General features: G+C 37.0%; 1 protein-coding gene across 1 annotated transcript; it reads left to right on the top strand.

The window, feature by feature from the left end:
- The first annotated feature begins 13,073 nt into the window (after positions 1-13,073).
- LOC137283888 (cilia- and flagella-associated protein 337-like) lies at positions 13,074-69,368 on the top strand. Its single transcript, XM_067815563.1, has 23 exons — positions 13,074-13,184; positions 17,476-17,540; positions 47,411-47,657; positions 48,589-48,735; positions 49,544-49,606; positions 50,130-50,355; positions 50,724-50,770; positions 51,870-52,007; positions 53,377-53,565; positions 54,905-55,096; positions 58,113-58,376; positions 59,713-59,877; positions 60,502-60,654; positions 61,116-61,300; positions 61,711-61,797; positions 62,317-62,453; positions 62,743-62,891; positions 63,157-63,327; positions 63,665-63,743; positions 64,428-64,600; positions 66,073-66,198; positions 68,207-68,353; positions 69,039-69,368. Exons 1-23 carry the CDS (start codon positions 13,074-13,076, stop codon positions 69,321-69,323), a joined length of 3,546 nt encoding a protein of 1,181 aa, XP_067671664.1. The 3' UTR covers positions 69,324-69,368.
- Positions 69,369-72,089: the final 2,721 nt, after the last annotated feature.

The following is a 72,089-nucleotide window of genomic DNA, read 5'->3' as shown; positions in this document are numbered from 1 at the left end:
ACTCATATCATTGTGTGAGATTAAATTGTTCAAAACATCTATGGCAATGGCAGTAAAGACGAATTTACGTACATGCCTAATAATCTATGAAAGAAGCGTTTTTGCTGATACATTGCTAGTGTTTACTGAATATTTTAAGGAAAGTACTAATAAGCTAGTCTGTGACTTACATATAACAAATTCACAGTTTGTCGCTTTGGTTCATCTAGATTTAACGCAGAAAATATACGTTATCGCACGAACATACATGTATGCATATTGTATAATGCTATTCCTTGCACATACATAAGACAAAGGGTCATGGGGTGGGCGTCATCAAAGTTCCCGAATAGGTCGTTTTGTATCTTAACTGTTCAATATACTCCCTGATTTGTTATCTATGACCAATCATATCATGAGATACCTGTCACATTGGAAATGACAGGTGATGGGGCGTGGGCTAAATTTCCGAAGAGTATGTTCGGTCACCAGACAGCTTGGATACAGATTGACTATTGGTTAGATCGTTGACCAATCGCTATGCTAGATTTTGGCTTTATCAACTCTAGCTATCATGAAAAGTTTGTGTATCGTGAACATATATAATCGTAAGGATGCCTGAAATGTACACGTAGAACTAGCAAGCACTTTGACGAGTTTATTTTTCTTCGAAGCGCTCAAAGCGCTACAATCTGATTATTTTTACCCCGGATAACCCAATCCAACTATTGAGTAGAGATGGTATTTATTTGCATATACTTTTTGCGTACACTACTTGTACATCAAACATAATGGTTCGCTGAACATTTCAATTTAATCTGCACATTGTTACGAATAAATACCATAATTCAAGTACATATAGAATTTAAAAAAGTAACACGATACTGATTTATTGTGATGTATACACTTGAAGTTGAATCTCCCCAAATATTTATGAAGATGGACATACTTATATTTGTTTTGAAAGCAAACAATGTTCAGAAGATTGACAATGGGCGTGACTCCACAAAACAGGTTGTCCAATGATGTAACAACGCATTAGTTTGTTTTACACTTGTCACGGGACAAAAGTTTACCTGGACATGCATTCGGCCAGAGGCTGTTATTTTGAGGTTGAAACAGGTGTTCACATATCTCATTTAGTGTTGTCTGATTGAATGATTATACGCATCAATTCCGTAACTGATATATTATCTTTCTTTTATTGACGATGGATCTGATACACGTGATCATTACACAGGATAAGATAATTATAGAGATCAAAATACAAACGTTTCTTACACAATGCTTATGTAAATTGCATTGAAAAATCACATTTCAAACAAGCATGAAACAGCTTGAACAAAATACCCCAGTTACCTTTGTATGGTTTATGTGTACTATATATGTATATTATGAGTAGATGCAAGAGTTATCACTTCATATTCGATTATGTATTATTGTCAACTTTAAAAATCAATAGTCGCAAATGAATTAGGTCTAAATTAGTAACTTGGTTTATTTCAAATCAACACGAACATGAGTGTAATACAGTATTGATATTTATGTCTACGATTCATTATATGGACTACTACAACGAATGGTTGAATGATTTAATTTAGAAGATGGTTTTGTAACCTTGTCACTGTTAATTCAATCAATGTTCAAACATAGTATCTTAGTATTCACTCCCAATGACGAGTAACATACACGTACCTCCTGTAACAACATCTCATAATTCCTTTTCTCGCAGACATGTGTTCATTTGCCAGTATAAGCCCCCGACATTGCAAGCAATTGTTATCAAAACACATTAATAGTTCTTCAGATTAACACAGAAAGTAACCTCTCTCGTAAGAAAAGCTAATCTTTGGTCATTACTGCTAAACTGATTGAAATTACAGGTACAGTACGAATCTAAAATGTAAAACCCCCAATACGCGGCTCTCGCTGAATGAGAGGTGCTTATGCGTAACCCCCAATATGCAGCCCTCGCTGAATAAGAGGTGCTTTTTATTACCCCCAATAAGCGACTCTCGCTGTGAGAAGCTAATTAATTTGCCGCACATACGCGGCTCTCGGCCTTAATGAGTTAAGGTATGGAAATCACAATCACCTTAGCTTTAAGACTAAAGGTTCAAATCCACTCTTATACATTTCTCCCAAGCACCTGTTCCTATCACACACTTTGATCTACTTTGTCCTCTGCTGGAATGGTTTACACCCAGACTGTCAGAATATCTGACTTCTGACTTTTGAACTGTACGTACTTGTACACACAGATAAGCATTCAGTCTAGTGCTTAGTCTCTTAATATATATAATTTTCATGGTGACAAACTAACACATATAAATTGTAAAGGAGACTAGGGAGACCAGAGATTCAGAACCTGAGGGAATCTAGACTTGCTTCATTGAAGGCTTTAGTATTGCAGAGTGGGCTAGGCAGAAGTGAAAATAATGTGGACCAGGGACTGTGAGACAGAATAATAAGCATTATGTGTTGTATGATTGGTGGGTGTTATTCAGTGTCAGGTTCCCATCGGTTTCACATAGGTCTGACAGCTTCAGTCAGTGGATTTTAAATGTTGAACTTTTCAGTGCATATAATTAGCATTCTTCAGTACTATGGCAGCGTTTTTCAGTAGTTCTCTCTTCATACAAGAAGTCACATAGTTGGGGCTCGGAAGTACACATGCAACGAAAAAATCAAACATAATTAAAACACAGGTATCACTTTTTCATGATATATAAAATGCATTGCTGGTTAGAAAAAACAAATAAACAAAATTATAAGCATATAATTGCAAATCAAAAGTGCAATATTTTGTACTTGGGTTAACTCCCTCGAAATGAAGCAGCCTCGATACCGAACCCAATCAGAGAAAGTGGGCATGCACTGAAGTGTAACGCAACTTTTTCATTAGCCACTGATTCGTTTGCCAATATGCTTAGCTGACTCGTTGTTTATGGCGTATAAACACGACAGTTATTAGCAGACAGACAGGTAGATATATAAGCGTCAATAAACCAGACATTGAGTCTGCTTATCACAATCAACTTTATAGGTTGAATTGGCATTTTTGATGATTTGTTACGGTAAGTGCATACCGAAAGCTATTAGAATCTGCAAAGTTGTGTTTTACGTTGCATGTCACTTTTAATGTTTCAGCACAATTGATGACTTCATACTCAACCAGTTTACAGCAATACAGATAAATATTAATCACAATTAATGTTTAAGTAATCTGAAAACCCTTGCCCCTGGGATATTTTTATTCTGATTTGTGATTGAGCAAAACAGACAATTTAACGAGAAAATATTTATTTGTTGTGAAAAGTCAAGAAGAATCTCATCACCTCCATTACAAAAGTTTTCAGCCAATCAGATTGGAGCAGAAATTACCTTTTATTTTACAGTTCTTCATCCAGTACGATCACTGGCATTACACACATCTACAGCCATGGATTACCTGACTCCAGACTACCGTCCCACATCTTCAAGACGTGGGTCTAATGTCTCCCGCCGGTCATCAGGGCCACGCCCACTTGTAGCATGTCCCCCCGCAATGTCATACTCTCCTGAAGACTCGCCACGCCCAGGCTCAGCACTGCGACGAGGTTCGATATTATCATTTTTCCGTGAGTTGCCATCCATGACATCAACCCCAGTTGATGGGACAAGATCAAGATGGAACAGCCAAGCCAGGAAAGTTTCCAGATACTCAGTTGTAAGCATCATATTTTAACCGGGATTAAGTTTTCAAGGTGCAAGGGGACTGTAAATAATGTATAATTTTTTAGCTTTTATTTTATTATTTTTTACTTTAGATGCTTTTGGACTTTACATGTAAGCCTTTCATTAAATTATGAAAGTAAAGGATAAAGGTCCTTTAAACTAGGGGGAGGTTTTGAAAAACTGATGCATAAATGGTCTTTTTCTGGATATAGATTCTGGATAATCATTATTCAAATGGTAGGGCAGCGTAACGGAGAACTTAAAGGCGTTTTGACAAATGAATTCCACTCGAGGCCAACTGTGGAAAAAATGATAAAACTAGGAGGTGGGGTAGCCTAGTGGTTAAAGCATTGGCTCATCACGCTAAAGTTCCGTGTTTTATTCCCCATATTGGTACAGTGTGTGAAGCTCATTTCTCCGGGTGTCCCCTGCAGTGATACTACTCGAATATTGCTAAAAGCAGCATTGACCATACGTGCACAGTGCCTAGATGAACTGGACCAGAATATGGCCTTGGACGTTAAATTTTATGGGTGCTTCATAAAATAGTTTCATTGATTGTTTCATTTGATATTAGATTAAATTTAGATGAATTGGATTTTAAAAAGAGTAAAATACACAGATATCAAGACTTGGCACTGCTGTCTCTTTTGAGCAACGTAGAACCACTGACAGCTATATGGATGTGCTATAACAGTCCTTTGTGACTGATGTGTGTGAATAGTCAGTGTCCGAGTTGATCATTATTCACATAAACATTAGCTTTAGTTAATACTGGGTGTAGAATATAAGCTGATCTCTGTGGTCCTAATGCAAGGAAATGTTGGAACTTTTATAAAATGCTTCTGTGGTGGACTGTATGATATCCTCTATTGTTATGTTCCAACTGTGTGATGCCATATAGTCTGTGTTCTAATCTGGACCAATCAAACCAATGATTGATATTGTGAGCATTGTGAAACTTGAACCAAATCACTGAGCATAATGACCATATCCTTCAGTCATCCTATAATGGACTTGTATGTATGTGTGAAATTAGTTTTGTTGCTGTATGTATGTTGTAAAGATGATTCAGGCTTAGCTCACTCACTTGCATATGTCAGGGGAGACAACTCTAACTTTGTATCCTCATGGAGGTCTGTATCATACATAAAATGGTAGAGTTTTTCAATTGTTATGCTGATCAAGCTCATTATAAACAAAAATAATTCAAGTGATATTCATGTCCATTATAATCATTATTATATTATTATATCTGTACATTACCAGTTAGTATTACTCATAATCCTTATAAACACAATCACCAATGATATTCATGTTCATTATAATCATAATATTTTTAGTATAAGAATACTTACCTACAATAGAAGGCAGTAATATGTGTGTTCGTAACAATCACTGATAATGCATCACATTTCAAATCATAAGTCACAGGGATTTACAGTGCGCAAATTCCTGTGTCCTATATGCATAAAAATTGGCAATGGACACAACAAAATAGACTAATGTCTCAAGGACATATAATAAGTGCAAATACATTTTTTAAATCTGTTGATCAAGTAACATTAAGTTATCACTGAGTCTGCTACCAGTCCGATTATGATATCATTTGCTGTTTGATTCCTGTGATGATCATGATACACAATACAATAACAGTGACTGAACTGCAACAATATTATAACATAGTAGTAATATTTATTTAAGTGTCTGGGACCCCCATTTTGTAGCCCAGAACCCCTGAAAATTAAGAGTACTAGTCCCAGGGACCTTCAAATACAGGACTCAAGGTAAATTCCTGAGTCATAATCAATCTTAACATAATATCGTATTCATAAACGTCAGTACCAGAAATATAAAATCTCAATTATCATGATAATACACCAAAATATTTATTGAGAGTGAAATGCAAAATAGCAGCAAAATCCACACAAATGCATCAATGGAAATAATCAACAATATTCATGTTCACTATACTCACTATCATATATCTCAACACCAGAAGTCTGTACAGCTTATTTAATGAGATGTACATAAAGACGATCATACGTACGATCATTATCTACATAACATTGAAGTGATATTCATGATCAGGATAATAATATCTACAAAATCATTCACTCTTATTGTGGATGGAGTCAGTAGCTAATGGCCCTGTACTTAGATATTCCATTACAGCTCATGGTATATCAACAGTGTAAAGTTTACCACATATTGCACAAGGAATGTTTTTGTGCGATCTGCATTGTCCTATGATCAGGCAGGAGAGGTGTCAACCCTTATCAGAGAGGCCATTTTAACAACTGACTGTACACGCATTCGGGTCCTTTGTTTGGTAGCTCATGCTGTTCCCTAGAAACAGGGCAGCCAATTCATTTATTTTTCAAATATTTCTTAATAAGTGTTATTATCAATCTGGTCATGTAAGGAAAGACATGAAAATTTCATTAATGTGAAGAAAGACCAGCTGTTATTGAATTATCTTTCTGCTAGGACAGCATGACTTTATGAGGGGAGTACTTACAATATGGGTTTGTTTCTCAGCGTTGTAGTCTGTGCATTGAGGGAGGATATCGGAGGATTGTTTAAAACTTGTTCGTTGCTGGGAAGTCAAAGGAAAGTTTACGTCAGTCTGACATGGACCAATATGTTTGACTTGGACCAGTATGAAATTTATTCAAAGAGGACGTGAAAAATTCAGTTATGGAATTAGGGGGTTAATTCAAAGGAATTTTATCATTCATGGAGGGGCCTAATGAACACTTTTTAAAAGATTTAACATGAAATGGATGTCATGTTGTCATTTCATGCCAGAGTTGCATTCTTCTGAGCATGCTCAGTGGGATTACTAGTGCACGGTGCAGGAGACTTGTGTGTTGAACAGTCGGGGCATTTCAATGTAGAAGCAGCTCTGCCTGGCGACGTCCATTGTGGTCGGTATCTGGAGATACTTCAACTGGATGCTGGGTTAAAAGGAGGTGTCATGAAGCCTGGGGGACAGGATGACAGGGACTTGGGGGAGGGAGGCAGTAATGGTGGGGACAGGCCTAGTCTGCATGACAGTGACGAAGGCAGTATTGTCGGGATGAATAAAAGTACGAAGAATCGTAACGGGAAACCTCCCAATGGTGCTGGACTAACAAGGACGCTATCAGGAAATCTTGCGCAGGTGAAGTTATATGAAGTTATATTATTTTATTCTGATGTGGGGTTTTCATAGGTTATAGTGGAATGTATTTTTGGTATAATTTGTTTAGATAAAGGATTAATTATTATTAATTGTTATTTTAACCAGTGATATCATTTTGCTGTATTTTCTTGGCACGATAGGAATTCTATGTCATAAATTCAGGTCATCATCATCAACTGATCATGTGTCCGGTCCAGACCCGATCATTTTCTGCATTTTACTGGAATATTGCTGATTGCAGTGAAAAACTAAACTCACTCATCAACTAGGTTCATTCCATGCAACCTTTACTTGTAAGACAAGAGATGACTTAATAATGGATAAGGTGGACAGGCTTGGTGATTTTGTTGAGTGAGTGAGTGTTTGAAAGATTGTGAGCAAGTTGTAACCCAGGTAATTCTGGGATACCTGAGATTGGTTGGTCAGGCTCTCTGAGTTGGTTGATGCATTTCACGTCCTAATTGTTTAGATCAATGGTCATGGTTAGTTACTACTGTACAGCTGGAGTATTGCTTTGTTAAAGCTCGAAGAACCAAACACATTAAACATCCAAGTAATCAACGACAAACAAATGAACCTGACTCACATTAAACATCCAAGTAATCAACGACAAACAAATGAACCTGACTCACATTAAACATCCAAGTAATCAACGACAAACAAATGAACCTGACTCACATTAAACATCCAAGTAATCAACGACAAACAAATGAACCTGACTCACATTAAACATCCAAGTAATCAACGACAAACAAATGAACCTGACTCACATTAAACATCCAAGTAATCAACGACAAACAAATGAACCTGACTCACATTAAACATCCAAGTAATCATATTTTTTAGCCCACAAAGATCTGGGTTAGAACTAGTCTTCAGTAACCCATACTTGTCCATGAGGCGACCAATGGGATTTTGTGGTCACGGTAGGCATGTGTAGTTGTATCCTAATTACATAGATTGATGTTCATGCTGTTGATCACTAGATTGTTTGATCCAAACTATTTGCAGATTGCTTCTATAGAGGTGGAATATTGTGGAATGCAGCATTGAGCAACAAATAAATCAAAGCAAATTATAATTCTAAGTTTAAGTTGATATTGTCCATGTTTAAAAAACGCCTCTGTGGTCTATTGAATATTGTATGTTACTGTAATGCAAATGTTTGATGGTTTGATTCCTGGAGTAATTAAACTTAAACATGCTGGAATTGTTCCTACCCAGCCTAGGCATTAAAAGGTGAAACAAGGACTGGTCAGTGTTGACTCAACATATTGTGTTAAAACTGTCTAGTGAATATGATACGTTAGTATAATGCAAAGGTTTGATGGTTTGATCCCAGGAGGAGTCAAACTTAAACATGTTGGAATTGTTGCTACCCTGCCTGGGCAGCCTAAAAGGCTGAAACAAGCACTGTTACTGGTCAGTTTTGACTCAGCATATTGTGTTAGAGCTGTGGCATTACTCAGTGGGCTGGCACTACAAAAGGGTCTGGTGGGTGGCCCAGTGGTTAAAATGGTGGCTTGACATGGCAATGACCTAGGTTTGATTCCGTTATGTGTAACCTATTTCTGGTGTCACATTGCTGAAATAAGTTGCTAATAGCAATCTGAAACCTCTCAGGACTAAAACACACAATTTATGTGTAAACAGTACAGTACAGATCAGCATGAAAAGGTGTATGAGCACCACATATATATTCTCTCATTGATGTTGTCTGCTCTTGTCCAGGGGATTGGAAAATATAAATTCAGAGGTCATAGACATAAATATATATACCCAGTCTGGATATTAATTTAGCTTAGTGGTTAAAGTGTTCACTGATCACGCTAAAGAGCCAGGTTCGTTTCCCACTTGGTACAATGAGTAAAACCCCATATTTGGTGTCCCCAGCTGTGGTATTGCTGGAATATTGCTTTGCAAGAAGGACATAAAACTATACTCATTCCATGAATGTTTCTGTCATAACATAGCACTTTTTTCAGAAGTCTCTCACTTCACAAAGATAGGATTTCAATGTGAGAATTAGGAAAAGCAACTGTTGATTTAATCTGAACTCACATTTCTTATTCTAACGGAAAATGTCATGTATATGGTACAAATCATGTCATAGGAAAAAGCTGCACAGAAAATTGGTATGAAAATTATCAGTCATGTCCAGTTGGCTGTTAATTGGCCCTTGTTGTTTTATACACTTTGACTTCAGACATGATCATGATGTCATGCAGTGAAATGACAGGAAGATTTGTCCAGGGATCTATATATATCAGTGTTGTCGGAATCATGGAAGCTTATGTACACAGAGCCTTCACCATTCAAGGCATTGTAGAAGACTTAGGGTACTAGCATTTTAAGTCTCTTCTTTCACTTTGTGCCTCCATGCCACATCTCTGATAGATTCAGTACTGATATATACCTCAGTAATAGTGAGTGAGTTTAGTTTTACACCGCACTCAGCAATATTCCAGCTATATGGCGGCGGTACCTCAGTAATGAATGCACCTTTAATTTATTTCAGTTAAAATGAAAATGGTTTGAATACACTGACAAAATATCAAAGACACGTCAAAAGTGTTGGGTTCTTTTGTATTTTAATGTGGTATATTATATTCTACAATGTCAGTGAAAATGGATATCATAATGAATTTGGACATCTTTCTCTCTTTGCGACTTTTGGGTAAATGTTTTCTAGAAAAAATGTAGAAATTGAAATCCATTGTGATATTTGTTTGTTTGATATTGTATTAGATTGTATTACATTACAATATCCAGTGTATTCAGAGGTATAGTGTCTGTGAATGAGTTAGACTTTACAATGCTTTTAGCAATATTCCAGCAACATCATGGCAGGGGACACCAGAAATGGGTTTCACACATTGTTCCCATGTGGGGAATCGAACCCGCGAGATCGGTATGATGAGGAAATGCTTTGCACATAGCATTCACTGCACTTAATGCCCTTTCCTTTCCATTAGTGTTGACTCTGCAAAACTTAAACTTCAGGTATTATGAACTTTGTTAAACTAAACAAAATAGAAGTATCAAACGTCTACAGTAATCAAAATAAAATGAAATACTTCCTGTTCAGTCAGTTGACATGTACAATCTTGTGTAAGTCTCAAACACAATCAGCATTCTCCAAGGTGTTTTACTTCAGGGACATTTTTCATGTAAATTTAGCTAAAGATTTTCACAGCATATTTACATCTACTTCAGTATTTAGGTTAGACTTTGTTTAAAACAAAAAAATTGCAATATGGTGGTCCTAGTACCATGAAGATTTTAGTCATTATTTTCTGTGACATGAAACTGGCTTACATCAGCCATAATACATTAGGCTAAATAAAAAAAGTGAAATGTTTCTTGGGCATCAGCGCATCACTTTTATTTGCGTGTGTAACAATTTTTTGTTGTCATTTAAAAACTATGTTTTGACTTGGCAGTGTCCCAATCATACACTTGTCCACTATAAGAATGAGTGTCTGTAAGAACGAATGTGTCTGAATCTACAACCCATTAATTCATGCTAAGCATCCCAAGTTGTATTTCTCAGAGAAAAAAAAATATGAATGTGTTCATCCCTCGTCAGTTCTTTTTCTATGAAAAATTAAAAATAAACTGACAAAAATAATCTTATTATTTTTATGCAGCCTTAGATACAAGGGCTCTTATTCTCGAAATGTTCGTAGCCCTAAGAATTCGTAACTTTGATCGTAGCCAATGTGTTAAGAATGGGCTTAAGAAGTTCGTAAGGCTACGAATGTTTCGAGAATAGCTAGCCAGATTGTCCTCAATCCATCAACCCTGCTTGTCATATGAGGCAACTAACAAGGTAAGGGGTCAGAACTGCAGACTTGGTGGACACATACCATGATACCCAAGTTCCATAAATTGATGCTTATACTGTTGATCACTGGATTGTCTGGTCCAGACTTGATTATTTACAAACTGCTGCCATAATGCAAATGTTGCTGTGGGCAGATGGTAAAATCAGGTGTGCAAGGCAATAGCACAGTGCCTCCACAAACAGTGATACCATTTTGATCCTTTTTGCATTGTAATAATATGATACCAGCACAATATAAGTGTGTGAGATGGGTCTAAGCAATATTTCAGTTGTAAGTATATTTATACATATTTCAGTATGTAATGGCAGTAAACAACTGATGTTGAAAATCTCACATCAGATGGTTGGTTTATATGAAAGAGTAATCATTGAAAACTGTTTGGTTAGCATAAAGTTTTTCAGATTTTCACATTCAGGTGGTCATTGCAGATAAGTATAACATGGTTCTCTCTTGTTTGTTTTTTCATTTAGAAGCTGCACAAAATGTATTTGCAAACTTCACATCCAATGGAAAATGATACAACTTGCTACTTTAAAGTGATGACTAATATATCATGAACATAAATTTCCTGGAATCTTAAAGAAATGCACAGTAGTGAGTTTTCAGGAAGTGAAGTGAGTTTTCTAAGAATTAAATATGTTTTCAGGCCTTTACAACCTCTAAGATATGTCACGACTATGCTTATTGTAAGAGGCGACTAACAGGATTGGGTGGTCAGGCTTGCTGACAAATCATCAGTTCCCAATGCACAGATCGATGCTCATGTTGTTGATCACTGGATTGTCTGGTCCAGACTGTTATTTACAGACTGCCACCATATAGCTGGAATATTGCTGAGTGCAGCATAAAATTAAACTCACTCACTCACTCACTTTTTCAAAAGGCTGGATCCGCCCAAGCTCACTCACTCACTCTAAGATATGTCATTGTCAATAGTCTCAGACACTAAAACAATAGTGACACAATCATTTGTGTTCAATTATGAGGAAATTTGATCAATTGCTTGCTTGTCTGGTCACAGCAGTGCGATCAATTTAAAATTAATTGGAACACCACTTTAAACAACAAATCAAATCAGATCAAATCAAATCATGAGCCACCTCACATCCAAAGTGTCATATATTGTCCCTAAGCTCTTGCACACAAAGAAAATCACTATTTGTGCTCCTTGTATACATAGTCCCCTCAAACATATACATTACATTACTGTCATGCCTGTTGTCAGTTCGTGTGCACATCTTAACAGTAAAATGTAAAGCTAAATGAGTTTCATAAAATCTAAAACTCACATTTTTATTAAATTTGAATGAAACTCCAATTTTGTTGTTGCCGTGTAGCAATTTATTGACCCCAATTACTGAATGATTTGGAACAATGACTTTTAGTGTTTATCTTGACAACTTGGAGCACAGAGAGTCTCTGTTGTACAAAATTTGTCTTACCTGGTAAATGATTACATGATGTTTGTAAACAAACTACAATAAAAGTTACAGAGTGGAAAGGATTGAGAATTCTCCAATTTTTATGTATGCAATTTTATAGAGACAAAACAGTGACTTTTAATGTCCATTTTGACCTGCTAGAATCTCTGTGGCATTGTTGTTTAAACTTGGATTACCTAGGAAATGATACATTATGTCTGTATGTAAACAACTTTTACTTTAAGTCCCCCGAGTATTCTCTTTGAGCTGAGTGTACTTGCTTCAGTGGTTTACAATTTGGGGTGGTTGACTTGGGGGGTAAGATTAAGATAAATAGCCTATTACTGTCACATGCTAGAACTCACTGTTTCTGATTACATTCTGCTTTCTGACCCAAGCTATTTGCCTAGAGCTCTTGATAAACGTTATTTTCACAAAGTGTTTGTGCAAACTCAGTCAAAAGCTTCTAAACTGTAACACAAGTAAATCCATGAATAGGGGCCAGTGACGCCTTTTGAATTCTGAAATTTCTGACATTGAAAACAAATTAAATCACTTGATGTTCAGTGAGTTTGGATGTTGGAAGGATCTCAGTTTGTATCGTTGATGCCACTGCATCTCCAATCGTCCAGATTTATCAAGTTTTCAAGTGGCTCTGTTAAGTGTGATAAATTTCCATGAGCTTATCGGTTTGTTTTTATAATGGGGTATATTTCACCTCCCAAGTGTTTGTTGTAGCTGAGTTGTGAATTGTAAATCCTTCTCCGTCATGGATGTGGGACAGCTCCATTCTCTGTACACTGTGGTCTACGTGTAGGGAAGGGGTGCTTGAAGTTGTCAGTCATATGGTTAGTTACAGAGACTCTTGGAAGGCTCCACGGATCTCGCACTTAGCCATGCTCTATCAGTTATGGTTCAGCTATGGAGAAGTTAATGAAACGTGATAAAAAAGTGAAGTTTAAATCCCCAGATAAGTTTGATCTTTCCGATTCTTCTGAGGATGACGACGATACTATTCTTATTCCAAAACAGGTCAGTGAGGTGAAATTTCCCACAATTATGAAAAATATATATTTTCGTATTTGATCAATTTTTTTATAAATGTTAATATTAAATTATTTGCTACACTTTTAAGTTTGTGTTTCGCTTAACCTTTTTATTTATTTCAGGTTTATAAAACTGATCTGTTTCGGGCCGTATTTTCATTTCTTGAGAAGATATTTTGATGTATGAAGGATCGCCCGTGGAAGATACTGCTGTGTAATATTTTTGCGGCAATATTACTCTAGTGTAATACCGCTAGATGTATGACGTCATAAGGGTTCAGAGTTGTGACGTCACAATGCTAATGTTGATGTTGCGATTTTACTAGACCTTGCTTGACTTGACAGCTCAGAGTCCTCACACTGTAGGCAATTTCGCCGCAGTTTCTGTCAATTTATGTTGGCGAGTAATAAACAGAATACTAAACTCGCTTCCGTGAAATACCATTTTCATTAAACTTGTTAAAGATTTCGTATCAAACTCACTTTAGCTCGTCTGATACCAAATAATGAACTCGTTTAATAAAAATGGTATTACACGAAAGGTCGTTTAGTATCCTCTATATTCCTGAAAGTTCCTTAGACTAATGTCTTAATATATAATTTTGACTGTAACAAATAAATCCATTTAAATTGGAAAGTAAGCCAAGGGAGACCAGAGATTCAGAACCTGAAGCCCTAGGAAATCTAGACTTGCTTCATTTAGGTCCTAAACATTGCAGAGATGTTTAGGCAGTAGGGAAATAATGTGGTTCAGGGACTTTAAAACAGACTAAAAGTTCCTGTGCAGTGCCAGTTTAGTCACATGCTGTTCTTTTAATCAGCAGAATGTTTTTCTGCGTACCTGTGCTAAGAGTGAGTGAGTGAATTTAGTTTTATGCCGCAATCAGCAATATTCCAGCTATTTGGTGGCAGTCTGTATATAATAGAGTCTGGACCAGACAATCCAGTGACCAACAACATGAGCATCGATCTGCGCTATTGGTAACGGATGACATGTGTCAACCAAGTCAGCGAGTCTGACCACCCGATCCCGTTAGTCACATCTTACGATAAGCATAGTTGCCATTTATCGGAAGCATGGGTTGCTGAAGACCTATTCTACCTCTGGACCTTCACAGGTCACCTGTGCTAAGACAACACCGTATTTTTGTACCATGCTTCTTTTTCCAAATGATGTGTATTTAAGCATGTAATCATTGAACGATCTTGTAATCGTGGAAGTACTGACATTCTTATCAGCATCTTTTCAATCCACTTCCTCAGATGGCTGTATGTATGTCAGTAGATGGTATAAACAAGGGAACTGACTTTGTGTATAGTCACATAGATATGAAATTCATTGATGTCAGGGATATATACTCATGGAAACAAATAAGGGAACATGTGAAAGTTTTCCTGTATTCTTTCCTATGTTTCTTCAGAAAGTATGTATTGCACTGTGAGTGAAATTCTTGAAATAGATAAAGGAGCGCTTGCACTTTCATGCGTTCCCATATTTGTTTCTATGTGTTTATTTTTTTTCTATTTTCTACATCCTAAACTGTTATTTTTTACTAATTTAAAAGTTATAATAAGTACCTCGTGGGTACAGTACTACATCTCAATATGCTTTCATCAGTATTCTTGGAGGAGAGGGCAGTGGGATGGTCTAGTGGTTCAAGCAGTTTTTCATCATGCTGAAGGTCTGGGTTCGATACTCACATGAGTATAGTGTATGACGCCATATATTGGGTTGGTAGGTTTACTTGTGTTGAAACTTCCTATTTCCATCAAACCCCATGGGGAACCCTTTCTATATGACTGAGGCTCCTACCTTGCCCTTTCAGAGATAGTTTTAACCCCCATATTCCAGTGTAGGTGACCCCTGCCCTCTGTCTTGTTCACCTTTTGGGGTCTGTTCTTCCATGACTGAGACCCCCACCTAGCCCTTCAAAGAAATTTTTTGCCCCCAAGCTACCAGGGTAGATGATCCCCATTCTCTCTGTCTACCCCCTGACAGGCTAGACTGCCCCACAGGACACCCAATGCTGAGTTGATGTGTAATCTGACAATAGATACAGGCCAGCTTGGCTTCCTGGTAACCACCCCATCTTGGCACAATCAGCTGTCATCCACAGATAAACACAACATGAAGTGGTTTCATTGCTTGTCTTTGTGATTATAACATTAAGATGTCTGCTTAAAATGCATTCTATTCATATGTTCCACTGCTGGTGTATTGCAAGACCTGCTTTGAGAACTTTGTGTTGCTGAATATACAGGTGAACATGTCAATATGTCATCACTGCATAATATTATAGCTTGATGTGAAAATGTAAGTGTCCATGTTTGTTGTGTAGGGATAGCATTTCAGTATTTGTCCTGACCTATTCACCTTGTTGTGAGCTGGCTGACTTAGTGTGTGATCTTACCCTGATGACATGAGTTTACAGTTTCACAAAACTTTGCTGTCTGATGACAAGGGTTGACAATTTCTCTGAGTCCAGCTGTCCAATAACACAAGTAGATAATTTCTGGGAGTTGAGCTGTCTGATGACATGTGTTGACAATTTGTCAGAGTTGAGCTTTCTGATGACTGGGTTGACAATTTCTAAGAGTTGAGCTGTCTGATGACTGGGTTGACAATTTCTCACATTTGAGCTGTCTGATGACTGGGTTGACAATATTTCAGATTTGAGCTGTCTGATGACTGGATTGACAATTTCTCAGATTTGAGCAGTCTGATGACTGGGTTGACAATTTCTCAGATTTGAGCCGTCTGATGACTGGGTTGACAATTTTTCAGATTTGAGCCGTCTGATGACTGGGTTGACAATTTATCAGATTTGAGCCGTCTGATGACTGGGTTGACAATTTTTCAGATTTGAGCCGTCTGATGACTGGGTTGACAATTTTTCAGATTTGAGCCGTCTGATGACTGGGTTGACAATTTCTCAGACTTTATCTGACTGACCTAGTGTGCCTTCTTAAATGGATGATACATGCTGGCAGTTTCTGATCTAGTCTGTCTTAAATGCTACACATTTACACGCACGCTCTGTAGAACTCTCTCTACAATATGACTTATAAACATAAAAATAGGTCAAATAATAGTGCCTTTAAGGACCAAACTTTACAATCTTACACCATATTTATGCTTTACAGCTGTATGTTAATGATATACTTTATGACGTTAAACATATGAATAAATGCAGACATGGCAGTATCTGATGGTCATTTAGGGACACGACTCAAGATATAGCAAGCACACTTGCACTTCAGAACACACTTTCAGCCCTGTAATTGTATTTTCATGAGATAACCGGTGCCTGTATCAACACACTTAGTCTCAGAAGTGATTTAGTAGCTGGGGTAACCTACACGTGAGCTTACCCACCCTGATCCCATACCCTTTAGGCTGTTTCAACTTTGTAGATACTTGAGATATGCCAAGCAATAGACATGTGCACATATTTGTACTTGTATTTTTCACAGATTTCTTGCCCAAGGTTATTCAGTGTCTTACACTGTAGTATGTTCATGTGTGAAATATAAAAGAAGTATATTATGCTGTGTTTTAATATATCTGTTTGTATTTATCTTTCTTGTTTATTGTTTGTCAGTGAAAAATTGTGATGTCAGGTGTATTCATTTTTGTGTGACATTTGAAATTGAATTCTTGTTGGTGTAAAGGTCCTGACAGGAATTACTACAGTCCATTTGTTCAAAGGAGAATGATGAATGATTAAATAACTCAAATTAAGGATAAATGCACAAATCATTCAACAGGACAGATGATCCTGAAACGTCTGTACCCAAAAGGATATGAAATCTGACGTTTTATGATCAATCACAGAAATAGTTGCTTGAGAAACTATCATGTAACATTGCTCTATTTTCACCCTTTGAAATCGCATTGACGGGTGAGAAATGGCTGGTGGAACAGTGCTGGCATGCACTCCAGGATACAGACAACACTGAGTGTGACAGTGCCTGGGATTGTCTCCCCAAAAATGGCTTCCATGAAATATGAACGAGAGCATACAGGATTGTTGTAGTACATTATTTGCTGCTGAATTGATAAGGCTTCATAAGTCATGCTGATCAACTGGAAATGGCTAAAGTTTTGACCTTCTGCTGACGAAACATGCTAACAACCCAAAGTGTCAACAATCAAAATGTCCTCGCCTCCCTTCCCCACGTTATGTAACCTCACTCACTCCCCCTCCCCATATCTCGCCCATCTCTCTTCCAGGTACACATAGCCAGTGTCTTGCATCTTTGTCCTCTCTCTACAGGTCGACCAGCAGGAAGTGCCTAAAAAGAGGAGGAAGAGTTTTACCAACCCAGAGACAATTGAAACGTGAGTTTACATAGTAGCAATACCTATTACAGCGACTAGTGACCTGAACGGCTAGTCACTATCTTGTGAGAGGCCATCTAAATTGGTTGGCCAGCTTGTACAAAGATCACAATGTCATTAAGGCCAGACCAGTGTTATTGGCCAAAAATTTGAACTTCTTTTTAAGTCGTTTTTGTCCCATGTTTACTTCATAAATTGCCAAAAGTAAAATATTTTTAGTATTTAAAAGGAATATTACTTTGCTTGATTATTTCTTTTTTAAAATCCCACCATTTCCTTCCTATGTATGATATAATGTCAACTGCTTGTTATCATTGACCTTGTTAGTTCTTTGAGTTCTAAACAGAACCCTCCCACAGAAACATTTCACTGCCATTTGTCTGCTTCAGTTATTATTTACATTACAGAACACCTCCTCGTAGCTGGGTTATTGATGAGTGTGGCATTAAACAACAAACAAACAAACAAACAAACAAACAAACAAAGAAACATACATAGAATACACCACACTCATAGCACATGTAATGCATTGTCCTGACAAAGCAATACATCAAGATGTCAGAATTATTTTTGGTAGATGCAGAGGTGGGATGTGGGAGAACAGAATTTACACTTGTTTCTAAATTGTGACATGTCTTTGTATGTTGTGAACTTAAAATGTTGAACCCATTACGTTGTTATATTAAACTGTAGAATGTTTTTCTAAATGAATGTTTGCTTGTATGATGGTAGTGTATACATATCCAATGTCTATTCAACTTGTAAAAAACTGGGATATGGCTGCTATACTGCTGATGTGACGTTAAATATTAACACACTCACTCACTTAATCTCATGTACAGCTTACTATTGACATAGTATTCAGGAAAATAGTACGTATCAATGAGAATCTTCAATCTTCTCTAGAAGTTGGTGTGGTGATGCAAGACAAATCTTATGGATAGCAACTTCTTGATTCACTTTGCACAACGGTTCTGGGCTAGCTCTGAATCCATAAGATTTGCTTTGTATTAGTATGTACCAATTCTAACTGTACTATAACAAGTGCACCCTGTCTTTTAGGACTTGGTTTATCTGATTTCATGCTATCTAGGCAGTGTTTTCGTAATCCGATAAATACCAGACATAGTCCGATAAAAATTATCATTGTCCGGTACTTGAAAACACTGCCGGACATCATGTCCGATAAAATATCAAGTTATCAACTTAAAACAATTACCATGTCATTAAATTATTAATCTAATCTTTGATCGAAACGATGTCTCAAGTGTAACACTTCTAAGAAAGGTTGGGAAAACCCCAGTTTGCTTAAAATAGAATGCAACGTTCAATGCTCGCAAGACATTAAAGCATTCGGAAATCTGAGGTTGATTTTACATATCTCGGTTCCCGTGGTTAGTTTAACTACTTACGGAAATGCTCAAAATTTACCGATCCCTTCCGACTTCAAACACGTGGCTACTTGAAATAAAGATGAAGAAGCAGACGAATCTTTCGAGCTATTTCGGGGGGAAAGTTAGTACCCTTGCTGACAGTAGAAAACGAAAGTGTGACAAGGAGACAGGTGCAAGTTCTGATGTTTCTAACAGCAAAAAGGTTAAGAAAACTGAATCTGAGACTAGTAGTAAATCTAGACCTACATCTGATACAGTTCCCCAGACATCACAACCATCCAACACGTGCGACAAATCTCAATTGAAAACACAATGTCAAAGTCAAAAACCGTCATATGTATAGTTACTCAGTACGTAACAGATGACTGGTTTAAGGCGTTTCCGTGGCTCAGTCTTGAGGATGGAAAATGTTTTGTAAAAAATGCGTGGAAGCAAAAGTGCAAAATAAATTTACGGAAGGCAGTATCAATTTGAGAAAATCAGCACAAGACGATCATCGAGATAGTGCGTCACACACTCAAGCTGTCAGCCTTCTGTATCAAAAAAGCTGCCATGGCTGCTCACATTGAAACTGCCAAGGAGAAAATCAATGAAAGTTTGCTTGCACAAAAGAACACTGTACTTTTTATGGCGCACAAAAATATCCCCACTGTTAAATTCTCAAAATTGATTGAACTTCATCAGAAGAATGGTTGTTCAAGTTTGCTGAAAGGTGTTGTGTACAGCCATTTACATTCCACTGAAGAAATGGAACATGCCCTAGTTGCAAGTACAATCAAAGATATTAAGTCAAAAATTGAAAAAAGCAAGTTTGTTGGCTTAATCGTGGATGAAACCGTGAATATAACTGGGACAAAACTCATTATATTCGTGAGGATGGAAAATCAAGGGAACACGGAAACATTGTTTCTTGGAAATTTCAGTGTACACAATGGTACATCAGAATGTGTAACAGAGAAAATTAAAGAAGTGCTTCCACAATGGAATATTGAGTTAAATCGCGTTGTTGTGTTTGGTTCAGATGGAGCCAGTGTGATGACAGGCCGCCGGACAGGGGTTGGTGTTAGGCTACAAACATCTGACTGTCCGTATCTGATTCATGTGCATTGCATAGCACATAGAGTTGTACTTGCATCAGCAGATGCGGCCAAAACAACTAAAGTTGTCGCAGACTATAGAAAAACCTTGAATGAGATATATAAACTTTTTGAATTTTCAGCGGTTCAGTACAATAGACAGCGCAAACTGTCTGAAGTTTTGGAAGAGAGTGAGTTCTCCAGTGTCAAGAAACCGTGTAGGGTTCGATGGTTGTCGGTAGGGCATGCAGTTGAATAAACAAAAACAAAATTGGCCGGCATTTGTGATGGAGATAGAGGAGGAGGCCAGTGAACAAAACAACCCTGTCGCGAAAAACATTATCAAAAAAATAAAAACCTATGGATTTGTTGCAATGACGGACGCATTGTCAGATATCTTCTATTACATGGACAAATTAGTTACAGTCTTTCAGAAAGACTCTCTAAACGTCAGCATGGTCATGACTATAGTGAATTCCACTATTGATGCACTTCAAGGGTTAAACGGAAACCCTGGTCCAAGAGAATATTTTTTTCTTCACAACGCAGCTGATATTTGCACTGGTAGGGTATTTAGGGGTGTGACTTTACAGTACGCTGATGACAGGTCAATTACTGCTGCTTTCAAGAAATCTCGAAGCGAGTTCTTAGCAGAATTATGCACGTCACTGAGAAATAGATTTCCAGAGGATAGTTTGAATGTTTTGTCAAGCCTTGACAATATATTCAATCCCTCAAAACACCCTAGTAAAGATGAATTATCTGAACATGGGGGGGGATTCCATGACCGTCCTGTTAGACCACTTCTACCCAGAAATTGGCCAGGCAGCAGGTGACGTCACTGTTATTGACTGCGAGAGAATGCAGAGGGATTTCCCACACTTTAAGAGTACCGTGGCCTGCTTTGGCTCTATGACTTTGGAGCAAACATGCAATTGTTCGTGAATATGGGCATGTTTACCCTGATTTTCAAACCATCGCTTCAGCTTCAGCTTCAGCGTACCAGCTGAGTGTGGTTTCAGTCTTCAAAAGAGGATTCACACAGCCAGCCGGAATCAGCTGTCGGAACATAGATTGAGCAATCTGATGCTCCTCAAAACCCACGGAAAACAGGAGCATGTGAAACATGCCACAGAAATATTTGGAAGTAAAAGACTAAAATATTAGATGAGTGTTATCTCTATTTATTTGTTACACTATTAGTTGACTGGGAAAAATTGGAAATGTCCGATAAAGTTATGGACCGTCGGTCATGATGACCGGCTGTTGAAAATGTCAGCGGAAACGCTGTCGAGGGGAACATCAGTGAATGTTGTCATTTGTCATGGAGAATTAAGGGAAATAACTCTGCACCCAAATCTGATAAAGTCAAGCTCATCATTTTCATTTGTTTTACTTCTTTAGGCCATTTTTGTTAAAAAAAACTAAACTAGTGTATCTGTTTATTAGAAGAAATATATGAAAACATACTGAGGAAGATTTAGATGTACATTTATAAGTATCAACTCATGAACTATTAACAATGGTAAACCAATATTTGAAAATATTAAGATTATGAAAATTTTAATACAACATAGTTCATAACTGATTTCAGTAAGAAAATAGCAAACACAGTACAGTGACTGTTAATGCAGAAGGTATTTCATCGTGTTATAGGTCACAAGCAAATGCAGTTGAAGGGAGGTAACTCTACAAGCTCTGCTGGTAGATCATACTAGGAAGAGTTTGTGTTTGAGTGAGTGAGTGAGTTTAGTTTTACATCACACTCAGCAATATTCCAGGTATATGACGGCGGTCTGTAAATAATCGATTCTGGACCAGACAATCTAGTGATCAACAATTAGCTCAATCTGCACAAATGGGAACCAATGACATGTGTCAATCAGGTCAGCGAGCCTGACCACCCGATACCATTAGTTGCCTCTTACAACAAGCAGAGTCGCCTTTTATGGCAAACATGGGTTGCTGAAGGCCTATTCTACCCCGGGACCTTCACAGATCTAGTTTGTGTTTGAAATCAACGGATTGGGATATTTACCGTTGCAACTCATGAAAGTTTCTTGATCAATATCAGCAATGACTTAGTAGCATCTAAAATAGCATACATACATGCAGATATATTTTCAGCACGGAACACATAATTTTGTGTTATATTTTACTTCAGATCAGAACTGTTCACCTAATTGTGTTAAATATACGGCATCAAGTAAAAGTAGTATTGATGATACATTACATAAAAAAGAAATTGTCTCCCAGAATAATTGTACATTTGGAATTAGTAGATTTTAGTGATTTCTCTGTGATGATTGATAGATAATTTATGTACATCTAAATCATAATATTGTATTCTCCACCAATTATAGAACCCATGAAGGTTCAGATTAGAAATGATCTTCAGTAACCCAGGTTTGACATAAGAGTGACAAACAAGATCGAGCGGTCAGACTTGCTGTCTTGATTAGCATCATCTTATCCCAACTGTGTGCATCGAGATCTATGCTCATGCTATAGATCACTAGATTGTTTTCTCCAGAATTGATTATTTACAGACTGCCACCATACACTTGGAATGTTTCTGAACAGCAGAAAAACTAATTTGTTGTGCACCTCTCCCCTTCTAATGTAAACAATGATATTAATGAAAGGAAAGCATATTGCTAACGAAAGGAAAACATATTGCAAGAATTGTTTGAAGAAATACACTCATAGAAATGACTAATGCTTCTCAGTATCAAGGAAGATATATTTTTTTATAAAGCCCATGTTGTGATTTGTCAGCATAATTGCTGTTATTATTTGTTTCCCCCAAGTGATGTCCATCGATGACATATATCAGTTCAGTCCTCATACTGCCCTCCCTGCAGTGCTAAAGCCCTAAATGAAGCAAGTCTAAAGTTACTCAGTTTCAGGTTCTATGTCCCCAATGTCGCTGGTACACCATTTCAGTTTAAATGGGTTTCTATCAAAATTATATATATTCAGAGACAAAGCATTAGTCTAGGTCATCTTGCTCATCTCACAAAGACATGTAGTGAATGAGAGGACATTGCTGTTGATTTCACGGCCGTAGTGGCCAAGCTTGATGTTGTTGTTTTGTTGCTAAGGCCAACTTCAGTACATACTTGGGTTTGTTTGTTCAGCACCCACAATTTGATGACCTCTCCTCTATGTAATTTATTGCTCCATTTTTATTTTTACATGCATGCGCACTCCATGGCTGCCCACACAACCAGATGTATGACCCAGTCAGTGACACACCCTCTTGTCTATGGTCAGTGGGGCCAGCTTGACCTACATTAGGTCAAGATGACTTGGTGAAAACTACCATATGACTCAACTTTTTGTGCAGAACTTTATAATGTCAGTGTCATTTCTTACAAATGGAATTTTCAAAGTTTTTTTTTAATCTCTTGGCTACTATACATTGATGGACAAGAAAAGGACTTTTACCATACACTCTTGACTTAGACTAGCTCTTGGTCTCCGCACAGGCCATATATGGTCTCTGGTCTCTGAATATATATGATTTTCACAGTAACAAATAAACACATATAAGCTGAAAAAGAGCTCCAATGTGAAAAGAGTTTCAGAACCTGAAAAATCTAGACTTGCTTCATTTAGAGCATTGGCATTGCAGGGAAGGCTAAACGGTAGGTATAATAATGTGTTTCAGGGACTGTGACGTAGGCTAACGCTTGACTATTTATGTGTGTGTGTGGGGGTTCCTATTGGTTTCAACACTGAATTTCCTTATAATACTTCCACATTATTTTGTGTGTTTCTTATCTTCATCCAAAGCTGGATGGTTGTTGCTAAATGCCACAATGCAATATTCAAACTTTATGGCAACGGACATTTATTCATGATCTCTCTGGAACTTGTTTATGATCTTCCGGGACACTGACACATGTTTGTGATCTCTCTGGACACTTGTTTATGATCTCTCTGGACACTTGTTTGTGATCTCTCTGAACAATTGTTTATGATATCTCTGGGCATGTGTTTACAGTTTTCTTTACTTTGTTAATGACACTTGTTCATGATGTCACTGGACATTTGTTCATGATCTCTCTGGACTTTTTTCATGATGTTGCTAGGCATTTGTTCATGATGTCCATGGACATTTGCTTAGAGTTTTCTTTCACATCTGTTTATGATCTCCCTAGGCAGGAGTGAAATAAATTGAGTTGTGTTCAGTACTTAACATATATGGATACTGTAAAACTATTATTGTGCTTTGATGTGTTTTAGTACAAAAGCTTTCATGGATTTTTTTTATCTGAACCGAGTTGTTTGACTTGGGTTCATAAACCTTTATTATGAAGCAGGCATGTAATGTGTCAGTAACAAGTCCTTTCTGGACCACGTTTCTAAGAAAATCAAATTAAAAAAAAATCTCCAGTTTGTCAATATGGTTCATGTAAGAATCCATGTTTAACTGAAATCAATACTGAAGAAAAGAAGTTGGTTGCCAGCCTACTGAGATATTAATTCACAGACATTCATAAAAACATTGATCAGTGCACGAATCTCATTGAAGTGAGAGGACCTGATATTGAAGACTTGTATAGATTCCTATTGAACTACTGTGATTGATTGTCTGACGGGTAGCATGTCTGCACTTGTCATGGGTTAAATTGTCAGTAGATTTCAGTGAGTTATGGGGTAAAGCCACAACATTGCTGTACAGACCTTTTTTTCTTAGGAGGTGGAAATGAGACAATCATCAGACAATTGCTTATAGAAATTAATTACTTATGTACTTTTCATGTTATTAAAAATGAAAAATTGAAATTGAAATTGTAATCTTAGTGTTGAATTTATTTTTTTATGGATTTCTAGTATTGACTGGTTCTGTTGTAAATGATGTGAAGAGCTTTTCACAATAAACAAACATTTCATCACTTCTTTGAGTTGTATTTTGAAGTTGGAACACATAATACTGAACAACCGTTACAGATAACTATTTTATTTTGTGAGTGCAATATTTTGATGCAGGTACTTATAAGTTTCTGATTTCAAACAGAAACAAGTTCAAGTATGTGTAAGAAATAGGCTTTTAAGAATAACTGAATATTTTCAAACAGCAATTATTTACAATAATATTGCATATGGGCAAACAGGGTTAAAAGAATCTGGTTGCATTTTCATCCAATGCATATGTTGCATTATATGCAAGCACACAAATGCAATGTTACACTCAGTAGATTGAGCCAGTTTGGTATTCAAGTATTTCAGCTGTTACACCATGTCACCTTGATGTGAGAGGACAGTACAGCATTGATGGTCATTTTTCACCCTTACTGAAACAAAAAGAAAAAAAACATCATAAACAAAAGAAATCTCTAGCACTGAGTCATTTCTGCAACTTTATCATGAGCAGGTGTTCATGAATCAGTCGCAAAGGTGACTGTATCCTGAATCACCAACAGCAACCATCACAAACACATGCACCTGACACCCCCTTTCTGTTTTTCCACTGAACCATTAGATCTGAAAAAGAATACTTTCTTTATGATGCAAGGTGTCATATAGTTAAAGGTATATTCATAGTTGATTAATATTCAGCAATCAAACCATGGAAATATTACAACGATTACTTCTACTGTGCGGCAAAAGAACTGATTTATGAATGCATAATTATGGTGAAAAGGTTCGGTGAAGAATAATCAAATTCAGAATACAGATATTCTAATGCGAAAAAAAAAAAAATACTGATCAAAGAAATTCTCAAACACACCTGGCTAGTTATTCTCAAATGTTCATATCCCTATGTATTTCTTAAACCCATTCTTAACACTTTGGCTATGATCAAAGTTAAGAACTGTTAGGGCTCTGAACATTTTGAGAATGAGAGCCCTGTTTATAATCATGACGCCATGATATAAATTTCCATATTGCATAACCATTTCTCATTTTTATTGGTGTCATAATACCAAAATATTAAAATGGATTCTAAAAACAATATTGATTTTTATTATGATACATTGACATAAATATTTGTGTCATATTTCCAGCTTTGTCTTCTTTATCAGTGTCACAATAGCAACAGTTAAGTTCTAGTAATACAATCAATGTTGATAGCTTGGTGCAGCATCGATTTGTGTGCACGTGCAGCTTGCAGGAACTACTTTAATGCAACCACCCAAGACAGGGGTTAATGCTCATTATGAGCCATAAATGAACATGAATATTGAATTTTTGTATTTCCCACTAAAGAAAGTCATAATCTGTTTTAGTTACATGTAAATAATGTGCAATGTGTCCTACATGAACGACCATAGAACTGCTTTCTTATGAGGTTCAGAGGCATTAGCACATTATTGTAATGAGCCTAATAACACTAACTTATCGAGTTATTGCTGTGTTAGTGGTTATTATAGGGTCTATTTTCCGTTCTAACACTGCCGATTTCAATAACGACTGCATTTTCCACCGCTAATGTATTGGTAACATTGTCAAGGACCTTTTTCAACAAATATTTTGACCTACTCGTAACTTGTTCTCGGTTCGTATCAACACATGCTGTTATCATTACCTTGCTGGCGATTTATTGAAACCTGCTTCATAAATTGGACCAATAATATTTATATGTTTCAAGGCTAATGGGCACTGATAGGGACAATGAAATACCACATTATCCTATAATGATAGTAATATGGTTTATCTGATGTACTCTGATGGAATGAGATGCGGAGGTTGGCTGATTGGCCGTCATTGATCTTTGCCAAGGTGATAAGCGCTTGTGACTGAATCTGTCTGCAGCTCATTGTTTTCATGATGAGAAATTCCATTAAATCTAAGCTTATCAGGTTTAATGTTTTCTGGCTGTCACCAACCCTTATCTTTGATTGGACCAAGTTGTTGAGCTGCTGTATGGAGAAATGTCCTGCTATGACTGGCTAATGGTTATCTTGTTGGAAAGCCGATTGTTACAATACCTTATGGAAAATGTTGTTTTTATTGATTGAGAAATTCCATAGTGCCGTTTCTAAGGGAGTATGTAGATTTTTGTTGGAGCTTTGATTCACAGACAAAAAGAGACATCAGGTTTGTTTGGACTGACAGCAGAAGCTATGGGAGAAGTCAGTGTGACATTTCATTGAGGGATGCTGTAACATGGAAACAGTGTTTTCCTGTGGATGTGACTGTTTGGACAAGATGGATAACACAACAGAACCCAGTCTGTGGACTTTATGTGTACCCATCTAGCTATTGTGGTTGATGATACCATGACAACAATATTTTGAAGAGGATTCATGATTTGATAATGTTGGTTAGTGCAAACATCTGAAAAAAATGTGTTTAATACTGTTACTTGTGTCAAGGAATGGATGTCATGGAATTGTTCAAAGTGGATTTAATTAAATTTATAAAGCATTAACATTTGGAGTATACTGAACTTGTCAGTGGATGTGTTAGTATGTGAACACATATGTCAGCTTAGTATGCTAAATGGGAATATTTTGATTTCTAACCCTCGACGCGATGGAAGATTCATCGTTGGTAATTATGAAGGAACTGTATCAATTATACCTCCATCAACATAGCATCAGTCTGGACTGACAGTTACTGGATTGAAACAATGAGTTATATGCTGTACAATTTCCTAAAGTGGTAGCATTCCTTCAGGAGGCATATGTGATATAATGGCTGGCACCAAGAAGAAAGCAGCACATTTCAGCACTTCAGGGTATGTTGGCTTTCATTATAGGATAAGCAGGTGTAGTGGGGATGAGGATGTTGTTTATTATGATTCTTTATTTAGTGTGCATCTCTAACTGGCATATATAGAGTGCGTTACTGACATATTCTAGAAATATACATTTTGAAATACGCATTGATGGTGTAGACAGAGTTATTTTGGCTCAAAATTAATTTATTGTGTTTCATGTTTTGTTTGTAGTAGGACTAAACCCATATGTTCATTTTCAAATGTTATTTTAAAGTTAGTCCTTCATTTGACTTTTTCATTTTGACCATGCATTTCACAAAACACAAACATCATCTCCATAGAAACCACTTTACCAGTGTCACTGATGTGTTCCCATCAATGACTCTTCAGTTTGTACTCATTTTCCAGTGTTTGTATGATTTGGAAAAATGCAATTTGGGCAATTAATCATGTGATTTTTTTTAAATAAAATTAAATTTGGAATAATACAGATCGTCTGACTTGAACTTTGGCATGCATGTTTCACATCTCATTTTAGTCAAAAAATGCTTTAAACCGTTGCCCACATTTACTTGTGGGTCACAGTGCGGTGTCATTATTTGATTTAGCCTTATCTACTTTGTCGACACAAACTGTTTTTAGAGCAAGGTACGAGTACTATGTAAGATTTATGCAACACTAAAACACACATATGTTTAATCACATTCTTGTCCTGAAATCAGTTACCCCGGTCAGCAACATGATTTGCAGGAAGAGTAAAGCATTACATTGTTGCATGTTCATTCTCATATTGAGTGGTCCCTACTAACTCTGTAATGTGTATTGTGTCAATGGTTATTCAATAAATGTATATTCAGCCAGTAGCCATTTTGATTAACATTATGTTGTTAATTAACCTTTAGCCTGCTGAATTAATTTCAGCATAAGGCGCTAATAAGAGGGTGGGTGATTTCAAACACTCAGTGCGTCACTAAAGAAGGGACAACTGAAAAAATATTCAGCTCATTAATACTACATACAAAAATAAACATTACTATCAAAAAATATCCAGATAATTTCAAACGTACAGATATTAATTACAAGACAAACATAAACAGAGTAAATTTTCCTGAATTTACCTGAATTACTCGATTGGTAGCCGGATGCGTTTTATACTAGGAACCGTATAAATTGTCCAATTATCGCAAACCGATTTCAATATTCTTACTACTGATATTTCATAAGTATCTGACTTTCATTTCGTATATTTGTATCGGCAAATATCCGAGCGACGACAAATTAAAAAATAATTCTGAAAAAAAATAATCGAAAACGTTCGTCGTAAACAAATAATATTTTCGATGTCATGACAGGTCTTACTGAAATGGCACTATTACGTTTATTTAAACGTGTCATGTAATGAAAATAGCAGAATAAAATACATGATTCATAAGCATTCATGAGTGCAAATATCAAGTGTTATGGTTCATTAATTTTTGCACAAACCCACAAAAAGAGGGTGTTAAATCGTGTTGCGCATACGAAAAAACAAACATGGCGCGCTTCGTCGAACTCCTACATAAAATATAGCTTTTTTGGTCAGAAGAAAGATTACAGAACTCTTCTGTGTAAGACCTGGTGAAAGAGGGAGAATTTCTCATTCTACAAGTGTTCCATGTATCATTTTCCGTTTAGTATGACGAAAGACGGACGAAAATTAAGATCGTGAAATCTAACTTGTTTTCTAGTAAGTACAAAGGTCACCGGATGTGATGTCACAGACGGGGATTGCTTGATGAAATTCATTCGCTATTGAATATGAACAGAAAAGTTGGAGATATTTCGCCTGTATTTAGCACAAATAACTGTTTAAAGTGATTAATCAGAGCTCATAGAATTTTCTTGGTGTATTTTTGACTATATAATTTGCACATAGCCGAACCAGTTTGACCTTGTATGCTCCCGTGACCCGGAAACAGTAGTCGATCAACACTGCAGATGCAAGTTTTTCAGTATCTTTTATTTGAATTTTTATTCATATTAGGCACAATACTTTATTGTCCACTGAATATAAAGATAGCAAAGATATAATTGTGATGCATGTTGATCCCAGCTTATTGTTTTTTTCACATGGTCCAACACAGAAACGTGTACAAATATCATTCTCAACAACAGGTGCGCGGATATGGGCGTGGCATTTGTGTTTCAAAATAACATTCATGCTTTTCTTTTTATGACGATGTAGTGTAGTAAGAACTGCAGTATACATGTTTTATAAACAAAAATATATTTTCAGTTATAGTTTCACATGAAATCGGAGATGATTTGATAAAAAATGCGTTCATATTACATGATTGGGAAAATTATATGTCTCTCTTTAGAACAAGTTGAATTACATTCATAATTTTATGCAATGAATTAACGTTCTTGATGAATAATTACGATAGATTTGTCAATGCTTTATGTTTCATAACTGGTTACAACTTTAAATCTTTTGATATACTTTAATATGTTAAATGATAATAATATGACAATTATTTTTCTCTCTCAAATAGACAAAGGCAAAGACACTTAAAATCTGTCAATGCATTTGCAACGTGTAAATAACCAAATTTTAATTAATGTCTTTCAGTAATGTGGAAAGCTGACAGTTTTGCACAATTTTTTATTACAACTACATGTATGCCATAAAATATATGGACAGATGTTACAAATTATTTTGTGTATTTTATTTCTTCATAATATCGTGCCAAAATGTACATCAAATACAAATGGGTGATGAGTTATTTTTGTTTTCAGCAGTACCACTTTGTTTGCTGAATTATTTTGAATCGCACATGACAAATAATGTCATTTATGTTGTTGAAGTAACAGTACATGTAAATTTATCGGAAAATGTTATCATTTGATAAAAAAGAAACCATATACATATAAGAAGTTATATTGTCTCTGGTGAAAGTAAACATGCTTCATATTCTGTAAATATATATTATTCTACCTTATTGTCTTTTCCTGGGTTTAGGAGCAATGTCACATTATGAAATGGGTCTAATGAACTTTCAAGGATTGTTTCTGTTTGCTGAAGTGTCTGATGATGATATACTCCAATTATTTAGTGTTCAATAGCCTAAACCATCATGAAACAAGAAACATGAAGAACAGTCCTCCTTGAATAATAAAATGCCAAGGACTGAGCAGTCTTCCGTTAAAGATCTGGAAGCATTTGATATATATGTCTTTGCCATATACACATGGCAATGAAAAAAAATCCAAATTGAAATCTTAAAGAATAGCTCCAAACTGGACAATAAAAAACACTCACTGCAGAGCTCAGTATTAGGAAAAAAGAAATTTACTTGCCACCACATGATTACCTTGATGCCAAAGACTAACACAGGTTGCACCTCCTACTCAACACTTAATTATCTGTCACTTGTAGTTTTGATATTCCATATTCAAAACATCACTACGACAAAATTATTCTAGGTCTAGTATGATAATTTCATATTACTTCATGAAATTTCATCACAAGAAAAAAATGAGTCTGTCTTTCGATCACTGTCAGTGTAATCACTGCTCCAAGAGTTTGGATCATCAGTCTGTTTCCCAGATGAAGTCTGTTTTAACAGTAAAATATGAACATAGACAGTGTGCAAGTAGGTAAAAAGTATGGCCATAAACATGAGGTACATTTTGCAGTTCAGATTGCACTAGTGCAATATCTAAAAGCTGTATGGAACCACGGACTGAGCAGCATGACATGATTTTTTTTATACAAATATGCACACACGTCAAACAATTTGATCTGAAACATTACCTGCATTATATATACTAGGTAGAATTAACTCCGAAAGCTCTGCTGTTTGGAGTAACAAAATAATTTCAATTTTGCTCCAAATTCGTGAACAAAAGATGTGATGTTTAGCTGTTTTAATGTCTAAAATAAATACTGATTCACAAAGACGATGACAGTTGTTTTCTAAGCAGTAATTAATTTTTATGAAATACATTTACTGTACGTTACATTCTCACACTAGCTCTGGTTTCGTTCGTTTCTGCAAAAGGAAAAATGATTTTTTTTCATGAGATCTTCAATCATCAAAATTGTACTTCTTGTAACGATATACACAGAAGAATATTCTGTTATTGTTACGACACACTGACAATTTATATGTCTCCCCGTGTCAGAACATTCTTTGAAAAAAATAGACCGCGAAAATCATCGACTTCGGATTTGCTAAACTAAAGATCAACACATCGACGGCTAACTTCAGGAGAAATACTACAACACAAGCAACAAATGACAACTGCTATTGAACACAACTAATAGTAAATGACTGAGGATGGCTGAAAGGTAACTCTGGTGTATAGTATAGATCTTACGGGAATTTGAATCAGTTTAGAAAATGTATCAATGGTCGTTTTCCAACTCTTTCACATTTTACTTCCACGAGTGCCGTGCCGTGTACGTGCTTCCGGTTTCATCAAGGGTGGGTACAATTACAAATATTGTGATACTGTTTCATGATCTGCATTATATAGGTATTGAGTCGTTTTCTTTCAATGTATATGTGTTCAGATTCTGCTTATGAACGCATATTTTCAAACATCCTTCGTATCTTGTCACTTAGAAAGACCGCGAGTTTGGCCACGCCCTTTCGGGTCACCAACGGCTGTCAACTTTGTGAATGTTGGAAGTTTATCAAACCAAATCAAAATAAAATCGCAAAATCTGGTAATTTCTGTGCAGAGGAAATAACATTTACCTATTCACACCGTGTAATTAATTCCAGATAAAATAATTGGATATGTCTAAAGGATGGCACATTTTCTTCGGCATCACGATACATGTGGAGTTGTTTGTTTACCGCCGTTGCCATGATCGTTTCTGTTCGTCCAATCGATGATATAACATTGAGATTGGTTTTGTTTATATTTATTTGAGCCGAAAGTTACTAATTTTTAGAAAATGGGAAACTTATGAGCCCTCTCTTCGTCAAGGAACAAAAAATATCGACTAAACTATCAAAAAATATTTCATTATGAAGAAAATATTAGACTGGGTACCACACGGCGTGGTGCGCTGGAAGTCAACAATGGCCGTTATTTTCGACTGCGTGCCGAGAAATTTGGCGATCTCATTTTTAATTCGCGGGCGTTTCGTTTTAAGGTATATAAACGTATTGAACATTACATATTTAAAAAGGTGAGAATTAGTACATTCCATACATAATTCATATGACACGTAAATCCGACTCGTTGAATAATTATTGCAAGTTTTATTTGGAGATGTCATTATCCTGCACTCCTGTCGAATGGGTTCGACGATAGCATTGAGAGGATTAACAAATACCATATTTTGTGATTTCTCCAACATCAAATACCATGATCAGAAACCAACAAATGTTCTCAAAAACTGAAATTAGAAGACACAACATAAACTTTTTAACCTTAAACCTTTTTTTTGTGTTATCACACTTCTTTCAAGTTGTTTACCTCAAATCAAAAGTTTAGACTTTTGTGTGTTTGTATGTATAATTACATGGCTACTTCGAAGATTGATTTTTCCACTAACTTGGGGGAACCAAAAGCAAAACTTATGCAGATGAACTGCGCAAGGATCATGCATCAAATTGCTGAAAAGCATGCGCAAATATCATGCACATGAACAGCTTCATTTTAGTTTAAAGTTTTGTTAAAAATTTGCCAATTTTCACTTATTTTTATTATTCATTGATCACAGGACAATAATCTTTTCAATGTTAAAGATTTGTTTAACAATACATCATTCCATGTGTAAACAGTGCCTTTAAACAGTATGGAATATTTTGCAAAATTTAGTTTAGAACAGTTGCATGAAGTAAGTGGTTAGATTTACACTAGTGAATCTGAACTTTTGATGGGAAGGATATATAACTTACCTTGCTTCCCTATGTGCATGCTCTCTAATCCATTGCGTGATCCCTGCCCTGGCAGGGGGCCTTTGTATGAATGACAGCTATAGACCATGAAATCTATGTGTTGAACTATGCTAACATTAAGTGCAGCACCTTCGTCTGGTAATTGACACAACGCATGTATGGCAAAGCACTGCCTTAGTGATTCAAACATTTCATTAACTTCAGCTGCGCACAAAATACATTTTGATTCTTGGGGATAAGTCTTCAGTGTGAAAATAGTGTCAAAGTGTTGACTCAAATCATTGAACACTTAAGTGCAAATCTACAATGTCTATGTTTTGAACTTGATATGTCCAGTGTACTTAATGTGTTTATTGCCTAAAATGAACACAATGCCTAAGAAGGGGAATTATCTACCTTTGATCTTCAGATAATCTCAGTCTCCACCTTCTTATCTGACTAGCTGTACAGAAAAGTCATCTGTTGTGACTGTTTTAATTTCTGTATGTGTTTTCATATAGTGCTATGAATGAGTGAGTGAGTTTAGTTTTATGCCCCTTCTAACAATATTCCAGCAATATCATGGAAACCCAGAAATGGGCTTCACACATTGTACCCATGTGGAAATTTGAACCCGGGTCTTCAGAGTGACGAGTGAACGCTTTAACCACTAGGCTACCCCACCACCTTATGGTACTATGAGGATGTGGGTACATACCTTCCAGTCATCATCATTGTCATCGTCATCATCATCACTGATAACTACATTTCGTAAAGTTTAAATTAAATCTGAAATGTGTAATATTGGTATCATTACCATTCTCCTGAAGGGATTTGGGCTTTCAACTTTTCAAATAGCATTTCCATTACATCATGGCATATGAACTGAATCTGTGAAAAAAGTTGAAAGTAATTCAGGTCTGTGGTAAAAGCCAAGCGGTTCCTGGCATGCCGAAGGGAGTCAACTCTGTACCAATTGTATCAAGACCAGGCAACATAACAGATTTGTCATCTAAGAAGTCTGCCTCATACCACTATATCTGTCTTTTTTGACACTATGATATTATGTTTCTAGATGTCAAATTAGTGTACTGAGCTGTCAGATCTTTGCTGTCACACTATGCTGATACTAATTCTTCTCAATGGCTGCAGTTCTTCTGTAAACTGGTAGGCAAAAGAAAGTATACACTTGAAAACCAGATTTTCACTTTTTTATTTCAAACATCCAAATATTACTAGGCTTATTCTTTGTTTCATTTTTAGACATGATCAAGGTAGGTTGTATACTTTATTTTGTCCAACAGTATACCTTAAAAAGTATAATTAGGCATTTATATTCAATTGCATTGCAGAATTATTTCACTGTAACATTTGAAACCTGTTTCAATATATTGATTTATTTTCATGATACTGTAGGCTAGCATATGACAACATTTACCTTGAATTTATTTTATTATTGCATTTAGATTCTGTTGTTATGTAGAACACTTAACGTTCTTATCCAGAATACATTAAAACAGTTAGTTGCTAAATAACGTCTAAATTATTTATCTGGGCAGTTATGTTTTGGGAATGTATCTTCTTGATCAACAGGTTTATAAACACTGGCATGAGGTGAGCAGTCAGTCATAGATCAGAAAGTTCATTCTCACAGATCACAGAAGCTCAGATAATCGCTTGCCACCAGTTGATCTTAATCATGTGTAACCAATCAAGTTTATTGTTCTCAGACAATATCTATCGTGTATCTATTCCCAAGATAGACTGACTGTTCCATGCCATTTAACCCTCGCCTTTTCTGTAAACCTGTAGGTAACACACCTGGTTTTTCATCATAACAGTCACTGATAGGTTTTGCTGATAGACCATAGAGTATCGGTCTTTTGAATCCAGGTTCACGAGGTATGCTATAATCCCCATACAAATACCTTCCGGCACTAACCTGACCTCTAGTAAATCAATTCCGGGTTATATCGCTTAATGTTTCTATGAAATGCTACAGTCTTGATTGTCGATTTAATTTCAAGTGACATGAATCAAGTTGTCAGTTTTTCTATCAGGGTATTACAAAATGTTATGATGAAAAATCCCATGCGTACTGTGTGAAATAACACTCATTCGACTGGTAAGTCCACCAGACAAGGTAGTGATTGCATGTTCCATGATAAGACTCCATTAGGGAGAATGTTGGGTGGCTTTGATGTGATCATGTTTTGTCCAAAGGGTTTATTTGAAAGGAGAGAGTATTTGCAGTGATATTGGCTGATTTGGGGAAGAAAGGCTGTGTTTATGTTGACATATTTCTTGTGAACAGGGAAAATTGCCACTGAGTGGCATGTTGATATGAATACTGAGTGTGGTCAATCGTGGTTATTTCTTTGTGGAAATTTCATGTTTTCCAAATGGATGGTAAATGATTGGTTCATTCTACGTCTACTGTGGCTGAAGGAGTGTGAGGATACTGGTGTGATTTATGTCTTGTACAGGAAGAAGTTCAAAACCTGGACAAACACCTGATGCACAGTGTGAGTGATGTCTTGTACAGGATCATAACTCCACTGAAAATGAACCCATACAAAACAGCTCAGTGGATAAACAGAGGGGAGATAGAAGCATCAAACCTCATGATATCAAGTCTACAAGGATTAATTAAGTCGTCTCTGTAGACCAAAGAACTGATAAGTTTGAACAAGCAGATTGTGTCAGGATAATTTGTGATGAAGAAAGTTAAGAGACTATCACTAGCTCGAGCTGTTCATTTTTCTGAACCTGAAGTGATATCCCCAAGATCTGCCAAATCAGACCCAGTTTTATCTCTGCGTCTGCCACCACTGCAGGTGTCTGCTCCAAATGTTTGTAATGGTGCTGCAGGCGTGAAACATTTAGAAGACCATTTTGACGTGGACTTTTCTATGTCTGATGATGATGGTCACTGCAGTGTTTCACCATCAGAGGTTCCGGTTAGTGCACTGGACCTTGTCAGCAAACATTTCAATCACTTTAAATCATTCTTGGAGATGACTTTTGACCAGGAATCTGATGACGGGTGAGTAAGAACTAACAAGGGACCAGGGAAGTAATATTGACAGAATCAATAGTGACATGAGGGTCCCAGACGTCACCTCAGGTTGTGATGTTGAGTCACATTCCCCAGGTATGATAGAAGGTTCATAGGTTCATATTCTTGTTCATCCTGAGAGTGTTTCTCTGTTTGAGTACACCCTTCCTTTTCAAAACAGCTCTGGCTAACTATTCTCGAAACGTTTAAATTTTTTCTACATAATCATCTTAGAAACTAAATGGTTAACAATAATTTCTCATTAGATTTTGGTGTCAGAAGTAATAAAATGGTTAAACATTGCTTTGAATGTAGCAATCCTCTGGGTATATATGGCTCAGATTTGGTTGATTTGTTGCAATCCATATCGTCTTGGTTGGATTGTTTTTTAATGCTGCACTCAACAATATTCCAGCTATATGGCGGCGGTCTGTAGTAATCGAGTGTGGACCAGACAATCCAGTGATCAACAACATCTACTTAGGAGATAAACATCATGTGTTGGCCAATTTCCGGGTGTTATTGAGTATTTGAAGCACGGGAATGCATTTGGAACTGACGGCCAACACATGATGTTTATCGACATTGTAAACACAAAAGTAAACCAAAGGGTTTTAGTGTCTGCACTCGTTTACATCGAATATGGATACAGCAGTGAAGTGTCATCAGCTGGCCGTTTCAGCTGGTTCCCATGGTAGCATCTGGAGTTGCTCATTTGTGACGTCATTCTAACTTTACGTCACAGTATGATTTGAATGACAAAACAATTGTTTACGTGTCAATATGCGGTGAATAGTCTTTCAGTTTCCGTGAATCTTATACCATTTAATCATGTTTTTCAACCAATCAGATTACAGAACACAGTAACTTTTGGTTTACAATGTAACATAATCGATCTCAGCAACTGGTATACAAAAACATGTCAACCAAGTCAGAGAGTCTTAGGACTGTATGGTCCCATCATTATGTGTAATGATTCATAAGTTATGAAAACACGTCTGAATATAATGCATACAAGCAAAGACTTGTTACTGGACACCAGGTGTAATGCATAACAGTTTCTGAGCAGTTTATAAGCTTCTCTGCTGTTTGCCATGATTTACATGGTACAGTTCATAGACTCTCAAAAGAACTTAACGTAGAGCTACAGAATGAATTTGGGTCTGGCAATTTGTGCTCTAACCAATAATTAAGATGCCAGACAAATACTTGAATTCAACTTCCTCGCACTATTCAGTGATTCCAATAGAGGTGAACTGTATAAAAGTCAGTTTCAATGCCTGCTCTCTGAACTATTTGAAGAATAATGCTTAGTTAACTTTGATAAAGGTGCAGACTTGAAATAAGCTAGGGATGAAATATAAATGTTACATTTTAAAGTATCATCCCTATAGATCATTGGCAGCCAGTACACATACTGTTCTTAACTTCTGATTGTAATATCTTCTCCAATTTATTGGTTATTATCTTCAAACTGCTGCTAAAGGCTATAAACTAATATCTATAAACAGTGTTGACATTTTATGCTATTTCCTGGAATCAGCATGTGTATATTAAAGAGTATTAATGAGTATGTTACTCCTATCAGTTACAGTAATGATGTTTAGGCCATACCTTTTTTATTTCTTGTTTTACAGATCCACCGGTCATACCTTTTTAAGAATAAGAAGAAAATCAAAATTATATTTCCTTGCTCAAGACATAAAATTCTAACTTTTTGATTGGCCAAATATGTAAACTTTCTTTATATCGGTTTTATTTCATATTGGTTTTTTGTCCCATATACACTTCAGCAATTGCCATAAGTAAAATATGTTTTGTATTTAAAAGGAATATTATTTTGCCTGGGGATTTTTTTCAAGAACAAAAATCTGTAAAACAGGAAATAAAATTGGTCTGGTCTAAGATGAACTTTCAATGTGTTTCCAGTCAATATACACAGTCTGTACTCAGGAGAATAGCTTCATGTATATTGATAAACTGGAGGTAATGAAAAAAAGTTTGTATTTTCGTGTCCATGTCCAAACACTGGGACAAATATAGATTAAATGAAATAAAACTGTCTGCACACAAGGCATGTTAATAGCTTCAAGCGAATGTCCAGATCAATCACTTTATCAGAGGATTATGATAAATGACAGTTGTAATCGGTTCTTTGGCTAATAATTGATGGCAATGTTTGCATTCTGTAAACAAAGCAGTGAGGTGTGGAGATATCAATAAAACTATGTCAACTGTAATCTGTACATGTCAATACAATGTTATATTTGTCCATGTATTGGTTTCAACAAAGGTAACACTGATGTTTTGTAACATGGAGAATTAGAACTAGTTGTAACACAGATAGCTTATCATACATGATCATATTGGGATATTTGATTATAATGTGAAGTATACAGGATGAAATGTTATGATAATGTTATATTTGTCCATACATTGGTTTCAACAAAGTTAACATGGATGCTTTGTAACATGGAGACATTGAGCATTAGTCGTAACAGAGATAGCTTAAAATACATGACCACGTTACTCAAGGGGGTTTGGTCATATTGTAATCTTAAAGTGATAAAATATAATGATAAGGTTATATTTGTCCATGCTTTGATTTCTTAAAGTTAACACGGATGGTTTGAAGCGTGATGACATTGAGAATTAGTTGTAACACAGATAGCTCATCTTGCATAACCTCGTTATTTGGGATATTTGGTCATATCTCAATATATGTCAGAATAAATGTAATGACTGCTTGTGATATTATCTATTTGGTGTTGGATAGAGCATCAACTCAGGTGGATAGATGGTTCTTGCCCAGGATGCTTCTGATCATAGAAGGTGACACTTGTTATTAACCTGCCTGGTGCATTCTGGGTTAAAACAAGAATTGATCTGCTTGGAGTTATTATAATTGTTGTGGTGTGTCTGTGTTAATCTGTTGTGTAGTATCTCAGTAGACTGTAAAACCTCTGTAAGTCCAGACTGAATCATGATTGAAATGTGATGTTTAGGTGTATTTCACCTCACCTCACCTCACCTCACCTCACCTCACCTCACCTCACCTCACCTCACCTCACCATCACTGCAGAACCTTGTCATATCAAACTATTATTTCAGTGAGTGAGTGAGTGAGTGAGTGAGTCTCAATGACACCCAAAGACATAACTAGGTGAACTGAGATCATTTGATGGTTGAGTCTGCCCTAGATTTTGCAATAAAGTGAAAGAAATTGGTTGAGATATTCTGCTTGGTAAACTATGGTTAAAGGACCACTAAACTCAATTTTTTGGTACTCTTTTTATCCCTGCATATGAAAGACTTTTGGTTAGTCATAAACGAAACACCATTTTCTTTTAAAAAAAACTTGTGGTTAATTAATACCAAGTGCTTAAAAGTGGCTAAAAAGTCGTCTGCTTCTCTCTCGCCCGCAAACGAAACCGCAGACAGGTTACGTAACTCTGTCACCAGATCCCTACAGTGACGTCATAGAAGGAACGGTTTCCAGTTAAATGTATAGAAAATGTGTAGGAAGCTTGTCATTTTGCTGATTTCTCGACGTTACCAAAGACAAGTCGAATTGTTGTGTTGCCGTCAATTGTTCTTTGGGGTCGGGTGATGGTGTCACTATGCACAGATTTCCACCAGACTCTGTAGTTTGTGCTTAAATTGGTTGTTAGTGTGTGCGAAGTGAGCTTTATGGGAGCCTGTGGTATATACCAAATCGCATGGTTCGCCCCCTACCACACTTCCAGGATAGAAAATGGAGTTCAAGTTTCATCAAGTTTATAAAATCTAGACTGCTTACTACACATTGCTGACCAAAAGGATTTTGCTTGGATATAATGCTTTCTTCCTCGGAAACAAGGTTGTGGTCGAAGTGACAATATTATCGTAAGTAATATTATATTGACCCCTTATATTGACCGATTCCAAGAGTGAAATTGTTATGTTATAAGCAATGTCATGCAAAATCCTAATGTCCATCAAGAAAATACATATTTTGCTACCAGTAGAAAGTAATTTAGATTTTGTAAGTTGGTGAGAACAAACTTAAATAGCATTCATCCTCAGACAGGGCGCCGCCATTTTTGAAAATCGTGAAGTCACGGGCTAAAGTTTTCAGTTAAAATTATTGAGGTTATGATTTGTTCTCATCAAGTTAGAAAATCAAAACTACTTTTTACTAGTAGTTAAATATGCATTTGAATCATGGCCAAAAGGATTTTGCATGACACAACTTGTAACATAAGGACTTCTTCCAAGGAAGCAAGGTGGGGGTCGAAGTGACATTTATATTGCAAGCAATGTTGTATTGACCTCCACCTCACTTCCAAGAGTGAAATTATGTTATAAGCAATGTCATGTAAAATCCTAATGTCTATCAATAAAATACATATTTTACTACCAGTAGAAAGTAATTGTCCTTTTGTAAGTCAGTGAAAACAAACTTATGTAGCATTCATTTTTGAAAATCATGAAGTCAAATCCATTTGAATTAATGAGATTATATATGGTTTGTTCTCATCACGTTAGAAAATCAAAACTACATAAATATGTATTTGAATCATTACCAAAAGGAGTTTGCATGACACAACCTGTAACATAACCTAAGCGAGGTCGGGGTCGAAGTAAAAATACTGCGCAATAAATTTCTTCACATGCTAAATTTACTTGGTTTGTAACGTTCACTCACCAGTATGTAGACACTTGTCAATAAACATCTTTATACTTGGTTTCATAATCCTAATTACTTTATAATCATACTTGTATGCATTTTGAAACTTAAGAAAAAGAAGCGATCTGTGAATGTATAACAGGAAGGTAATATGCAGACATTTCATAGTTTTCCTATATGAATCATAATTCGCACCCACGCCCTAGTGTATGTCGTCTGCATCATTACACTTAACGACGAAAACAATGATTCTGTTGAAAGCTACGACAACGTATTAAAAACAAAACTGCAAATATTAAAATTAAAGTTATAGGAGCAATATCAGGCTATTACCTTCTTTGAGGAATGTATCCATCAATATCCACAAAAACAAGTGATATATAATTCATCTACAGATTTCCCAAGTGATGTGTCTTTTAACAGTCTAATATATGAAAACGTGATGTATCATTTCAGGTTTTTCACATTGCTGTATAGGCTCATTGTTTACCCAAGATAGCACACCTGGCAACTAATTGCATAATGTGCGTCATTCTTTTTAAAAAGTTATTTAGTTAGCTAATAATGAGCAATCAATCAATGTATTCGCGGTTAATTCTTTGAAAGAAGGGCGTTGTTTTACATAGACACGGACATGACAGAGTGTATTCAGTATAGATTAGTAAATGTACATACATAAACACTACCTTTTGACAAATCCCCCATTTAAATCCCCATAAAACCAATTAATCAATCAGCGTGCTATCGGTTAATTCTTTGATCAATCCAGACAAAAGAAATGCCAAATTGGGGCCTTTGTCGGGTCATCTAAGTGGCGTTACCACTAATTATACCTGTTACATATTCATTAACTGAGCATCAAGTGAATGCTGACAAATAACGTGTTGGTTTATACCACCTAACACGGATTACAACCAAGCGACACCAAATGATTTTGACAGAACTGTCTATGAAAACAAGGGTTGTAACTCGAAAACTAGGCAAAGCAGAAGACAAAACTAAATGATAGTAGATTGTGAGAACATATTACGTCACGGGGACGCCCTGTTCTCACTGGTTGAAATTTCGTTTGCGGCTGAGAATTTTGCACTGTTGACAAAAAGGTCGATTTAAGGTAATTAAAGATTAAAATGAGCATTTTTAATGACGGGGTTTCATTTATAGCGATGTCAGCAAGTGATTTTGCGTTTATACACTATTAGTAGTATATGTGACGTTTAATATGAACATATTTTTGTTTCAATTTTGCTCTGTCTGAAATTGTCTGAGGAAGTGTTCACAATGATGAAGAAAAACGAAGTAGTCTATAAGCAAATAGCCAAGTGTGATCATACAAATGTGTTCCAAAGTGGAATAAAAGTTCCAAGTCCAGAGCTTCAGTGAGGTATGGGTAAGAGAGATATAGAATGTACAGGAATTCAATAGTCTGTATCATTCAGTATGTTTCATATGGTTGTAAGACTGAGGAGTGAGTGAGTTTAGTTTTCCACCTATACGACGGTGTAAGACCAAGGTAAAAAACAATTGTTGTGACAGTAGACACCTAATGATGGAGGGCAAAATAATCCCTTTGAACAAATGCAAAAAAAACCAAAAAAAACAGAATACTAAATATGTCAGAAATCAAACATTTATGAGCTTTATTGTACTACTTATGTGGTCCATTTGTCAACATACTGTGTCAATGGGAATAATTGACGATGTGGCGTTTACTTTTGGAGGAAATGAGAACTTTCTTGTAGGAGTACATTTGTGCCATAGCTGTAATACTTCTGTATGGGTACATAATTTATACTAATTGTGGTGCAGCGTCCAATGTCCATTCACTCCAAATTTGTAACAACTGACAAAATGAGAATGAAGACTTTTATGGACAGCCAACTTCTTTCTTGCAATGGATGCAAAGACATTTCCGTATAGATTCTTACACTGTTATCAAGCAAAAGATGCAAGTCATAACTTCTAAAATGCCACTTAAAGAGGAACTGACAAAATATGCACATTTCGTTGGAGTAGGGTGGGGTGGGGTTTGGGGTGGGGGATGTTATGCCCCCATATTAATCAATTTACTGTAAGTTACAGCATGTTTCACAAGAGGTTAGGTCCATAAAGGAGGAGATAAACAGCCTGCATTTGATTCAAAATCTTTTTGTTATTCAGTTAAAAAACAAAACAGGTTTTCCAATGAAATCACAACAGCTAATCTATTACCTGCTGGTTTGACTTTATTTGGTACATATTCCTCCAAACAGTCCAATGTACATGGGTCAACGAAACATGTGTTTCAAGGGAACATTGATGGTAATAAATAATGAACTTTATATCCAGAGGTACAATAAATACTATGCTGTATGTAGAGATATTGACCAGTACAGTGTGGTATTGAGTAAAATGACTACAGAATGAAAAGACTCTTACTAGGCATGAATTACAATGTTTCACAATGTTTGCATACCTATTTAGTACTACATAATGAAGGAAAAGACTTGGAAGAAGAAAACAAACATGAAACAGATAGGCCTAGGTTTGAAGTATATACACAACAATTTTAGAAGCCTATTCAAGAGATAATTTATTGAATGGAGTATGTCAGACCTGATTGCTAGTGTTTGACTGGGAGATTGTTTTGCTCACGTATGGAACTGTGTTGTGTGTGTGCTTTCAAAGCCCTGATTAGCCAGTGTACCAGAACAGAACCAGTGTTGATGGGCGGGTACTAGAAACCATGTGTACAAAGAGAACACTTTACTCGGGTGGAAGTGGGGTGGGTGGGGAGAGTGAGATCGAAATGGGGAAAGGGAGGGTAACATATTCAGGGTAGTAGGGTACTAGGTGGTTGGGGGAGAAGCGATCAGATTTTACGAGAATGCTTTAATTTGCTTTGCTCTTGAGTAGAGATTGTTCGTGTTCTCATTGGTTTAAGTCAATGGGTTTTCTAGGGTCACTTCTACTTTGTGATTGTTCTCTGACACTTTCAACATGACTGTATAATGTTTGCTGGATTTTGTTTATTTCCCTCAAGTAACACTTGTATCTTGCCTGTGAATGGTTCATGTTCTGCTATCACTTTATGATCTGGGTCATACAGATGTTCCAGGATCATGAACTGAAGACTGGGTTCATGTGTCTTGAATACAATGATAGAACTGATTCAAAGTCTTGGATTCAGTGTGTTAATATATGATGAAAAATCATACAAAACGATTGATGAAGACTTTCATTGAACTTGAGAACCAGCTTTTAATCATTTTCTTCGGATGACAATGTGAGGGTGTTGAATTGTGAGTTCGGCAACAGTAACAATGATTATGGCATGTGTGCGATAGTCTGTATCCCATGCTGTTTCTATCATGCTGTGACTGTAGATGCTTCATTTTATTGGTTGGTCGTAATTACCTCTTGACTAAATGGAATACTTTCTGAAGCGGATGAATAAAAACAAACCCAAACCAGAAGAGTCAAGGTAAAGTTGATGACATGTTTTCTAACTTTATGTTCCAAAACATCCTTTCAATGACTTGTATTTTCCATCAGCCTGGAACCAACAGTTGAAGGTTCATGTATGTTTCAGTTATGTCAGGATAGACTTTTTCCTAGTTTTGTTATGGCCTTTATGTCATTATTTTCAGTTGCAAGCTATAAGTTGTAATCCTTCATTTCAGTTTTATTAATATTGATGAAACAAACTACACATCATGTGAAGTTCTCCACTGAAGCAAGAAACTGATATTGACACTCCAACTCGTTGTTGTCCAGGCGTTATGAAAATAAAACTATTTCTGTCACCTAATACTTCCCTATAGACAGAACAGGACGGTGGTGGAAAAACTGAATAGGTGTATCGTGAAGCGTGTAGAAGGGATAGGAATTCTGTTAACCACATAGATTGGTTTAGGTGCGTGTATTGTTCTCCTAAAAAATCATGTCTCTATTTGCTTTTCGTCTCTACTTGCACTGATCGTTGAGAAATACCAAGAATATAGAGATAGTATTACAGTTGAGAAGCGCATAAGCCTGTTAAGCTTACTGTAGATAGCTGTACATGATGAGATGGCGTCTAAGGAAGAGTCTGACAAATTGCTCCAATTAAGATATTTTGATTGGGATTTTCTGGTTTAAGTGGACAATTATGTTAACTAGGCATGTCAAAGAAAGTGTTTAAGGTTGGATTTGTGGTGACAGATGGTCCAAAGGATAGGATCATTACAGAAGAGTGAGTAATATGTTTGTTACCTTCATTGAAGAAGTGACGCCCCATACTGGACACTTTCTTCACTTCATTTTCTAAATTCTTTGCATAAAATATTATGTATCAGAATTATTTTTGTATTGTTTTCTGATAGATTGTGCTAAATGTGACATGAATCAGTTATTTAAAAAAATCTAATGTGACTGTAATCCCGTATCTTTATCTTGATGAGCAAATGCTTTAACCACACCTGCTACCCTGACTATTGTTTTCACTGCACTTTAAAAAATTGATTTTTTGTGTTTGAATTCTGCATCATCTAAGTAATATGTGCTTTATGCTTGGGTGCACATTACTCTCAAAAAAGTATGGTTCCTCACTAACAATCATATTAGAGTACACAACACTGTATTCTATTTCAAACTGTTCTATATCAGTCATGCTTTGTAGTCACAAAGTCTTGGCATGTCAGATTTGTATCTTGTCAACAAGTAGGATAAGGGTTACTGATACGCTGCAAATGTGAACAATTAATCATACTGGCATGTTAAACAAAATCTCATATGTGAGTATATTGCCAAAATCAAACAACTGCAAAAATGCCAGAAAAGTGAGTGTGTTTACACGAGGGGATTTCCTTATTTCATTGTAAAAGTAGATTTAGCAATACTTAACAGTTGATTCTTCTGACAGTGTCATGTTGTTCACCTGATATAGTGGCTGTTGACTTGAGGATTAATCAGGATTACCTCCCTTGATCAGAATGATTATCAGGCTGGTTTCTGTGTTGACATAAAGATATCATACCACACAGGTAGCAAAAACCATTGTCAACCAAAGACTGAATTACCACATGCTACTTGGCTGTGTGTTGCGCAAAAAATGATCAAATATATAATCTTGGAAAAAAATCATTGATCCACTAAACCTAACACTGCATGGATTAGACAGGTATATTTACAATTGCTCAAAATTTTATTTTTTTACTTTTAAGGTTAAGTGCTACTGTAAAATGAGGAATTTTCGCATATCATTCAATGTCCGGCTTGGATATTAGCAGGTTGACCAGTTTGTGACCACAGGCGGAAATGCTTGTATGTAATGTTATTAGATTTACCCTCTTGAACCTAGTCACCTGAGTTGTGACTGGTGACTAGAACGGTGGATGACTTTGTGTTGATTAAAGTAATATGAAGTGGTTTATCTTGAGATTTATTCTTTCAGTAGAAGCATGGACACACACTGTTGGGTTATTTCTGTTTTCTCTAATACCATGCATGAAAACTTTCCAGCTATGTGACAGCAGCAGATTATTAATTAATTGTAGACCAAGCAAGCTGATGATTGACATTAAGAGTGTCAGTCAACACCATCAGTTGACAAGCAATCAACCAAGTCACTCAACCAGTTCAGTTTTTACTTCTGATGGCTTGTATAGACTTCGGGGACCAGTAATAATCCACAAACCTATTCTGAAGATAATTAGTACACTTAAATATGTTGTTTAACATTGCATTCAGTGTTATTACATCTCTAATCAAAGAAACAAATCAGTGAAAGAATTAGGACCAGTGAACATAAGAGTTCTGGTGATGCATAGATGGGAATTCCATGGGTGTAGCCTGTTGTGTGTTTTGTTCAAGGGAAGAGGCATAATGTCCCAAGTATTTGGTTGAATTTGGTTGAGTTTCTGTGACTACTGATATTTCTTTTGGATAGGTGATATAATTTTGCTACTCTCTTCAAGTTAGACCTAAATAATGTCTTCTTAATGTTGGTTTCTCAATTGGTAGTGATGTGAATGAAGCTGATGATCAGCATGAGTTTGCAGCAGATCACATTTCTACTATATCAGTGAAATGAGTCACTTACAGCAGAACAATCACACACATTCATTTTTATTTAACAGTTCATTGATTGTCCATTGCAGTTTCAACAAGGCTGAGAATGTCCGACTTGAGGAACACATCAAGCTTCAGCACCTGGAACAGCTTCTTCATGAGTTTGAGATCCATGACCCCGAGGACATCCTCATCCACGAGGAGACCGGCTACTTCCCTGCCAAGGTCTTCAAGAGGACCCCAGGGTGTATGAATGTGGAGGAGTTTAAGAACACTATATCCAAAGTGTTGGAGACCAATGAATATGATGACTACCTGGAGAGGCTCTTCACCAAGGTCGGCATTTTGTATGAGCTGGGACAGGGTGGAGGCTTTGGGATTTTGTTAGGAGCAAAGATATTTCTTCAGAGGCTCTGAAACGACAATTTTTATCCTTCATAGCACATGTTCAGGACATCCAGAATGTCCAGTGAGCAAGTTCTTACTTTTGTATGATGCCTCAGTCCTCAGTCCTCAACCCAACATTTCCAGTACTTATGTTAAAAAGTCCATTCATTGACCTTCTTGTCCCCCAAAATTGTCCCTTTGTCCTGCTAACAAGTATAAAATGATGCAAAATGATACAAGAGTTGGAATTGTGTCTGTCATGAGAAAAAGCAAGTACTCAACATACTTTTGCAACCCATCTTTCGATAATCTGATGTCATTCCACTATTTCCAAAATACTGACTTCATATATATTTTGTTTGTGAAACTGCATATTATGTTTGGCACTAACTTGTAAAATGTATTACCTGTTGTGTCAACATTATTACCTGGAGAGGCATGCATTTTACACAAGAAAGTTTCGCTCTTATCCATTCCAGATTCCATTGGAAATACAAACATGTTTCAAACATATGTATTCTATTTAAGTATATACAGTAAACTGTGTTAATAATAAAAACACTGAGAATGTTCTTTTACACAGTCACTTAGGGCATATTTTCATCAAAACATGTATAAAGAACTAGGATTAGAACTAAATAAATTTAAAGGTCCGTTTGAGTTCTCTGTATCCATAGGTTACTGTATTTGACATGTGATGAGCTTTAGGTGTATATCATTCAAAGACAACAAATATCACTATGAAAGTGGTGTAGTCTATTAGAGAGGTGGTTCTACAATTTCAGTGATGAAAACACGTCCACTAAACAGCAACGCTTACTGGTGATCATTCACATGCTATGCCATAGATCTGTGATTTTTGTTGTGTTCATGTGTTCAGCTGGACACATCGTGTGATGGATACGTGGACTGGGATGAGTTTTGTACCTACCTCCTGCTGCTGTACCGGGAGAATGACTACCTCCGTACCAAGAAGGAAATCCCCTTCCTTGTGGAGCCCAAGATCAGACATGCTGTCCACAACAGGGTGAGAATGTTGTACATTGGTTCGTCTGGGTTTAATGACACTCAGAAATTTTGCAGCTTTATGCCTATAAAGTATGAAGTATATATGATATCCCCATTTCTCATCTGCTGTGATGAATACATAAAGTATTCATAATATTGTGGCCTATGTTAACTGTAAAGTTTATCATAGGCCTATGAATGTCATAGTGCTTTGAATCCTTTGCAGATCATGTCAACCTGGTCTGTGATGCAGTGATTGAAATATTTTTTCAACTCAACCTGACAGCTGGGCTGGTGGCCCATAAATGTTGCCTGCCCATCTTGAAAGTTGCCTGCCCACCTTTAAGTAGCCCTCTCTTTGACTGGTTCTTATTGAACCATGTTTCTACAGATATCCAATCATAGCATAGCTTACTAAGCCAGCCAGTTTTAGTGTCCTATTGCTATCTTCACTGGCTGAAGAGGTGTCCATGTATAATTATGGAATATGCTTGTAGCTTTCATTCATCTTTCTTAAATCAAAATATGACATTACAATTAAAATGGAATGATCTTCCTGAGAGCGAACTGAAAGTAGGTCAACCTTAAAAATTCAGCCAGACAATCGGGCTAGTGGAGAGAATTTCCAGACAGCCCGACTCAAAATTTACCAGCCACAGGCTGTCAGACAGGAACTTATTTCGATCACTGCTGTGATGTCACAGTCTCCACCTGTAACTTCAGAGATAATGCTCTTGTAAAATCAAGGATGCAGTTTATTGCAGTTGGCATAAGATATGTCTAATTCCATCAAGTTTCTTTTTATCACAAGATATCTTTATTTGCAGCAAGAAACTACGACAAAGATCGTATCAGTTGAAAACCCCACCCGTTATTTAACAATAAGTAAGGTAGGTGCAGTCGTCAGATCATTGAGTCTGATTGTTTTTGTTTTAAGTTTTATAAAGTGAATTTATTTATTGTCATTCTTTCATTACCTTGGTACAGCGCAGCTGTCCTGTTGGAATGTATAAGGCAGAAGGTAATTACTCAGTACCATTGAAAAGATTGGAATGAGAGTGTTTGTAATCTATGCCAAGCAGAAATTCTGCACCACTATACATCAGCATATTCGATCTTTGGAATTAACTTATTCTGAGGTGAGTGAGTGAGTTGATGTTAATGCCACTTGGAGGAGTATTTCAGTTGTCTCAGAGTATGTTTGCTAAAATTAAAAAGGAGGCAGTAGGTATTTTCCTTAAGTACATTTATATTTTGTACTGGAAAACTTTTGACATACTCAAGGTGAATCTAGGGTTTGTAGTTTTGTGGCACCTAAGGGATACAAATCTGTGCAGCAGTTTGCCGCAACTTAACCACCTGGCACCATGAACCCTGATAGTGTGATAAAGCTGAAAAGTTCATCTTCTGCAGGAAGGTGGCATGAGTGTGTGGAACTCCAACATGTCCTTCGAGAGGAATTATGTCATCGAGGACGAAACCACAGAGACAGTAGGTCAGAAACGTCGTTTCAAGATGTGGATCACTGACGTTGTCTACATGCCCAACTGTCATAAAATTGCCATTGGATCTACCAGTCGGGATATACGATTCTATGATGTTTCAACTGCACAATATTTTGAAGAATTCCAGCTGTTTGGTAGGTACTGGTCACAATATTGTTATTTTAGCTCTTACACCCTCAAATACACAGAAGTATTAGATGGGAGCATACTGCATTGTTGCATCAGTTTTCAAGTATTTGCTTGGAAGCCTGAGTGAGAGAGTGAGAGAGAGAGAAAGTGAGTGAGCGAATGAGAGTTTTTCTGTCCGGTATGGTGCTGGACACATGATTATGATGATGACTATACTGCTGAATTAACTTTTGTTGTTTATTTTCTTCAGTAGTATAGAATCTAAGAATGCATTCCTTCATATAGGCTTGATGCAGTTTCTCCCCATAACCCACAACATGTCAGTAAAAAGTATTGTTCTACTGATGCTTGTATCTCTGTATGCCTGTTCCAGCCATGACAGATGTCCCTTACTGTTTTCACTACTGGTATGACCAAAAGGTAAGATGCCTTCATAGACAGGAACCCATGGTTCACTTATTTTATTAGATACTATTCTCACCTCCAAGACGGTAACTGCCAGTTGTCTTGTGGTCTGAGGTGGCCACAGTTAGGGCCCCATCGTAGGTACAAGACATACCCTTTGAGAATGATTTTAATGGTCAAATTAGGGGCCTGGTTTATCTATAGGTCGTTTTATCTATGGTAATATACAACATTAGGGGCTTGGTTTATCTATAGGTTGTTTTATCTATGGTAATATACAATATTAGGGGCTTGGTTTATCTATAGGTCATTTTATCTATGGTAATATACAATATTAGGGCTTGGTTTATCGATAGGTCATTTTATCTATGGTGATATACAATATTAGGGCTTGGTTTATCTATAGGTCATTTTATCTATGGTAATATACAATATTAGGGCTTGGTTTATCTATAGGTCATTTTATGTATGGTAATATACAATATTAGCTTATCATGCATTACCTCAGCTGCTTCATGTGCAGAATATGATTGTAAGGATTGTTTTCATCAGAACTTTAGACATTGTTTGTCTGTACCAAATATGTGCAGTAACTTCATATATCAAAGAACAAAGGTTTTCCAATTCTGCTGATAAGAGATTTTATTTATCTTTTGGGTGAAGTATGAAATGCTTGCATAATGAATTTGGAACACTGAAATTCACAGCAAACCTGATAATTACTACACTAACTGAGAGGGATGCAAGGACATTGTCCTGTATTCTCGAGTAGTTTATATGTTTATCAAAATGCACCTGTCGCTTTTAGTCCTGTACATGTAACTTCAATAGTGTGAGGCTGTCTCATAGCCAGTCACATTTCACCACAATGACAAGTATGAAAGCTGATTATTCTTTTTATGCCAAAGACCCAACTTCTTCCAGACTCCCCAAATAGTTATAGGTATTTAAACTTAAATTTTATTTCAACCCCATCCCATGTTTTAACATACAATATGTAAACCAACCAATATGACGAAGACCCCTAATCAGTATTGTGCTTACCTGTTCAAGCAGTGTGCATTATGCTGGAAAGTCCAGCCCCTCTCATGATGATGTACCCTCATGTCACCAGAACACCAACAATCGGTCCCTGCTGGTGTTCGGTTTGGACTCTGGGAACATTGGCCTCCTCTACTTCAACAAACCCATCACACAGCTGTTTGAGATGCCATTCCAGAGCGAGGGAGGAGTACAGAAGATATTCATGCAGGTAAACCGATTGTTTGTTGTGTATTGAAACACTGAAGTAAAAACTTTGCATATTTCCTCCACATGAGGCCTTTTAATGCCCATGTTCTGTCCCGTCATAACCATTTGCCGTTAGGAAATGTCCTCAATATAGCTACATGGCATTCGGATGGATGATGGGGTAACCAAAGACCTGGTTTCAGTGGGCTGTGTGTGTGAATACCATTTCTGGTGTAGCCGGCTAGAATATGGCTAGAAGCCATTTTCACTCCCTCACATGTATAAACTGGTTAGAATCTTTGGTGAGCTCCTTCCTGCAAGACCTCAACCATGTATGTCACCAATTGCACTCCCTCCTGCAGGATCTAGACCTCCACATCAAGTATGTTCAGTACTCCCTCCTGCAGGATCTAGACCTCCACATCAAGTATGTTTAGTACTCCCTCCTGCAGGATCTAGACCTCCACATCAAGTATGTTCAGTACTCCCTCCTGCAGGATCTAGACCTCCACATCAAGTATGTTCAGTACTCCCTCCTGCAGGATCTAGACCTCCACATCAAGTATGTTCAGTACTCCCTCCTGCAGGATCTAGACCTCCACATCAAGTATGTTCAGTACTCCCTCCTGCAGGATCTAGACCTCCACATCAAGTATGTTCAGTACTCCCTCCTGCAGGATCTAGACCTCCACATCAAGTATGTTCAGTACTCCCTCCTGCAGGATCTAGACCTCCACATCAAGTATGTTCAGTACTCCCTCCTGCAGGATCTAGACCTCCACATCAAGTATGTTCAGTACTCCCTCCTGCAGGATCTAGACCTCCACATCAAGTATGTTCAGTACTCCCTCCTGCAGGATCTAGACCTCCACATCAAGTATGTTCAGTACTCCCTCCTGCAGGATCTAGACCTCCACATCAAGTATGTTCAGTACTTCCTCCAGCACATCCTCCACCACACCACCCAGTATGTCATGATCTTGCCCATTGCCTTTCCTCCTGCAGGGCCACCACACCAAATGCATCATATTCTCTCCCATTGGCCTTCCTCCTTCAGGACCTCTAAGTACATCCATTTCTCTGCCATTGCCCTTCCTCCTGCAGGATCTCCAAGTACATCCATTTCTCTGCCATTGCCTTTCCTCCTGCAGGACCTCCATACCAAATACATCATATTCTCTGCCATTGCCCTTCCTCCTGCTGGACCTCCAAGTACATCCAGTTCACACCCATTGCCTTTCTTCCTGCACCACCACCACATCAAATGCATGATATTCTCACCCACTGGTCTCCTTCCTTACAGAACCTTCAAGTACATCCAGTTCACACTCATTGCCCTCCCCACTACACTAAGTATGTCATATTCTCATCAACTGACCTCCCTCCTGCAGGACCTTCATCTTCACACCAAGTATGTCCAGTATTCTATGCTGCCCAACATCCATCCAGGGATCATCCGACAGATTCGCTTCCTGCCAGACAGCGACTCAATCATCTCTTCTTGCGACAGTGAACGCAAGTCTGTGGTAATCTCTGATGTCCAAAGCCTGAAGCGGTCTTATGTCTTCCGAGTAGATAAGGTAAAAAGTACAGTTCACTCTACCCCAGGTATAATCTGATAAAGTACACTTTTGTCCTGAACTTTTATAGTTAAAGTACGAGGAGACTTGCATCCATAATGCTTCAACATTATAATAGTTCAGAGGTAAACATACTTTTTCTTGTCTTGTCTTTATTGCTTTAGTTGCATCTGTGATTATCATAAACCCGATTGGGCAATGTGACCATCACACTTCTTCTACCAACAAAAGTTTAGAACAGTAAATCCAGATGAAGTTGACCAGTCATGTGACATTCCACAGATGCATTGACATAGTCTTGGCTAGTGAATGTCATTGTGTGGCTGTTTTATTGGGATTCAAGTTGAGACAGTTATTCATCAAAAAAAATGTAATGTTTCCTCCAGTGATGTCAGCTGAGTTAAGCAACTGCAAACCAAGAAATGGGGGGGCTAAAGGAACTGTATGACATGATGACTGACATTCATCATGATGTTAGTTACCAAGGGTATGCTTCATTTTAAGGGGGCAGAAGAGAATGGCGCCTTTGATCTTTTTGCAAAACATATCCTAGTCACTGAAAGGCATGGGTTTGGGGCATAGAATGTGAATATGAATCTGTCCTGAGGTAGTGATATGTTTTACCTACTAAAGCTGTTCATTTACTAAGATCACTTACGACAGAAACGCTTTGTTTACCATAGACTTTGTCATCCTGTTGCCAATGCGAAGGACCAAAATCACCTGCTTATTTCTAATGTAGAGTGCACTCTGTCTAAGTCGGACCAGCTTGGATCTGACTGAACAGTCCAAATTAGACAGCTGTTCAAGTTACAGTGAAATTTCCTATATCGATGTGGGAAGGCCTGAATTATTCACTGGTCAAGAGACAAAACATACAATCCAACCAACAGGTTGTTTATTCAAGGTTTATTGGCCAAGCTGACTTCTTGCTCGGATTATAAAGCATTGTTTGTACATGCAACTACCTTTTGGGGCCAACACTTTGGTCTGAAATCTGAAATAATGAGAGTCCAAGATACATACCTTTTTTCATGATGACAACAAAGAAGAATTATGTTGGGACCATAAGTGTGGTATATACGGCAATCCAAGGAAGAGGGAGTCCGAGTTGGACAGAGTGCACTATACATGATTTTGCTGGACGATTGCTATCCACAGAACTAGTCATAGCATGTTTATAAATATATTATCCTTTCACATTGCTTTTACTTCATGGAACAAATCTCCTACCTACTATCTCCCAATAGTCCTATTTATTGTAATGGCAAGGACATTTGGTCTGTATGAATGATTACTGATATGTACAAATGAATGTTTTCCGATTGTGTACCTGCAGGGTGTTGAGTGTTTTGACTACAACAAGAATATCAACATCCTGGCAACTGGCAGCTCGGACCATTACATCCGTCTATGGAACCCGTATGTCACAAGTAAACCAATCACAGTCCTTGTTGGCCATGCTACTGGCGTCATCGGTATTGCTATTCATGAAGGTTTCCGACAAGTGTTCAGCTATTCCAAGGATGCGGTTTGTATTGCCATAGTAGTAATGTGATGATAGCTCCAGAAAACTTCAGGTTTTGTCATATGTGATATGAACTACTGTACCGTTCAACAGAAGAAATGTATTTGTATGTTGGTCTCATTTATGTACTGAGATTTATTTTTTTCTTTTTCCGACATGTTCTCCACATGTTCACCTCCATCACTTACCCTATTCATCATTCAGACCCAATTGCTTGTCAACTGACCTCTGATATTACATATTGCAGCCAGGAAAAAGAGGCTGTCAGTTGAACCATCGTTAGGTTTAGTCAACATAAGATGGTGCATTTTGACCAAAACAATCTATCCCAGTATTTTCTTGCCCTTCTGAAATGTGTTACATATATATGGCAATAATATTGTTCTCTTTGAATCAAGCTTGAAATCTGATACACTGACAGAATGTTATGTTTGTCAAAACCATTAAAGCAACAGATATATTTGACATTTTGAGGGTTAGAGTTACACTTGCACCTTCTTGTGTACAAGTCATGAAGATTGGAAAACATTTTCCACATATTCTTGATTCGAGACAAGCAACACCTTTCCTATTCTTTTGAATTGCTACATTTCCTTCAAACTTCATCTAGACAGTCTCCCCTGTCAATTAACTGCGTTTTGTGTAGTAACTCTGATAGATGGAGACCCGTGAAGGTCCCGGGGTAGAATAGGCCTTCAGCAACCCATGCTTGCCATAAAAGGTGACTATGCTTGTCGTAAGAGGCGACTAACGGGATCGGGTGGTCAGACTAGCTGACTTGGTTGACACATGTCATCGGTTCCCCATTGCGCAGATGGATGCTCATGTTGTTGATCACTGGATTGTCTGGTCCAGACTCGATTATTTACAGACCGTCGCCATATAGCTGGAATATTGCTAAGTGCGACGTAAAACTAAACTCACTCACTCACTCACTGATAGATGGAGCATGAAATATAGATGTAACATGAATCAGCTTGCGATTTCAGTGTTAGAATTTAATTGGGTGTCATTGGATATGGGCTCTTTGTGTTCATTGTCTTAAAATCAAGATCCAGTCACATGTTAGTGCATTCAGGCAAGAAGACCTTTGAATCAATATGTATATAGTAATTAGCCAGCATCTTCACTGTAAGATGCACTAGATAATTAGGTTTGATTGGATATTGGCATCTTGTAATGTTGCAGTCATGTGAAAAGGCCTTTGTATGTTGTGAGAAAGGTGTGCATAATGATTAGCTTGTACCCTCATTGAAAGATGTACTTTTTGTGATTAGGAATAATTTGACATTACACTTTATGCAGAGGTTATTGGAATCACAGGTCAAAGTGTTATCACAAAAGAACATCCATCTGTATGCCAACAGATGTCAGGCTTTGTTGTTTAAGAGACAGTTTGGTATGTAGTGAGATTAAGAGTCAATCAACAACAAATGTTTTCTAAGAAACCAGCAGACTGCTGCAAGAGATATGACATGGTACTTTAGTGTACAACTTCTCAAATCGTGGTAATATGATGTTCAGTGGTTGTGACCAGTGTTTCATATATTGTGGTGGCAGTTGGGTAGCCAAGTGGTTAAAGTGATCACTAGTCTCAGCATTAGTAATACTGAAATATATCTGAAATGCAAAACCATACTCACTAACTCACTTGCTTAACTATTATGACTACTTTTTTGTGTCATGTGTGTGATGACCTGTCGTCTATGTTTTGTCTCGTTCGTCTCTTCATATGTCATATCACCATGACAAAATCTGATACAGACATGTAAACAGTCTTGTGAGACAACTTACTGATGTAGTGCTGCAGTCAGAATACCTGAGTGGCCTATATGAGTTGTCTGATTCAAGACAGATACAGCTGTCATTGTTTGGGTAGTATGAACACAGGTTGTAGTTAGACAGCTGGCTGACAAGTGAGTGTAACATTTTCATATTGTCACAGTTGCATGTTTATTACAGTCACTATGGCATTAGGATCTGTTCTGTTTTTCAAATCCATGGCTTTTGAGCTGTACATATTGTACAATATTTGCATGTTTTCTCCAGTAGGTGGTAACTGTGTTGGATATCACATTCCTACTTCATGCTTTCTTCAATAGGTGATAATGGTGCTGGATATCACCTCCCAAGTGCATGTTTTCTCAAGTAGGTGATAACTGTGTTGGATATCACATTCCTACTTCATGCTTTCTTCAATAGGTGATAATGGTGCTGGATATCACCTCCCAAGTGCATGTTTTCTCAAGTAGGTGATAAGGTGTAGGATATCATGTTGCAAGTACCAACAGGTGATAAAGGTGTAAGATATCACCTTACACGTGCATGTTGTCTCTATTAGATGATAAAGGTGTAGCTATAGGATATCACCTTACAAGTGCATGTTGTCTCTATTAGATGATAAAGGTGTAGCTATGGGATATCACCTTACACGTGCATGTTGTCTCTATTAGATGATAAAGGTGTAGCTATAGGATATCACCTTACAAGTGCATGTTTTCTCCTGTAGGTGATAAAAGTGTTGGATATCACCTTACAAGTGCATGCTTTCTCCAACAGGTGACAAAGTCATCGGATATAACCTTACAAGTGCATGTTTTCTGTAGTAGGTGATAAAGGTGTTGGATATGACTTTCCAATTGTAATTTGTCCAATAGGTGATAATGTCATTGTATATCCTATAGGTGATAAAACTGTTGGATATCACTTTAGAAGTGCATGTTTTCTCCTGTAGGTGATAAAAGTGTCGGATATCACCTTACAAGTGCATGCTTTCTCCAACAGGTGACAAAGTCATCGGATATGACCTTACAAGTGCACGTTTTCTGTAGTAGGTGATAAAGGTGTTGGATATGACTTTTCAACTGTAATTTCGTCCAATAGGTGATAATGTCATTGTATCTCCTAGAGGTGATAAAACTGTTGGATATCACTTTACAAGTGCATGTTTTCTCCTGTAGGTAATAAATATTTTAAAGGCATTAGATATCACTGAACAAATGGATGTTTTCTCCAATAGGTGATTAAGGTGTGGGACATCCGAGAACACTCCTGTCTCCAGACAGTGCAGCTCAAGTTCCCAAGCAGCATCCATGGGCGGATGCCAGAACATGGTCAGTTCCCCCTCCACCTCCAGGGGGCGCCACACAGTGCTGTCCTTGTTACAAGCAATGACTACATCGGCATGCTAAAACTTGGGCAAGTGGCAGCACCACAGAGCGTAATGCCCACCACACACGATACGCAGTTGTGCTGCGCCATCTACAACCACTTCTTCAAACAGGTACATGTCCACTTGCCCATCGGTCAAAGAAAACTTCACTTTTGAATACTTTTGCTAACGATAGAAATACATTTTTGTATTAAAGACACATTGACATCTGCAAATCAGGTACTTATGTAGTACTACAGATAACCAATCCAGATCATTTTGTCCAAAGAATTGCATACTTTGTGAAATGGTGAACACTTAAACAAATATATCCAATATGGTCGTTGAAGTTTTAGCTGGGTTTCCATGTATGCATATTGTCTGCATAACTGCATGATGCATGCTGCGTATTACATGTGTATGTGCATAAAAGCTATGTGATGCATTAAATCAAGTCTGTCTTTCCTGTGCGGGCAATGAAAGCCACGTGACCCTGGGAAAACCACTTAGGAATCCTTACTCCTGTCCTCCATATAGCTGCGTGATGTGTTATCAGACACTTTTGGAGTAAATTCACACATAATGGAGTATGTATCACAGATCACGCTTTACTCGTGCATGGAAACCACTGTGACTATTCTAATGTAAAGTGCTGTATACACATTATACATCATGCACTGCACGCACATGGAGATGCGGCTACAGTCCTATTTTGTGTTCATGGCAACGCTTAAACATACAGGACTTAGGGCAGTTCTCAGTGCATGAGTGAAGGTTAAATGTATACTTTTAGAGAAGCATTTTTCTAATATCTGAACATGGCCAAGTCTTTGACTGAAGCTGATTGATGGGAACACAGGACGAAAATATAGCAAAACTTTGTTTTTGTTTGTGTAATCATGGGTAAAATTCCCCTAAAGTCAAGCTTGTTCACCCATTTTGACTTTTCTTAGGAACTTGACCCTGCCGTAAGTCTAAAATGTAAGTGTATGGAACTTTTTGGGGGAAATGCGCTGCCATTTGAAAATATGTATATCAGATATCCATTTGGTCAGAATATTATTTAACTACCTTCTTTGTAAACTGGTATGAGTGTATGAATGCACATTGCCTATTTAGAAAGTGGTCAAATACAACAAACCTGTGTGTACATATGTAGAAATACTCTTCTTCAGTTATGTACTGATTCTAGTTCTGTTTTTGGTTTGAGTCCCATTCAGGGCTCAAAGACACACTCTCAGAGTGAGGCAGCTAATTGCCAGCACACAAAGTCAGCCATCTAACCCACTCAGCCACCAGGGCTTTCCCAAGATCTGAATCGTGACAACTGCTTGTCTAGGTCATATATTTTGTGTACCTCTGACAAGTGATAAGAGGTGGAAATGTCGTTATAATGTATCTTCTATATATTGTTGAGACTGTGTGTCTACATGTTCTGTATGTCTACATGTTTTGTGTGACGTGACAGGTCGTGACTGGATGTGACTCCTCCTGTATTGCTGTCTGGGACATTGAGAGTGGGAGGAAGTCCATCGTGTTCTCAAATGCCCATGGAGACGAGGAGATAACGTGCATGGTGTTTGATGAGACGTACAGGAGACTCATGACTGGCGCCAGGAATGGAACCATCAAAGTGGGTGTTGCACACAAGTTATTTTCTTATAGTTTCTTCAGATTTTTTGGGTTGTTTAACATTACATTCAGCAGTTTTCCAGCTATATGGGACAGGTCTGTATGTAATCAAGTCAGACAACCAGACAATCCAGTGATCAACAGCATGAGCATTGATCTACACAATTGGGATACTTTGAAGTGTATCAACCAAATCAGCATAACCACCCAATCCTGTTAGTCGAAAATAAGAGCATGGGCATTCCACTGAATGAGATGGTAATGTCACTTTCTAGCATGTATCTAACGTGGCAAAGATATGATGAAATTGAAAATTGAGTGCACACCAACCCCTTGACCTGGCTAGCAGTGTTATAAGTTTCAACATTCACTCATGTGATGAAGATATTCTTGCTGACATTCTATCAGTTGTACTTTACAAACTCAATTCAGATTGCACAAAAAGTTAAATACTCTGAATACAGGCCTACATCAGCATTGTGGGCACCTAAGACTTGTAGAGTTGTTTCCCTTGGTTTGTTTTCAGTAAGTAGCCAGGTGTGTCAGCACCAGAGGTTCATAGCTTTCACCAAAGTATGAGGCCTGACATGTTCTTCTTTTCCTCACATGTTTTGGAATGTTGTAGGTATGGAACTTCCAGAACGGTCACAATCTGCACAAGCTTGAAGCTGCAGCGGAGGCCGAGGTCACCGGGATCCTGCCAGTCCGGGACAAGAAGATCATCCTGTCAGTGGGCTGGAGCAGACTGCTGACAATATATGATGACTCTGACCAGGATGTGAGTAGACAGTGATAGCACTGTCAGTAAGTGAGTGAGTGAGTTTAGTTTTACGCAGCATTTAGCAATATTCCAGCAATATCACGGAAATGGGCTTCACGCATTGTTCCCATGTGGAGAATTGTATCTGGTCTGCAACATGAAAAGTGAATGTTTTAACCACTAGGCTACCCCTACGCCCCATCAGTAAGTGAGAGGTAGCTTTTGTGTTCACTGTTCACTGTAATATAGGTCAAGGATACATGATGTCAGCATTCAATCAGATTTGAAGATTTGAAGGCCGTGGTCAATGGCTTGGCTACTCTGACAGCTATACCAATCACTGGTTTGTCTAGTCCAGACTACACTATTTACAGGCTGTTGTGATCTGGAATATTGCCTAGTCTGACCTTAACTATCAGACAAACAAAGCTGCCTCTACAAAATAGGAACATACAAAACATTGTGTTTTTGTGTTCTAGAACATGTACATCACTGCCAACCAGGACTGGAAAGGGGGACAACTCCACAAGGATGACATCCTCTCCATCGACTTCTGCCCACCTAACTTTGTTGCCACAGCAGGGTTTGATGGTGAAATTATAATATGGGATTTGGAAACAGAAAAAATGTTTATAAGATTACGAAAAGGACAGCAAACAAATTTGTAAGTATCATTTATCAGGGATTATCATGTTTATATATTTTCTGCAATTTGTTCATTTTGATTCACATATATGAATTAATATTTAAGATGTATGTAATGTATATGAAAGATACACTGAAAGAATTGCTGTATCCATAGAATTTTCACTAGGAGCAGTTCAAAAACTTTATGTAAGATAGATAAGCAATTCATCTTGTCAGATATTCAGCAACTTCCTCAAAAAGATTAGAGAAGGTGTTGATATCTTTAAATTCTTTTGTTAAGCCAGCGCAACTTTCCCGAGATCCATGAACATGGTGGATAATGGTGACAACAAATTGACCGCAAATTGAGTTATTCTAAGTAAAAGTGTATGATGATGGCTGAATCAACATCCAGATCTCTTACATCTACATTCATATCCGTTGCAGGAATAGGAAAATAGAAGATTTAACAGCTTCTTTGAAAAATGAACGGCCCAATTCAAGACACAAGAAAAAGCACAGAGTTCCCAATGGGTAAATGAAATGACTCATACTAACTGACGATTCAAGCTCAAGAAGGGTGATGTGCTGTGTCCATGCATGTGTCTATGTGCTTATAATGGTTTTATATTTCAAACAAGATAAGCTTAATTCGAAAATGTCTGTGCTGTTGCCTATCATATCATCACTGAGATTTTTGGATTGATGAATATAGTGTATGTGCATGCACGCATGTGTGTATGCATGTCGTGGTAAGTATAAATTAGAATGAGTCCAGATAGACTTATACTTGTTTCATAAGCTGATTTCATAATGAGGTGTGTACCTTTGCTCAGAATATTGAATGAGGGTACAACCATTCCCGTCTGTTTTTTAAACTTTGAATCAAATGACTGGAATATTGCTAAGAGCAGTGTTAAACAGAAAAACAATTCTTTTAATTCATAGGTTTAAAATTTAACCAGTATTAGACTACATCTCCCTTCATCAGCCTGCTTTCATACATAATGGTATTGTCCGACCTTTAGTCTCATTTCTTGTTTGTCCATCCAGTGAGCCAGTTCCGGTTGATAAAGTGATGTTCCTGCGAGACCGGGCTGCTACGAGGTTCACGGAGAGTGCAATGGTGGTGTCTAGTGAGGGGGGTGTGCTCCACTGGTGGAACATCTACACAACGAGATCAGAGCTAGGTAGATCTGCAACTGTTCACGATTTTATAGTGATTCTTTCCATCTCTCATGTATAATATGATTGTTTCAACATGTGACAGACAAAGGAGAAATTGCCAGTTATGAAAATGTCAAGTGGCTGTATTAAACAGTGGAACCCTCTACATTTGTGTATTTTCTTAAGTGATATTCATGGTCCCTGATTAAGACTCTAAGTCATCATGGAGGCAATATTTAATTTTTAAAGATGGCTACTGCCATTGGGCAAATCACCCATGCACCTGTAGCTTTAGGTGCTCTTTTTTTCCAGGTTTCTACAGTGCAACAGACAGTATGGATGACTCGGTGTTGGCCATGTGCTCTAAACCCGACAACACAGCCTTGATTACAGGTGATACAGCCGGAAATATCAAGGTGTGGGACATATCTGAATACTGTGTCAAGCCAGACCCAAGACATGTAAGTATAAGCTGAGACACATTAATTAGTTGAAACACTCAAGACATGTCAGTAGTGTGTCAAGCCAGTCACTACAAACCAAGAGGGTGCACAGATACATATATATGAACATCATTTCACCTAATATTTGATGGTAAGATACTAAGGAAAAGTCTGATGGTGTTGGTTATTTAAATGTTGAAGATTGTCAGTTCTTGACAAACATTTGGTAGGCCTGTGTCTAACATTGATCCATTGCTACTCACCCGTCCCCTGATGTCCACAGCGTGTAAGGACGTCGCCGCCCCTGGAAGCAGCGTTCAAGGCCCATGATGCAGCAGTGGTCAGTGTTGAATATCTCGAACATGACAACAGAGGCTTCATCCTCAGTGCCTCGACTGACAAGACTGCCCGTCTATGGACAATAGAGGGCTACTACGTTGGGACATTTGGTCAGGTAGAGGACTCATTACTCAAGCTTGAACTACTTGCCAAGAAGTTGTGCAATTCCACTGATGCATTTTATTCAGAACTAATGTGTTTGTGAGTAAGTCTAGTTTTAAACCACAGTATACCAGCTATAATTTATGTAGTTTTTTATTTATATTATTTTTATAATTTTGGTATGTATAGTGCAGACAAAGCATGTGTTTAACATGCAACAATGTACTGTTAACTACCAGTTACATATAACATGGACAATATTACGCGTAAATAGAATTAGAAATATGCCAACGTTATTTGAAATTCTGAGGAAAGGGAGGTAACTCTTGAATTGTCTGTTACATACACAGAAAATCCCATGGGATCTGAATGATGCCTCCACGTGGGCCCATCCAAGGACACCTTTCAACATGGAGGACGAAGAAAAAGGTAGCTGATGATGATAAAATTATTTGTTTATTAATGATGGATTAAAGACTTTCTTCATAGAGGATCATCGCTCTTGTGTTGAAACTCACAATAGTTCCCGTCAACAAAAGACAAGGACTTAGCACTACTGTTTTGCTGCAACAATTAGTGTATGTTTGTTTTTTCCTATGGATGTACGGTTGTCTATATATTGGTGATGAACGTTTTCTGGCACTTCGGTAATGTACAGTTTTTGACAGTTTAGTTATGTACAGTTGTCAACACTCAGTGATGATTTACACTTGTCAACACTGTAATGATGTGCAGTTGTCAACACTTTGATGTACAGTTGTCAACACTGTGATGATGCACAGTTTTGACACTGTGTTGATGTCAGTTGTTGACACTGTGATGATGTGTAGTTGTCAACAGTGTGATAATGTGCAGTTGTCAACAGTGTGATAATGTGCAGTTGTCAACAGTGTGATAATGTGCAGTTGTCAACAGTGTGATAATGTGCAGTTGTCTACAGTGTGATAATGTGCAGTTGTCAACAGTGTGATGATGTGCAGTTGTCAACACTGTGATGATGTGCACTTGTCAACACTGTGATAATGTTCAGTTGTCAACACTGTGACAGTTGCTAATGCAACAAATGGATTATTAGGGGATGGAACCACAGCTGATGTAGATGTATGTTAACAGATGATGAAAATGCTGATGGCAGTGAGAGCAAGAAAACCTCCACGACCTCCACACCTCGAGAGGACACCGATGAGGACGAACAATTGGAGATAGGAGAGGACAAAGGGGAGACAACTGCTGAGGAGGACAAGCTGGAGGAGACAGACAAACCTGAAACAAAGACCAAATTAGAAGTGGGTGTCTGTTTCCTTTGAGCATCTCTCTGGCACAGGATCCAAAATGTTGTAGTCCAAACTCAGAGCACAACAATATTTATTATGAATTAAATGTGATTAATGCCTCAAAAAATTAATGAGAGTGTCAAAGTGTCACATTTTGTCTCACTTTTGTAGTGATTCTGGTGTGATACCTCAAATGTCCCCTCAATTAAATGTGTTGTTTTACTTAATAAGCAATATAAGCACTGGAGATGTTCATTTTTCTCACTATTGCCAAGCATATTTACCAACTATTGATGGAGCTAATTACTGAAAGACAAAAGAAATGTATTATTTTGAAATGACGTTTAACTCTGTTTGAATGAGTATATAAACTGAATTCATTTTCATTAAACAACTATATAACACAATGTCCAGCAAGGTTTCTTTTGAATTTCAGTATAAAATGTTTGACCATGAGGTGGTCCCAAATTGTCTGTCATTTCGTATTTCCCTGTGTATTTACTAAGTCTGTCATGAGTTCTGTTGTCACTCTTCTCAAGTTATTGCACAGCATCTTACTGAAAACTCCAACAATACGCTGCTACTTCAGTGTTTAGAAAAATTCCCATTTCATAAAGCAAATGTTAAAATATGTATTTAAAAAATACAGATCTTACAAACTTGTACGTTTTATCAAGCATATGATTTTTGGGTTCAAATGTCACATTGTCTCTGTTACTTTAATGGGAACATTTGGGAATATTATGGATTTGAAAAGTTTGATGACAGTTGAAAATTCTAATTCCTAATAAATACTACTTTATGAAAATGCTTTCCAATAAGACTTTTCCCACAATTTAGCCTCAATGAATGCAGTATATATGCAAGTCAATTATACTTGATGGAAACTGATATTTCTGTGTCTTATTTGGAAGTCCTTGTGAGATAAAAAAAAAGCCATTCCCTTCATGTTTTTCCTCAGGCAGTTGTACATACCAGAACAGATCAAGAGCCAGTTATATGATATGACATAGCATGTTTGATTGTCTCCCAAAACTTGAAATACAAATTAATAAATAATTTCAAAACAAGTTGAAGAATAGCTACATCAGCTTTCAAATGATGAGAAGCTGAAAAATAAATGACTGTTACAAGGAATATTGTTTATTATAAGTGAAGTTTATATAATTGCAAAATACTAAAACATTGCGCTGCTCTGAATTCTAATTTTAACTTTATAATTCAACATATGTTGCATACATGAAATTAGCTTTTTAAGTATAATGCTAAGATGTTGTAATTTAACTCTTACAAATTACATGAAGATTTTTCAATATATCAAAATCTGAATAGCTTATTAATTGATGAATGATCATATTGTAGTATCTAGTCCATGTAGAAATAAACCTTGAGTTTACTCTAATGAAGAGGAGTAAAATCATGTGCACTAATCCCATCTGTTTTCTGTATCACATCTGTCATATGCACATTTCTGTCACAATCAGGCACGGCCTATGTCTGTAGTTGTCCGTCCTGCAAAGTCTCTCAGCAGTGAATTCCCTAGAGATGCAAAACTGAAGTACCGATCTCAGACATTTGCATTTGGTTTTGAGAGGACAGAGCCTTCTAAGGTATAGTATGTCCCCAGTAAAGATTTCTGTTAATTGTTTTAAGGAACAGAGTGGTGTTAACAGAAGCTGTCTTAGCGCTAAGATGACTGTAGCTCCCATACTTTAAGATAGACTTAAGATAATCTTAGCGCTAAAGTGCATTCGGACAACAGACCCTGTAACTCGTTTTCACATTGCACTGCACTTTTGTGAATGTACTTCCTTATTATTTTAATGGCATGATATTTTCTAACTGATTTTAAGATTTTGTATTTTGTCTTCTAAGATTTATAGATTTTCCATTTGCCTCTGACTGTATTGATCAGTCTATATTTTTATATGTATAAGACAATTGTCAGATAGTGTTTTGAAACATTCAGTGTTACAGGCCCTATCTTTTGGTCGGACACAGTTGCAAGTTCTGTAGACTGATAATTTTTGTCAGTAGGGTATTCAATAGATTTACCTCTTGTCACATCAAGAAAGATAAATATGAACAATCTATAAAATTCTACACAAAAAGAAAGTAATCCTTGTCCGGGTGATATTCTGTCAAAACTTTCTGACATTCTGATGAATTACATTCGGTTGTATATCTCTGAACAATGGAGGACGTCTTGAGGTAAGGGAGTTAACTCAATATGATTCTAATGGAATGACTTCATTCATTACCACTCACCCCTTTCCATAACCTTCAAGAAGACTCATCCCCCACTCGATGCTTGGTATGTGCAAATATACTACAAACCAATCAGAATGAGCGTAATGGATGCAGTGCTTTGATAGAAATAATCCCAACCACTTATATAGTTTGTGGCATTATGTTCTTGTTTAAAAATCATGAAAAATATGTATCGTCATATTGAAAGTACGAAGTATGTAGCTAACAGAATTGAGCTGCCTAATGTGAAGTTTTGATAAAAACCATTGCTGGTGACAGATCTTGCGAGTTTGCTGTCGTGATTGTAAGTGCGCTTCCAACAGTTTTAGGAACTGTAATTCATATATATTGCAATGAGTTTCAAGGCAGTGATTTTATATCTGCATAACTAATCAATTTAAATGCTGGACAAATATTGTACATCTATGGGAAGACCATTTTAGTATGAGTTGTTTTGGTCATTTACCCGGTATATAATTTTCACCAAATTCAGTTGAATTTCCACTTTGGATATGAAAGCAAGGTTACATGAATATTCAGTTTGAAAAATATTTTCAAGTCACTTTGGAGTTTCTGCTTTGGGATTTAATGTAGCTTGTTTTTTTATTATTTTTTATTTTTTTTTAAAAAATAAATTATTTGCGTATTGAATAAAACAAATCCCATTTGGAAATAAGTGGTGAACATGTGGTAATAATTGCATTAGAATATGTCTTTAACAAATATGTTTTACCCCTTCGTTTAGGTGTCTCAATGAGGTTTATTTCTTTGAAAATAAATATACAATAAAAGAAACAGCAATACAATGCATGAGCACTTCGTTGATATTAAGTACCACAGGAATCAAACAGGAATAGAGTTATCGTTCCTGTTTGAAGTAGTTCTTATGTTCCTACACCAACATGAAATCCTTCGAGAGGGGCATGAGTCGCTATTTGGCTTGTCATGGAATAACATGGGTTGGTCACGAATGGTAATGACTTCTGTATTAGTTATCTCCCTTGCCTCTGGAGGATGAATCACTTGATGTACCTGTACTGCATTAATATTACCTTGACTGAACTTGATGTCGGAGGAAATGATACATATCTCAGACTTTGACCTCTTTGATGAAACTAATGTTGACCACTTTTGCATGTTGATGAGCACTACAGAAACATACCTGGTGCTTGGAAGATTTCAAGAGCAGTGTGGCATCATAATGCAGACATAATCTTCATGGACAAATGCCAAAGTGCACAGGTGTAAATATCAGAATGTTACTTCACTCAATGTGTCGACACTATAATTCGTGGGTCAGCCTTCCCCTTTCCACTGAACATTGTGTTGTCATTGAACAATGTTGACAGTATCGGTATTCCCTTGCAGACATTCCTAGGGGTAAAGGTGGAGAAAGAGTTTGCCCGAAAGAAACAGGACCGCCAGGAACGTCGGACTGTGTTCGGAGAGATCAACCGAGGCACCACTGCCAGATTCGGCAAGCTCTGTTCCCCCTACCAAGCCCTGACCACTACGGTAAAGTATCAGTTTGTATCACTTGACAGCACTTGAGAACTATGCATGTAATATATTTTATCAGCATAAAAGGAGTGAGCCCTTTCATGTTAATGTTCATTTTGAATGTTTTTCTTATTATTTTCTGTTTTCTTTTTTTAAATCATCAGAGGTGATTGAATTGAAAAAAAGAATAATATCAAATCATTTTCACTTCATTTTTTGATCTTGGATTTGTTGTGGTCAGTCAAATCCATAAAATAATAATCCAGAAAATGTCACCTAATACTGATGCAAGTAGAAATGCTGTTTTTATCAATATTCCAGCCAAAAGCTGTTGTCACACTATTTTCATGATGGCATGTTAGTCCTGGAATTATATGGGACAGGGGTCACCTATTTTGTTCTGGGGAGGGTTGGAGTCATCAATTTTGAAAACATGAAATAGGTGGTGTCAGCAATTTTGTAAAAAGAAATATTTTTTTCACACGCACGCATGCACACACACAGACACTAGCCATAAGCTATGGACAGTCCCTATATTTAAGGCTTGAATCTGTATAGAGTCTGGAAAAGGTTTGTCCAGTATGAATAGACACGTCAACCACTGTTGAAGTTTTACTTATGCATTGTGAGTGGACTATACTGAATTTCAAAGATTACATTACATTGATAGTATTGATGCATGCTGTTGTTCAAATTTCAGGACTTCAAGGATGTCCAGCTTCCAGAAAAACTGCCGGTCAGTGATCGGCTAAAGAGTCTTGGTTTTACTGGCATCAATCCCACTGAGAGTGATATCACTGCATTGAACTTCTCGTATGAAGTTCCGGACTCGCCACCTAGTGGGGAGGATACTTCCTTCTCTCGTTTGAATCTCACCAGTAAAGGGTCCGACAGTTCAACAAAACTTCCACCTATCAAATCTGGGAGATGGTCAAAACTCTCTGATAAAATTGGTGGATCCAAAAAGTCATCAACTGTGGCATAGTGCATCCAGAATCTCTTCTTTGTGAAGAAGATTATGATACTGTATATAAGTTGTTATGTGGAAAACATTGTCTGTACATATGCTGTTTGGTGTAAGACTGGACAGGGACAAGGCAGTTTCAGTTATTACTTGAAAGGCAAGCTGTTGAAAGACCTCATTGTATGTCTTGCTATTCTTTTGCAAGAACTGTTTTGCTAATAGCGAAAGAAAGTCCTTATATTGCTTCTGAAATAAGTCATCACTTTAGCATATATAAATATGGATATGAATCTGCATTCCCACCCACAAAATCAAATTTAACGAAGTGTTGAATAAGACACTAAAAACATTACTGCGTAATTTTGTTTAATTTAAGCTGGTTCCATGACGTACATTTATTTCATGTTAAAACATTCTTGTAGGAAAATAATGTAGTGCAACGTCGTTGCCGTCTTTTTTTTTTAAAACTTGTATTGGTGATATGACTACACGAAAAAAGAAATTCTGCAGTTTTCCCAAAAAATAATATACTATCCCCCCAAAAACGCATAGACAGGAAATCTGTTGTGCAAACATATAACTCATCCACAAATAACCTTTAATGCATGAAATTTTACACCAGTTTAGAAGAAGATCATGTCTATACAACCAAGTGAATATTATTAGATAACTGAGACTTTGAGCGCGATGGTGACAGCATAGCACCATTTGTTATGCCTGTTTGGTCGCAACAAGCTGCAACCATGATAGCTTGCTCAGACTAACATTCAGACCTGGCAGTTACTTGGCAAGAGAAGATTGGTGATCTCCAGCATGCATTCTTTCAATGGCGATGTTCCTTGTCGCAGAGTCAAGACGTGACATAGTGATTTGACCTTGAAACTCTTTCAAAACGAATGCCAATTTCTGAAATTGCCAGAATTTGCCAATCAGTGAATACTCTTTGCTGCACAATTTAACCTGGAAGGTGATTTCTGTTGCGTTGTGGCGATGCCTTTCTAATCCTTGTAAGAAATCTCATCAAAATCAACATTTTGGGGTAAAATCGATTTTTTGCTTGTGCAGTTGTGTAAAATCATGTTATCAACAGTTTTGTTACATATTTTCATGATTGTTTGAACACAATAGGTAATTAATAGATTTTTACAAATACAAATCGCTTATGTGTTTCTTTTTTGGGTTAGTATATTATTCCACTAATAACATGGAATTCTTTGATTTTGATCAATGAACAATCAATGACCTGTTCATTTCACAGAATGCATTAGAACATATTTAGTTTTCCGGAAACTAGCTTCTTAGATTAATAGTCCTTCAAGCTGTGGTAGGACAATAATACATACTAATTTGCTTACCACTTATTGACAAGTAGGGATGTAAAAAGAACATCGTGTGTTCTGGGTATTAATGTGTGTTCTAGATGATGTGCAACATCTGTTAACCCTTTCACCATCTGTTAACCCTTTAACCAGCTGTGATACCAACTGTTCTGTGAGATAACAGATATAGTACTTTGTCCCTCCTTGACCATGAACCACCACTGTCAATCTTTGACCTTTACAGCACGTGGCATGTATGGAAATGTTTCATAGATATGTATTTGTCCATGGAAGGACCTGCCAAAGTGATACAGGTCATAGATGTTTACTGCTTAGGCCAGACCAAATTATTTATTGTTTACAGATTTTTTGTCCTCAGAAAAATTAATGGCAGATGGGTGGGTGGTATAAGATTTCCAGAGTAATATTCCTTTTAAATGCTTAAGGTATTTTACATTTGGCAATTTATGAAGTATATACAATCCCCCAAAAATAATTTTGTAGGTTTACAATTTTTGGCCGATGAAAAATTTGTATTTTACATTCTTAGCATGGAAAATGTATTTTAATTATTTTTCTTATTCTTGAAGAAATACAACTGGTGGATCAGTGAAACTAGAAATAAAAATGATCTGGGATTAAGTGATTATCAGGGCAACCCAGGACATGACATCATCAGCATAACAGGTGAGTATGGGTTTGACTCTGACAGTCACAGAAACATAGAAAAAAGTAAACTTGGCCCTGAGGTTATAAATAGTCCTGAGCATGATTTCGTGCTCACACCTGTTTTCCTGCTCAACTTAGAACCCAGACTCTGTAAACGATTGTTATTACTAATCTGAGTACGTTTTCATGCTCGACTTGAGCAGGAAATATGTGTGCTGTGGACCATGATCGACACAGAGTTCAATATAAACAATGGTCGCTTTCCGGTGTCAGATTGTGGAAAACCCTAAATGTTCACAACCATGAGTCAGTATGAAAATAGTTGTCATTCACACAGTTACAAATTTCCTGGACACATGTAATTGATGATTGGGTTTTTTATCAAAATGTTGTATTGTCTTGTGTGCAGTGACATAGACCTGTTATCTCAGAAGTTTTTAAAAAAGTATTCTCATTGTAAATGGATCAATTACCAATAATGAATATTCCAAGACACATGTTGGAATATTGTGTTCACTATCTGTTTACTGAAATTTATTTATTTGTGGTATATATATTGTATTGAATATCAATATTTTTGAAGAAATCATTATAAACATGTGTAAGTATGTGTATATAGAAATATGTACCAAGATATGTTCATTTGTACAGAGGAATCTATGGGTAACACAGACCAGTAATATTCTCACATGTATATAACAGTGGTAGCTATTTTAGTGATATGCTTATGTACAGACTAGAGAACAAGGAGGGCAAACTTGAATGTATGTCCACAAGTTATTGAATGCTGATAAAATAT

The sequence above is a fragment of the Haliotis asinina genome, chromosome 5 (genome assembly GCF_037392515.1).
Source record: "Haliotis asinina isolate JCU_RB_2024 chromosome 5, JCU_Hal_asi_v2, whole genome shotgun sequence".
NCBI classification, from domain to species: domain Eukaryota; kingdom Metazoa; phylum Mollusca; class Gastropoda; order Lepetellida; family Haliotidae; genus Haliotis; species Haliotis asinina.
Note: the sequence above shows the minus strand (reverse complement) of the source record. Positions and strands in the feature narration are given on the sequence as shown.

Bases quoted from the DNA above. Each gene is read 5' to 3' on its own strand.
- LOC137283888 (XM_067815563.1), top strand. From the start codon at position 13,074: ATGGAGAAGTTAATGAAACGTGATAAAAAAGTGAAGTTTAAATCCCCA. The intron at 58,377-59,712 runs GTACATGTCCAC...GTGACGTGACAG, and splicing joins ACAACCACTTCTTCAAACAG to GTCGTGACTGGATGTGACTC. The intron at 63,744-64,427 runs GTAGCTGATGAT...GTATGTTAACAG, and splicing joins CATGGAGGACGAAGAAAAAG to ATGATGAAAATGCTGATGGC.